This window comes from Pseudopodoces humilis, chromosome 7 (assembly GCF_049639895.1).
Source record: "Pseudopodoces humilis isolate 2021_Gansu_Grassland_sample_001 chromosome 7, ASM4963989v1, whole genome shotgun sequence".
NCBI lineage: Eukaryota > Metazoa > Chordata > Aves > Passeriformes > Paridae > Pseudopodoces > Pseudopodoces humilis.
The window spans coordinates 46,259,145-46,331,233 of record NC_142206.1 but is presented as its reverse complement, the minus strand read 5'-3'; the positions used below and the strand labels follow the sequence as shown (position 1 = coordinate 46,331,233).

Here is a 72,089-nt window from a genome sequence, read left to right as displayed (position 1 = left end):
AAAATATTCAGTTGAGCCACTTGAGATTGATGAGAATTTCGAGTCTTTTCAGGAAGAGATGTAGCTGCTATAATTGCAGAAACAGAAATTGCAGGGTCTTACTCTGATAAGCAAAGACAGTCCAGGCTGCTGGGGAGAAAAATAATTTCTGTAGCTCATTGGCTTCAATACAGCATTGAATTTTCCTTGTTTCATATTCAGAAAAAGTGGCCTGACAAGACCTAGGGATGTTAACCAGTCCCTGTCTTTGCCACAACAATTGCATTAGTACAATGATTAGCACAGAACCACTTGGCTGTTTTAAGTTCTGATCCTAGGCGACATGACCTTTAATGCCTTAAAATGTTTTTCTATTCTCTCTCCACAACTCTACACCTACAACCTTGCCTAGTATTACCACTCACAGATCATATTCAGTGTGTCTGCTAGAAGTGGAGTTTGATTTAATTTCCCTCAGATGGATCATTTTGTTGGACTGAATGATTCTCTATCAAATAGGACCACAGGTCAATCCAGAGAAACACCATTATGACGCAAATGCATGCATTACTGTCCATTGTTAAATTTGATTCTTCACTCCCTGAGAGGAGTGAGGTAAAGTGGTAAAGATCCAATATTGTCAGAATTCTGAGATTCATTCATCAAGATAACACCTAGTGGCAACAGAAGATAAATGTCTTTATTAAAAACACCAGAGAACCACCTGCACTGTGGTGCTTTTTAAAGCAGGTGCTAGTCTAAACACCCTTGCAAAAAGCAGAATAACTACAAATAACCTTTCAGCTTTGTGACATATTCTCAGAATATTAGAACTATTATAGATCAAAGCTATTTAAAAAAATGGGTAAAGTAGTGCTCTGTTAGGGATAATGGTGTACAAAAAGTGTCTGATTATACATTTAATGGCTAGATGTCATTCATTTAACATTATTTTGATATTGGAGACTTGGTCTTATATTTTTGCTGCAAGTGGAATTGCTCGACTTTGTTCTATATTGCTAGAGCAGGAGCAAAGTTAATTCTATTGTTCTAGCAAAAGGCAAATCCCAGATGACTGTGACATGCATGGTGACAAGCACAAAATGGGTGGACATGGATTTGTTAAAAAGCTTACAGGTAACTGACACTGTCATCACTTTTCCTACTACAGATACTTCTGTTTCTTCTACCTCAGGACTTGAAATTATAAAGTAATTTTTAGTACTTTTACCATCAAAGTTGTCTGCTACCAAATCATTAAGAGGTATAGAATTCCCAAAGCTGGGAAGAGAGATACATAGCAGCAAAATCAGTGGATGAGTGAAAAAAAAGATTATACAGAGTGAACATATTAAAATTTTTTTAGAGTGTATATAAAGTACACATATACATGCAAGATATAGAATCATGAAATTTTCAAATGTAGTTTAGTTGAATATGTCTCTGAGACATATCTCAACTATTCCTCTAGCACAGTCTGGTCCGTGAGCTTATACTGGAGATTTCAGTTCAGCCTCATTTCCTAGAATATGAGAAACCTTATGTTTAATCTATTTAGTATTATTCTCTTAAGATTTGGCTACCATCCCAGGAAAAGCACATAGATAAGGGAAACATTTGGAGGAGTTAATTCTAATGAACTAAACAGGACTATTTTCTGCAGGAATCTTAGAAAATCCAGTTGCATAAATTCAAGGAGCTTTAACATATAGAAATTGATTTTACTTTAGGTATGAAAACCACTTGCAAATAAATCCACTGGTAGTTGTTAATTACCTGTCTGGACAACAATAGCAATGAAAACACAACCCATAAACACATTATCAGATTGCCTGTACATAGAGCAATTTCATAGGCAGAATCCCCAGGCACTTTGTGTTTTGGTTCTTGGCTCACAATAAAACCAAATCTTTATTCTGGTCTTTTCCCTACTGCAGTCATTCCTGAACCTTCTTACCCACACATGCTCCAGATTGCCTCAGTGTTGTTCCTTTTATAGTTACTTTCTTCCAGAGGGCAAACAAAAAATATTCATATTTTTGAACAGTGTGCATATAGACTTGCAAAGATGTGCACTCCAAAATGGCATAGACATTAACTGGCAGCTCCAAAGAAGAGTGCTAAACTTTTGTCTAAGGCAAAAAAACTTGAGGAAAAATCCCATAACTCAAAATAACTTCTTCTTGTAGCTGTTCCCAGAGGAGACAGAATAAAGTATTCTCTATTTTCAGAAAATAAAGAATGGAAAGGAGAAACACGTTACCTTATTCTTTTTGAGGTCATTTGTCCCATCACAAATTCCATTTAAACAGGCTACAAGAACCCTAGTGTAATAATCAGGGAGAAATGGAACCTTCAATCATCTCCAATTCAATCAAACATTTTAATTCGGAAGCAGAAGACTGAAGTACAGGAATATATGGAAACTCATTCTGCTCCTGGATATTAGATAACTAATTCATAAGGGTGCCACATCTGCTATATGCAGGAGAAAAAGGGAGCATCATAAAGGCAGAGGAAACTGCTAATGTATCAACTAGCAAATTTCCATGAATGTCCTTAGATTTCTATCAATCTGCATATGTAGACTTCCTCTGAGCACAGCTTCTGATATTCAGATCAAAAATAATGGTCAGGAGAGATAAATGAGACTACTTGCATTTATTTTCATCAGCAGCAAGTGGTTTTAAATTATTGGTGTCACAGACATGCTATGAAAACCTCTGAGACAATCAGAAGTAACAGGAAGTAATCAGTAAATTGGGGGAGTCTAAAAAGTAAAAGAGGGGACAACTTTAGCAGGGAGTGTGTGAAAGCACAATTCTCCTCTCAGATGCTCTCAGTGTTGGTATAAAAAGTATCTTATCAAAAGTTAGTTTAATCTATCTGACTGCCCCTTGGAGTAGGAATAAGGCTTTCAAGCATGATTAGAGTAACCATACCAACTAGAAAACACATAAACTGAACAAAAAGCATCCAAAGTTTGCCTCACTACTTCATTAGGACTTTACTAATAAACACTAAGAGAAATCAGTCACCCAATAAATGTCAGAAGCAACACTTTGAACTGAAAAAAAATGGCAGAACTTTTGATTTTTGCAACTGAAGACTGAGATTCTTGGAACTCACAAACTGAAAAAAAAAACCCAGCAAAAAAAGTCGCTGACTAAAGGAATATAGGTTAGAATGCAAACAAATGAAGAGTACAAAATCCATAGCATAGCCTCTTTTATTCTCTTCCATTCTCATGGCAGTGCACTGGCCTTGTCTTTTGATCTAATTGCTTGGACAGGCTTTCAATTCTGATCCTTTAGTTGACTGGAATGGATGAAGACCCAGCATCTGGAAGGCTGGATACTAAACTTGACTTCTGAACATACCAAAAGTCAAAAGGTGGAGCATGAGTCTTCAAAACCTGTAGCTTCCCAGAAGCACTTCTAGTTTCCTTGGCACTGATATAAAGGAAGGGCAATATCAGGCAGCAACAAGCCAGTGTCCTGTACTCAAAGCTTTTAACATCAAACGAGCCTGATGCTCAGGGTAAAGTACAACACATTCCTAGCAGAGAACCTGGTGGTTGGTATTGATTGCACTGGAAATGAGGAATAGGGAGTAAAATGAAAATAACATTAAAGGTACTGATGTTCAGTGAGCCAAGAACAAGATTCATGCTGACATTTACATGTGTTTGTCCTGTAAATGGTAAGCTTGGTAAGCTTGGTAAGTACCTAACAGACCTGCTGTATTATCAGTCCATCATTCCACAGACAGTGTGCTATAGACAGGATTAAAATGGTGCTTTTTTTTTCACCTAACACAGAGTCCTTCACCACCCCAGCTATTTACTAAAATATATCACATAGAATTTCAGGCCCTAGAACAAACTCTCTTTTGGTTAAAAAAATCACCAAAAAGTACATGGAAGGATCCTTAACATCCTTAAACTCCCCATCAGTTTGCTTAATTTTCCATCCAAATAATGTTATTTTTTTTGCCACTTATTAATTGGAAAAATGTTCTATACTATAATTTTTGTAAGATATAACCTAATGAAAGCAGATCATGATCCTATGACTGAGACACTAACCGGGGTATAGTAGACTACTCTTTAGAAGAACAAAAACTAAGTCTGATCATTCATTTCCAACTGAAATTTCAATCTGAATACTTGTCTGTTTACACAAAGCCAATGCCAGAATTTTCCGGTAGGATTTATCTTATACTAAGCAAAGCAGGAGGAGAGTAAATCCAGTTACAAAGAATCTGTAAAACATAACCCCCAGGTTATGCTCCAAGCACAACATAATCATTTACTGCCCATGTGGAACACAAGTTCTCCCCTCATTCACCACTGATAGCATTTGTCAGGAGCACAAACTCAGACACAAGAATAGCTTTGGAATAAATAGAACTGGAGACATAAAAATAATCATAATTATAGTGACTGAGTTTCAGTGAACAGACGCATCTGCCTTTGGGCAGACAGCACACATGGAGCCTATGCGTGGGTGCTATGCCTCACATCAGAAGGGATGAGTGTCTCAATCAGCCATTTGCTGACACCATGGGAGGACTCAGACAAGCTCCTTACACACCCTAAAAAGGTGTTTGGAAGAAACCCCAATGCGTTTCCTAAAGTCTGCTGGATTGTAGTGTTGAGCAGGTGGTCATTTTGGTCAGTGTTACCTGAAAAAAGACAATCCACACACATGATAGCAACATTGCCTTTTATTGAATAGAAAACTATCAGTATCTTAATTTTTGAATAATTTACAAACCATCTCTGGGCAAGAAAATAAAGAGATTGCATGTTATTAATACTCTTATAGCTTCTCTGTTTATGGGAGACAAATTATGTAATGATACCGCTTTTATAGGGTCAGATTTTACGCTTATGGCTTTCAGTATGCTGCAGCAATCTTTCTAAAATCTGCCTGATAACTCAATATTTCTCAATGAGAAAATGTTATCAAAGGAATAGGTAATTCAAGAAATAGTGGAAAAATCACTTTGAAATATTTGAATGTCATAAAATGTGAGTTTTGAGTGATATGTTGTCATAGTTGTCTATCTTTGTGAAACATTAGCCTAATCTCTGATGCTGATACCAATTCCCAATCTCTGCATAAAACAAATATCCATTAAATCAGAGTAAGATGATGGAATACAAGATGTAAATTCAAACTAAAAGATTCATACAGCTACAAATATTAACCATATTGGTATTAATTTCCTCTTTTAAATGTAATTGTTCTTCTACATTGTTCTCCTACTACTATTCTAACTTCTGCAAGAATCAGAAATGTGGACACTCCAGAAAGCTTGTAGAGAGCAGGGCATTATTTTAATGGGAAAGGGCTGGCCTAATATTTAGGCCCTCCTAATGTGGCAAAGGCCAAATAATTCTTCAGTGTAAATCTGTAAATCTGCTAGTTTACCCACACCTCAGAAGTCTGTCTGCTTTACCCTTAAACAACTCACACCATTTAGCAAAGCTGGAAACAACCGTGGCAATTTGCATCTGATTGCAACAAACCTGTTGCTTTTCTAAGCATTCATCAGAAGAGTAGAAAGCTTTTAATTGTGTGATATGGTTGCAATATATAAACATATATTTTACTTTTTCAACAAATATTCTGTTATGGGATCTGTACTGCTTTTAGCACAGATATATTCCCAAAGTAAATTTACCTTGCTTGTGTATTTAACCTTGTGCACCTGGCTCTTTAGTAACATGGGAAAAGTATTTGGGATAACTGTAGAGGCTTTGGTTATGAATTCTTAATGTCAAGTGCTAAAGAGAAAACCTTCACATGCACTTTTTATTAAAAATTATGTATTGCAGGGAAGGGCAATTTTTTTTAACATTATCTGCCTGGAAGAGTGAAAGTCAGCAGCATTATTTTATTACTTATTACTTCTATGGACATTAATTTTAAAAGTTCTACTGCATTTTTACATGATTATTGTACTGCTCTAACTAAATGCAGTCTTAAAAGTGCATTTTTTCTTTTTATTTCCCTTTATTTGTTTTTTTAATTTATTTTTTACCCATTTCAATCCTTTTTAGCGTTTTCAGTGAAGATAAGTGTGTTTCAGGATTTATCTGTTCTGTTTCTTTCATTCTACACATGGTAATTTGGTCATTCTGCTGGACACCCTGACCCCTGAGTGAGACATGTGGACCTTACTTCTGTTGTACCAGCACAGGAGGGAATAGCTACCCCCCTGGCCACCCACTGGAGCTCATGCTGAAGGACTGGCTTTTCTCAGTCGTGCCCTCTGCCCCTTGCTTTTCCTCTTCTTTCCAGTCACAGTAAAAGCAAGACTCACACTTATTTTCCTGTTTCAGATCTGGAAATAGTCCTCACTTCTTATTTTCCCATGTACGTGCCTTGGAAGCATTTAAGCATCTCGAATTTGAATGGCTTTTCCTTGGACTTTATTATTTTTTTACCTTTGGAACCGACTTTTTTTACCTTTTAGAACCAAACTGCTACAATAACAACCAGGATGAGGACATATATTTGAGCTATATAGCATAATAACACATCTTTTTTATACAGTATAACTTGTTCTTTCTTTTTCAGCTGCCTTGCACCCTGTGCAGATGTCATCATTCAGCTGCTTTTGGAGATACAGGCCACAGCTTCTTTACTTGCCTCTATAAATATCATTCATCTCATGCAATTTAATGTTTTCCCTTTAAAACAGAATATACTCAAGTGGTTTGTGGTATTACATTCACTAATACTACTGTTTCTGCAGAGTCTCAATGTTTTCTCTTGTTCTAAGAATGTGAAATATTGTTCTTTGCTCAGGTTTTCTACTGACCCTGAAATATTCTGATAGTCTCTCTTGAAATACTCTGATTCTAATTAGCTTAAAAACTATTTGTCCTGGCAGCTGGACTGAGTCAATTAGATTCCTTTCCCTTCAGAATACCTATTTGAAGTATCAGAGGTATTGTGATACCACTGTAATCTCATGGTTACAATGTCCTGCTTAAAATTTTTGGTGGCCATGAGCTTGGAATGCAACTGTTTAGGGTCTTTGAGAGCATTTGAACCTCTTGGTTATTTCCAAACACATTAGATACAGGACTAGAAATCAGAAATATACTCAATTTCTACAAATTTTGTGAAGACAAGTGCCTAGATGAGAAGTGTGCCTGAGGAAAGGGCAGGACCAGCTGTCACCTGGCCTGTTAGCAGCCTGTCCAGCCACCACCAGCTGAGGGTGTTCTGGCCAGGGGGTAGAGGGCAATGCAGGAGTCAGGCATTGAAAATGGGGAAAACAGGATATCATAGCAGGTTTGCTATGCTACAGAAAAGCTAACTCTATCTGAATGTTGGATATTGGATATCCAGTCAGGTATTTGATTAGGCTGTCATTGTCAACAGGAGGAAAGGGGATGGAGAACCTGCCCCAGGAACATGCAGGAGTCTCAGCACCCAAATTGCTCGCAGGACAGTGAAATCTCTGTCAGACTGGGCAAATGGCCCAAGTCACAGCCTTTTCTGCTACCGTGGTGGGTGGCTGTGTGAGTACTTTGGGGTGTGGTGCCAGGGAAGCCCACAGGACAAGTGGCTATCTAGCTGAAAGCCTGCTCTTTGGGAAAGTCAGGTCTGGGTAACCATGAAAACAAGTTGCAAGAGTGGGGAAAACCCTTGCAACCCTCATGGATGGGCTGGGCATGCCTTGGAAGCCTCCAGATGTGAAAGGGCCCAAGCTCTCTGTCCAGAGAGGGGAGCATGTGGTGGCTGCATTCCTTTCGAAGGAGGCACTTGGGGTGGCTTGGGCACATTCCCACTTTCTGTGGAGCTGTGGTGTAAGGGGACTGATCAAAGTGGGCTGCTGTTGGAAACAAAGCTGCTGTTCTAAGGCGACCAATAGAACTTGGCTAAAAATACCTCCATTTTCAAGTTGAAGCACCTAAATTATCTAGATATTTTGGAAACTTTATTTGAGAGGAACCTAGTCTGTTTAAGACATTCAAGTCCTTTTCTTCCCTTCAAAAGAATACTCTGTTCCTGTAATAATAACTCAAACACTTTGATTATCATAGTCCTGCTGCAGTTTACCACGACAATAGGATTGTTAGCGTTCAGGAACACATAATCACAGAATGATTATATGAAGGTGCTTTATTAAAGAGCTCTGGGTGTCAGGGGTACACATACCCAAATCTGACCTGACTTGGTTTTGAGCTGAACATACTTTTATACTCTATCATTATATAACTTACATATTAATTATTAAACTTATATTTTTCTATTGTATACATTGATTCTATCCAAGCATGGATTTCTTGTGATCCCACCTCAAACCCCTAACATAGTTTCTCATGATTCTTTAAAAAATAATTATATCTAATCACACCTAACAATTATATAATTTATCATATACTGACTACGCAGGTGCAGTTTCACATGATCTTAGCAAGCACAAGGCCTAGCATTTCCCAGGGCCTACTTTTAATACTTTTCCCAGGGCTTGCCAAGCCTAACTTTCTTTCTAACTCTCCAAATTTTCTATGATTTTAAGATATTTTACTATCAAGATTACCATGCATTTACTTATGCATTTCTTAAAAAACAGGCCTAAAAATTCCCACTTTAGCATGCCATCAGAAAGGAGATCAGTGCTTGCCTTCTAAAAGTCCCAATGTGCATCCAGTCTTTGAGATCCAGTGTCACTTCCTAATGGTAGTAAGAAGATGAGGAGTATGTTTAGTCAAGTCTCATCACTTTCCTTTCTGTGATCCTGTTCTACATTGCCCCTGTGGTTATTATTATTATTAACCTATATTTGCCTCCAGAGGCCTCATTTAGCTCTGTGCTGGAAATTGCTTCCTGCAGTTATTGCTGTTGCCAAACTGTTGATACAACTCCTCTCATGAGCCCATTCAAAGTTTATAAAAATCAAGAGAGTGATGACTTTACTGTACTGACCTATTTCATACAAAGCTGATTTTTTATATTTAATATGTAGCTCTCCAGGGTTCAGAGATGGAACAGCATAACTTCCCTCCAGCATGCCTTAGTTCAGGCCAGCTTTCCTGCAAGAAGGATTTGCTTATGATGGGTACCTGATGGGAAAACAAAGTACATTTAACACCTTCTTTTTTCTGCCAGAAGAGCATTTGCTTGGACCATAAGCCAAGATGCCTTAAACTAATAGATAATGAACTCCCTCACATTGAACACATTCATTATTAATCCACAAGGTTTGTCTGTGGATTGAAGTAATGAAGTTTCCATCATCTGTTGGTCACATGGCTCTATTCCTGCTGTTCTTAAGGAGACCAGTGCTTGAAAAAAGATAATGAACATCCTCACATATCAAGGGAAGAATATTCTTGAAAAACCTTTTTGTCACGCACACAAAAATAGTTGTTTTGTGTTTCAGTATTTGTAGTCAGTAAGGTTAAGTATGTCTAGCATAATTCCACTTCAAATAGGATTTGATGTATAACGCTAAATGTTTGACTTTCTTTTTTTAATGGATTTTAATCAGTAGAATGGAAATACATGCAGTGTTTTACATGTGTTGGGATAGGATAGAATTTTTCCTTTTGTTTCTTTCTTTCCTGGAATTTTTTCCCATCTGCTGCTAAGAGACAATAACTACCAATATTTAAGAGAGCAAAAGATGTGGCTAGGAGGAAGAGCAGGGGGAAAGTGGAGATGGTTACTTTCTTACCTGGTGGGCTCTCTTTTAGGAAAGGCAAAGATACTGTGAGATTTTGGCTGGGTGGTGATGGGCTGAGCTCGGCTCCTTTCCCTCTCTCGCTTTCAGCATTGGAGGAGGCACAGACAGTCTGTGGTTGCTGTCCAGAGGATTCACTGCCATTGTGGAACATTTGTCATCTCATTGCTTCTCCTGCCATAGGTGAGCCTTTGTTCATTAGAGCAGCTGTTGAACTGGGACCTTACTAACACCCATTCTGACTGGAAGGGACCCTCACCATCCATTCAGGTACCTCAGGGGAAAAACGCAGGACCCCGACCCTCTCCCCCTTCCCAGAGAATGCATCTCCCTGGTTGCATGTGACAGCTGCTATGGAGGAGCCTGGCTGCCGCTGCCAAGCCCTGCTGCTTTCTGCTGTTGTCTTGGGCTTTTTCGCTGCACTCTAACACACACTCCCTGCCTGCCAGGACATTCTATGGCTCTGCCACAGCTGCAGAGTTTCTGATGCATTTCCTTTGTTACTCTGGGGTCTGCTCACCCCAGTCACCGCTCCGCAGTTCCTCCTGCAGCCCGTCTTGCCACCCACCCCGCCCGCCATGGCTGTGTGAGGGAGGCCGAGCATGCGCCACAGTGCCCCCTGCAGCCGCGGGGGAATCACCACACCCGCCCTGCCCAGCCCGGAGCCAGCAGCGCCCCTGCTGGCTGTGACCGGAACTGCACCCAAGGGGAAGCGCCTGCAGCCAAGAGGAGGCTGCGGTCTGGTTTTGGTTTGGTTTGCTGTTGCTACGGTTGTTGTTGATTGTTTGCCTTGTTATGTACGTGTACATACTGTGAAGAACTATTATTCCTTTCCCCATATCTTTGCCTGAGAGCTTCTTAATTTCAAAGTTATAATAATTCAGAGGGAAGAGGGCGATATTTTTCCATTTCAAGGGAATGATTCTTCAATCAGGCTTGAAAGGCTTCAAGATTCAAGGTTCCTGCCTTTCTTGGCAGACACCTGTCTTTTAAACCAAGACAATGTGTAAAAGTCAACCTAAGTCCTTCCATGTATTGCCAAAGTACTTTTGTATTTTTTAGATTATATTCTTCCAGGTGACCTTTCTATTAGTTTCATCTATTTCTGTAGCTCTAGGAACACAACCATTTTATAATATGCAACTGTAAAAGAACAGAGTGGAATTTTATGTTGGAGACTTGGCAAATCAAGATTTGCTTTTGTATAAATTTAAAATTTAACCATTTTCCATCAACTAATCCGTTGCAACTGATCAGTGTAAATTCCCTTGGGATCTGAAACCTAAATATTTTTTAGCTCATATCCAACAGCCTGGAATAAAAATATTGCAATTGCAGCTTACTTTCATTTCCACTTTATGAAACTGACACGAAATCAGTGTAAAATTGATTGGGAAACAGTGTTCAGACAGCAGTAGGTACAGACCAACAGTTTTGTTTCAAACAGGAAGAAAATATTGACTGGGTTTTGCAAAAACACTGGGTCAGTATTTTTATTACTAACTTGGATGATGGAATACGGGACACAGTTTTAGGTGTGAAGATGATTCCAGGCAGTCAGGGTGGCAAAGATGCTGAATGACTGGGATTCAAACCAATATGGATACAGGAAAGAGATCTGAAAAAAACCCAGAAACAATTCAATAACAATCCATGAAAGTTGGTACATCAGAATGATCACCTGCATAATTGGAGGCACTATAGTTTAGGTAACAGTTTGAAAAAAAAAAGCATTTGGCATTGATATCATGTGAAAAAACAAAGATGAATCAACAGTAATTTAAACTAGCAAGCACCAGTCCAGAAACAGGATAGGTATGTAAGATGAGGAAAATAATAGTGCTACTCCATGCTCTATTAACAATATATTTTCTCTGTCACTATATCTCATTTTGAGCACTGTACTTGAAAATAAAAGTGATCAAGCAATGAAGCACAATCTGGGGCATGGTAGAGCAATGGTAGAAGATGTCACATAAGGAAGGGGATATTTCTAGCCTGAGATAGCAAAGACAGAGATGAGATATTGTAAAAAATACCTTCCTTTCAAAAAGGAATATTCTGTTCTCCATATTCAGCAAGGCTCAAATGCAAACAAATGTGCCTCAGCTGTAGCAAGGGAGAGTTAAATTAAGCATCTGGGAAAATGTTTAAAATTAAGATGCTCTGCAATAGGTTTGCAATAGGTTGCCTGGGACAACTGTGAAATCTCTAACACTGGAAATTCATTAGAAGCATTACAAAATTCTCCATTTTCTTACCATTATGGGCTGTGGATTTGTGGATTCTAATTCTTGCTATTGCACAGACCTATTACACGGTGCAGAACAAGGACCAAATCTTCTGCAAATAGGGTGAAATATTTCTGTAGTTTTGGTTGTTCATGCACAGGGCCTTAAAGCCTTTGGCATCCAAAGAAGGTAAAAGAGCAAAAGGCAGGGATAGAACCATGAATAAAGAAGTTAAAATCCTGGTAGATTAAAGGGATCTTTTTTTTTAGAGATGCTAAAATATCACAACACTTGCTGTTTACACTTTGCATCTATGTTGCAATCTGAGGAGGTGTAAACTCAGTTTGACACCCTCTCAGCTGATGGGGCATTCAGAACTCTCTGTGCCTTGCTTGCTTTTCCTCCTGACTCGCTTTGTGTGGTATATATACCATGGTATATTTGGCCAACAGAAGAATTTCATGAACCAAGAAAAAAGATAAATAAGAGGGAGAAGGGTCCTGCAGGTGTGGACTGAGACCAGAAAGCTGAGGGAAAGAACAAGCTGACACAAGCAGTCAGCACAGAGCAAAATATCCTTGAAAAACTGCAGGAATTTTCATGGAGAATGTGTTATTTGTTAGAGCCTTTTTTTCAGCTGAGGAAATGAATGACTACCAAACAATTCTTAGAGATAATAATCTGGGTACTTTAAATTTTAAATTGGTCTTCTTTAGAAGTAGATTATTATTTTATAGGCTAAAAAATGATTCCTGGGCAATAACTTATTGCAGAACACAGCACTGCATGAATAGAATTAGCATTTGAACAGCTGGTGGTAAAAGCAAAGCAAAAGACTAGTCACATTTCTTTGGATTATATTGTAAAGTGAAATTAATTCTTGTGCAAAATGCCAGATAAAGAATCCAGAAGCAAAGTCTCCATTGATTTCAGTAGAGCAGACTCCATTCCTGAGTGAGAATGCAGCCAAATCCAATGTGTAGAGCCAAAGTGTCATGGGTTGCTTTCCAAAAGAGTAATACCCCTGCCTAGGAGGCTAGGACAGATAGACTGACCTTTTCAGTCTCTGCCATCTCAAATAAGCCTGCCAACAATAATGATACCTAGAGATCAAAATACCCATCTGCTATTTTTGAGGCTGAGAAAAGCAGCTGTCTGGATGCTATTTACAAAGAAACATGCTTAACTTAGAGCTAAGTGTGTGCCCAAATGCAAAGGTTCAGAGGAAGGCCTATCACTTTCTCTTGGTAGGGAGAACCAATAATGAAGTAATGTTCATTGCTTCATGCAAGAAGGGCCCTGTCAGTACACTGTGAACAGAGTGCTGAAGAAACATCACCCAGAACATTACAGATACACACACTAAGATGGGCAAGAACTAGTAGGCCTGCTTTAGAAAAGGGTGACAGGATGGCATCCAGAAGCATCTTCTGTAGTAAATTATTCTGTGCCTCTTTGAACTGATGGTTCTGGACAGCATTCCCTCTGTCTAGTTCTGGCTCTGGGCACAAAGTGCAGACCACAGGACACCCAGAGGTTAATGGCCAGTAATTGCTGGTACTGAAGTATTAAGGGCTTTTCTGGACACTACTCAGTGTCTCCCTGACCATTGCAGAGATGAGAACAATGGTGATTCTAGCCTTTTGAATGATAGCAAACTTGGAAAAGCAACTGCTCAATCACCTCATTGCCTCATTTGAACAGATGACCAAATACAACTCTAAAGTTCTTTAATTTGAGCTGTGACTACTCACTAATAAGATGAAAACTCCCTGGTGAGCTGCAAAAATTAGTCTGATGTAAACTTGAGTTAGAATAAAGAAGAGGATTTCTGCAGCTCCAAGCAGTACATGTAAAGGTTATGTGAGGTCATTTTCATTTTTCTTCATAAGCATCTTTTTTCTTCTAAAGATATCAAAAGGCAAGGGTAAGTTTTCTCAGATAAGACAAACAGAAAACACTGACAGTGTTCTATGGCTTTAAAAGGGGGAATAGCTTTGAAAAGGTATTTTGAAAGGTAACACTTATGAAAACTGATCCATCTTTCCCCTCTGGGAACTCCTACATGTACCTAATAGGAAATCCATTTGAGTCCAGAAATTGCACCCTTGCTTGGAAAAAGATGATTCTGCCTCTTATCAAACTTCCCCTTTATAGAAAGTTACACAGCCTGTGGAAAATAATATTTCACATAAAACATATTTCACTATTTTGCCTCTCAAAATCTTTGCAAATTTATGTTTATTCTATTATCACGAATATTTTCATATAATGAAAACTGAAGACACAAAGTGAAACTGTAGAAAAACAAAATATAACAGTGTATGTATTCCACAAGATTGTTCTTAGACTTATTTATGTTCTTAAAAGTCTGCAGTGATGTGATTTTTGTCTGGTTTGACATAAAACAGCTCTATAAACACAGTCTATATCAACACGCTTCTAACTACTTGGACATGAAGTGTCATTCTTTGTATTCACAGTTTCTCTTAAATCTAATAAAAAATAAGACAACGTTGGTCCACTTTGATGAGCAATGGTTTTAATTTTCCTAGTGAAATGTGGCCTTTTAAGCAATAAGCAGAGTATTGTGTAGATATTGTTGCCAGTGGATATTTGGAAATTAAGGAGTAGGGAAGGGATTGTATTCTTATTTCCTGGATTAAGCAAAAATCTACTCTGAACATTCTCAAACAGACACATTGTACTTGTGTATTTGGCAGTATTTTCTGCCCAAGGGAAAGAAAACACTTGGTGATTCTCCACAGTTCGTACATTAAATTAGATAAAATAACTTTTACTACTTCTTGAAGAATCTAAGAAAGCACTGTGTTAGCCCAGTGTTAGTAGCCTGAATTAAAACAACAGAAGATTCCAACTGTATTGCTTGGAACTGCTAACCCTTCTCTAATCTAAGGCTCACTGAGATTCTGTTCCCAGCGTGGGGACATCAAGGGGTCACAAAAAAGTTCCACTTCCACAGCTGTTGGAGAAGAGTCATCCAAACAACTTCATACCCTCCACCTCCAGAGAAACTGTAGTCAAATATAATGTTAATCAAGAGGCTCTTTTCCCAACCTGACCCCTTTCTCTTGAAAAATTCAGTCAGAGAAATGGAGCTGGTTTATTTTTTATGCCTAGCCCAACCTTCTCTTTGTTCTCCAATTTGTAAATCTGTCAAATATAATTAATAATGACAAAGGCCAAGATTAAATCAAACAAAATGTGAACACTCTTTGTGTTATTTGGTTGACGCAAAGCTCTCACCATAAAATGCTTTTAGATAAATTAATTCAGCTATTAGAGTGCTGCAGCACTGAAACTTTGCTCCAACTGTTTGAACTTTTCAGGGACACTGTCAGGTCATCTTAGATTCAAAACCTAATACATGGCTGGGGTCCTGAAATCGGCTAAGGGAATCAAGTACCTGACTTCTACTGAAAGTTGGTGTGTGGTGGAAAGTTAATTGACTTCCAGCAGGGATTAAATGCCTTTGCAGTGTCTATTCATGTCCTTGCAAAAAGAGGCCCATGTCCTTCATGGAGATAAATGAATGTAACTGCTTTCACACCCACCTACCAGCAAAGTGCCTGATTCACACATTTTACAAAACCTAAACTAGTAAGAAAACTCTAAGAGCTACCTCTACTTTTATTTGATTGTATTTTGGCTAGCACTAGATATTTCCTTTCAGTGTAAACTAATTATACGCAATATGTTATATTAAATAATGATATTATTAAGTTGCACAACTATGAGTTTAAATTTCAGCTGATTATTCCATTATGGACTTTCATTTTCAGCCTGGTAGGCTGCAACCTGCAGTTTAACCCACTGATTTCAGTGGTACTCCTGGCCCTTTAAAGTGCAGATTCAGAATCTCAATGCATCCATGGTTTTCCTCCAAATATTTTTGCCTTAAAAACCTCACCCCCATATCTCAATAGCCACCATGAAAGTTCATGGCCGGCAACAGAGAAACTCAGTACTTTTGAAAATATGTTTTTGTCTTGTTGATTGAGATTTTAGTGTTAAGCAATACAGCATTAAAATTTACACAGCTTTGAAAATAGATCCCTGGCTATCTCCTTAAATTCCTCATTACTGCTTTAAAAAGTAATGTGAGAAATATGATGTTATCTGTATTTTTAGTGTAATTTACTTTTCACACTGGATGGGCATTTGTCACTCCCATATTAAATTCTGCTCTTTTTTTGGTATGTGTACATTTGTATTTCCACTTGTTTTGTAAATTTAATATCTTGATACTACATTATGAACAGAACTTTTGGGGATTTCTCTCTTCAATGCTTTTAGAAAAACAACTGTAGTAGTACCATGGGACTGTATTCAGAAATTTCTCTCTCTGATCTTAAGTCTTATTTATCCACAGATATTCTCTAAGAATTCCACAGTCTCCTTGGCAAAATCATTCAATGTTGAGTGTGGCTGCTGTAAGGGGAACTCAGTGACAAAGTCAGAGGTCTCTTAGGGACAGAATGACATCATGGTACAAGATGGCAGAGGGACAGAATATACTGGTCCTTCATCCCTGTCAATTGACATCTGAATAGAGATGATTAGTGCAGTGATTCCCTCGTTATCTTCAGCGGACATAAAATCCAACCACAAAGCCAAGTGATCTTGCACCTGACACCAGGGTCATGAAGAAGGCAGTGCTTGAGTGAGCAGAAGGTCAGGGTTGATCAATGAAAACAGAGCTAGCGTACACCAAAGATCCCTCACAGCCTTGTCAAGTCTCTTTGATAAGGACTATTTATTAGTCCCTTGCTTTCATAACCATAGATGTTTTCAGACCTATTGAAAATAGCTGACAAAGATTCCTCTGTGGTGATGAGAAACCAAGGCTGGTTACCAGAAAGAATGGAACAGAACAACACAACCGTCTCATGTCTTGAAACCACCTGAAGACCCTCTTAGTGATTGCTAAAGCAATGGGTTAAGTCCTACACTATTTGTGATAGCTGGCAGAGGAATACATCGGTAACAATGAGATCCTAGGGTTACAGGCAATGAACAAAGATGTTTCTGAATGAATTTGGAAAGAAGGCTTCAGAGCAGTACTTCTCTGTTTTTATAGCCAAGTATTTTTATTCAGTAAGATTGAGACAAGGAAGGTCTTAGGATTAAAAAAAAAAAAAAGAAAAAAAAAAGTGCAACAGTGTAATGGATCTTGGTATTATAATTTAATCTGAAATAGTTCAGTGGCAATTTTTGCTAATACATAAGCCCCCCTCAAAAACAAATAAAACTGCTTTTCTCATAGAAGTTAGAGTTTGGAAGCTGATTCAGATTTTACATGGATGTAAATATGAAGGGATACTGCTAAGACTACTCCATTGCTTCACAGATGAGTTGACAAATTTCAGAATTTGGACTGATAACTTCAGCTTAAAGCTTTCCTTGTAACTAAGAATAGCAAGATTTGGCTTTAAATTGGGATTTTTACCCCTAATAATGTCAAAAGAGCTTGCAATTTTTTCACTAGTTAGGTACATTTGTTGAATATCTGGGGTTAGCTCATTATATGAAAGGATTCCAAGCTCTTGTTTTCAGATTCAAATATTGATAAAATGAGTATAAAAATGTTACTCTACAATATTAGAAATGTAAGTAAAAGAACTTTAGGCCAGAATGAAAGAAAAAGGCTATGATATGAATTCCTAATACTAATTAAACTGGAGAGGCTATCTGCATTGTTCTTTATGAGAGAACTATATAACGATGTTCTAAATTTCCTAATATTGAAGTATTCTGAAAAGCTTTCCACCTGTGAGAAAACATTTTGTCCTGATGCATACACTATTCTTTCCAGGGGATGGGATCCTTTGTGACCAATTCTACTTATTTACACTCTCATATATTGTTTAGCTTTAATGTGCTGCATGTTTAGAGGAGAATCAGGAATTCAGCCCAGTTGTCCTTAAATTTTTGCTAGATTTTATGTTAATTTAATCCCTTATTTCTCTAGCTAACTAATAAAAAGTATGATTTCACTGTCATTAAAAATCACTTCTTTTCCTGTTTTCATGATCTTCTTACTGTTATTATTCTTCTCATTGAAATTTCCTTTGTAGTCATAATGAACACTCAGAGCATTTCATTGAGAAAAACAAGGAGGTAAAACATTTTCTATTTCCCTAATCAAGACCCTGTCATTATTATCACTGAAAGCCAGAGAAACAGATGAAGAATGACAGAGTTACATGAAAGAGAAAAAGGACACTGCCAAAGTGATTCTGTGATCACAGTCATTTATAATAACACCCTGGATGCTGGCATGACAATCTAATTGCATACTAAAGCCTGTTGTGTAAACTTAAATTACTAGTTGCATTACACAATGCTGATTCTTCAGTCACAATTGAGGCAAATATGAACAAAAATTTGGAAAGTCTTTGATTGCTATTGTGGAATATTTTGTACCACTCATCAGTAAGTCAATTTTCAATTTAATTTGACATTTTTGAAACAGAAAGCCACAGTGATTCGATTCTAGAATAAAAACTATCCTTGGAAAAGAATCATATTTTGAAAATGAAGAAAAGGAAACAAAAGTAGGATAAATTTTTATTCTATCACTTTTGACAGTATCCTCTTATACGAAAGACTAAATAAATTCTAAAGGCAAAATTCTCTCCCCATTCACATTACAATAGCTCCAGAATATACCTACCAACTTGCATACTATTTTCCATTAAATTAGATCTGCAGTATCATAAAGACTGATTCATTTTTTGGTCTCAGATAAGTCACTTCCAAGAAACAGGAATGAGAGTAAGACAGAAAGCTCCAAACAATTTCTGAATTAAGAATGTGTTCAGCAGACACACTTGGTTTCTTCCCATCCCTCAGATTTCTTATCCTGAAATCTGTATGTCACATAATGGGGAAGAACAGGACATAGAAATTTTATCTGAAGGCTAAATTAAAATCCTCCTGCAGTAATCTGCTTGAGGAGCAGAATTATGGGAAAGAAGGAAGGCCAGGACTGGTACAATGCAAAAACATTAAGTGAAAGCCCCCCAAAAAGTCAAGAGGTCTTCCATCAGGAGGTATGCTCTTCACATCATCCCACCCTCTGGTGGTGCTCTCTCCCTAGCTATTTCACTTGATTCACCTTGTTTCAATACCTGTTGAAATGGTTCACACTGTTTCACTGCTATTACTGTTACTATTTTATCTATCCACACTTGTCTCTGCCAGTCTGTTATTCATAATTGCTAGGGCTCCCACTCCACCGGAGAATCCATTTTGCTTCGAATTAGAGCTCATTTGCCTTGGATACCCATTAGCAGTTTCTGACAGCTGTTTCTGCATGATGGCCAGTGAGACTTTATTGGAGGCCAGAAAGTCTTTCATGGAGATCATCTCTCCTGACAGACGACGTCCGTCTGTGTCACTCTCATTGACAGCATCAGTCTCAATGGAGATGTTTCTCCGGCTGCGCACATTTCCTGGCATTACCACATTCCTCCGTGAACGAAATAATCTTCTTTGGCATCTGTGGCAGCACTTGCAGGCCAACTTCTTTAATATCCAGTTTATGGACTGTTTGATGACAATAGAGATCACATTAAATAAGGAATAGATGCAGCACACCCCCATGAGTATGAAGACAAAGTTGCCAAAGCGGTAAAGGCCTTGGCTGTCATACCTGACGTTCTGGCTACTGACCAGATCACCAAAACCAATGGTGCTGAAGGCCACAAAGCAGAAGTAAAGTGAGTCAAAGTAACTCCACCCTTCAATCGGTGTGTACATTGCAGAGGCACAGCAGGAAATTATGAGGGATGCTACACATAAAATCAGCATAACATAGTACACAGAGGGCTTCCAGCCCACCAGGCTGTCCACCTCAGAGGTCCCCGAGTCCCGCCGGCTGTTGTGAGGGAGAACCCCTTTTCTCCTCAGCTGTCTTTCGTGGCAGGACTTCATGACGTAAGCTATGACAGTGATCAAGCGCTCCAGGAACAGGTTAAAGAACAAAATAGTCCCTGCACATCCTATAAGGCCGTAAAATATCAGAAAAATTTTGCCTCCAACGGTGGCTGGGGTGGTCATACCAAACCCTGGAAGACAAAAAAAGAACAGTTGATAAAAATAAACCTGTAGGTACCATGCTAGGACTTCTGTCACGTGCAAGGCCGATGAATGGATAGCAAATCCTTGCGCTACAGCTTAGCTTTGATAAAAAATACATTCTCCTCACATGTTACCCACTTGTGCTGGACTGTGTCTGAGCTGTAAGGGCAAGGAACCCATGCCAGCATTTCCTCCAGAATCAGAATGAAACAAAAAGCAGAACAAAACACTTGGACAGGAAAAGAGTTTAGAGGAGGTCTGAATTTTGGTCTGGTTGCTAGGTTCACTCTTTCTCTCTTTGTACTTTGGATTGCTTCCAGGCTTTGAGGTTTTCATAGCCACTTTCTTCTGTCTGATGCTTCTCTGGACCATAGCTCTGTCCCAGGGGTGGCTCTTGCCTTCCAGAGATCCATCTGCACCAAATCTTTGTAACACACGGTGAAATTTCTCTGAGGCTCACTTGGCTCCTGGTGTTAGTGTAGGTGGCACATCAGCACTCAGCACCCAGCACTCAGCACCCACTCTAGCCTGGTTGTGGAAGCCCAGGCTGAGAGCACACACCAGATGACATAGCCCCTGACAGGATCATCAGCCTCTCATGAGTGTCCCAGTAGGAGTTAAAGATGCCCTGCATCTGACTTGGCTGTCTGTCACTCATTATCAACCCCTTTTTAAATCACCATTGCTGAAGTTTTCTGTTTCTCTATGTCCCACTCCACAGCTCAAGTCTGAATGTGGATCTTATCAAATGTCTCCTCTGGTCTGATTCCCTGTCATGGGACTTCTCAGACAAGAGGTGCTTCAGTCTACTCTCAAATATTTCCCATCCTAAAGCCTGAAAATAGTAATTTTGTTTTGGTTAAAGCTGTTGATAAGACAATCTTGCTTTAATAAGATATAACTAAAGAATAAAAATATGTCCAGGACATCATTGATCAAATTGGAGTAATGTTCATGACAAATCTTTGCTGTGTTTCATTAGGATTATTAAAGGACTACATAACTGACCAACTGTTGACAGGACAGAAAAATCACTGGAGACAATGGATTTTTTTCTTTCTCTTTGTAACTGTGAGATGCCAATTATGAAATAAAGACATTAGGCTCTGAGAAAGAAAGGTAAACATAGTCAGTATGATACACTTGTATTTCAAAGACAAGAGCAATGTGAAAAGACCATGTTTACAAAATGTCAAACTGCACCCCTCTTCCCTTCAGTGCTTATCTGCTGCCAGCACAGATTCCTCTCTCACTCCTGTGCTCCTGCCTCACAGTGTGAAGTGTCAGCCCGCATCCTCCAGCTTGAACAGCCCCACTAAAAACAGCTCCAAGCATGGGCTCTCCAAGGTCACTGCACTTTCGCCTGCATACACAATCAAAGATCAAGTGGTCCTGCAGGAGGCTCCAGCCTCCTCATTAAATTTCTGTGTTAGAGAGAGCTGAACTGCAGCTCTGTGGTGTGGAAACAGCACCACACGTGACAAACCACAGACAGAATGTTCTTCACTACAAGAACTTGTTCCTGTGTTGTCTTTGGCACACAAATATTTCCTCTTGCTTTCCACTCTCCCTTTCTGTTCCATGATTTTATCCCTCTATAATTCCAGTTTTAATGCTTATTTTCGGTGCAGGCTGTCTTATATGCAAGTCATGACCTCCACCCTGTGGACAGACACCAAAAAAACAATGGAAAGAGGAACCTCTCAGCAGCTGGTGAGATCTGCCCAAAGAAGCTGGGGGGAGAGAAGTGAGGGGTTGCCATGTCCCTGTCTTGCCCTTCTCCTTGAAGAAGGGAAGCAGCTGTATGGCAGGCAGAGATGGAAAGGTGGGGAGCCCCTGGCACAGCGTGAACAGCATTTAGGGACTGGTAGGCATCTCCTACAGCATAAAACAAATACCCTGGAAGGAGAAATGCAGTTAAGGCTCACACTCCCAAGGCAGTTTTATGCCTTTGGGCTGTTTCCCACAAGTCTCTCTCAGGATCCTGCCACTGGCATTGTGGCCAGAGCCTGAACTCCTCAGGTTGCTTCCTTAGCTGACTGAATTTTGATGCTGGGTTTGTTCTGTCACCCACTAGCAAAGGTTTACAAAGGCACTCAATAGGCATTCCAGGGAATCATGGTCATCATGGTGTTACCCACCCACAGTGAACTGTGAATAAATGACTTGGTGAGAAATTAGAGCACCAATGTGACCCATATAGCACAACAGTGAAAGCAGCAAGAAGTTACATTGCAGACTGGGAAGCAAACACAGAATGAAATTATGAAATCATATAAAAGAAGAAATAAAAGCAGTGGCTGAGACTTGGAGACTATTTGAAAATACAAAATTGCTTCTTGTGATGAAGAAAAAAAGAAAAAGGACACAACTGCAGGAAAAAGCACCACTGATTTTTTGGTATGAGAAAATGAGACAATGCTGATTAAGTTAAGTGAATTTTATTTTACAAGTTGGGTGACATTTCTTGGAAGCACTGTTTCAAGTAGCAATTGAGATTATAGTTAATCAAGTGGAAATCAAATCATTCTGGATTGGGAAAATAGAATGTTTTTAAGGTACTAAAAAGTGTTTCAATGAATTTGCTAGACATGTCTGTAGATATGGCATTGGATTATCACCATTGATAGAAATGCATGACAAATCCTAAATTTATCAGCCCAGCAATGAAGGCAGCATGCTTATAGATTTCAGGATCCTATTTTGAAATCAGTATAATACTGATTTGCCTGTGTCCCATGATACATTGACTTTATAAATTAGTGTGATCTTTCTTAATATTCAGCTGAACTGAGCAAATACATTCCTTATACTTAAATTTTCCTCCAAATATTGTGTTGGTTTTTTTTTTCACCTATTGATTAAGCAAGAATTATGGGGTTTTTTTCTGAATATTCGTGTTAATTCTGAATTTCTCTGTAGCAGATCTATTTTTTTGGAAGTTGGAGGAAATTTAAATTCAAAGTAGAGTCAGCAAAACTTATCTAAACACTGCACACCCCCTATGGAAAACAAATCTATAGATTTTGTTTTGGCAGCAAAATTTTTATTATGAAGTCTGTACTGCAAAACACTCTCAAGTTCACCTTTGTGTTCAGGTTATATTGTGTAGATGTTCCAAAAGTATACACTTATATTAAAAAAAAAAACTAAAAAGGGAAATCACATAGCATAATATAATGATGCTTCATTACTTCTTGAAGTAAGTACTCGGTATAAATGGAGAAAAACGAGCAGCTGTAATTCTTACCAATAACCAGTTTGGTAAGAAGGATTGAGGTCCAACAGGAAGTTCTCCTAAAGCAGACTCCTCCGACAGCAAACAGTGAATAACATCAAGGAAATATTAATCTCAATCTAACAGTAAAAAGATTATATTGAAATCTAACCAGAGGAAACAGGCATCAACTGCTTATTCCAGGCTAGTATTGGTAATTTCATCTTTTCTGTTGCAAACTGCTCCAGTGCTACCAGCTGCTGTAAGCGTTTCTCGTGGGTCATTACCCACATTCATCTCCTCTGCCTGTCTGGTGACACATGGTTTGGCATTTTGTGTTTAGTTCTGGATGTCCTAACATTAAGATTACATTAATTAAAACTTCAGTTTTCATTATTGGTGCACCTGATGCCATGAAAAATATGAGAAATACTTCATCAGTCCTAATCCCTCACGAACGAAGCCTGGGGCGTCCCATTATAGCGTGTGTGTAGGGAGACTGTAACAGAGGTATAGATTTCACAGTTAATTTTAGATCATGCAGTTGGGTCGTTTTATCGTTCTGAAAACTATTTCTCTTTTCTGAGAAGCCTCATTTCCTTTCTGAATGTGTACAGTTTACTGTTCCCGCCCCTCCCACAAAGAGGAAGTAGATAGAAAGAGGAGGCAACACTATAGCAACAATGAGTCACTGTGATGTTAGAAATATAAATATCAACACAAAACAGCATTCCAGTTTAGCCTACAATGAGAGCTCTTTGTCATGTTGTGGCTGTATTCCTAATGTATTTTATATTTATTTCTTTTTCTCTGTCAGTTTGGTTTAGACACTCATTGGGGAAATGATGAATTTCCAGTGAAATAGACAATGGATAATAATTGAGGTTCATGATAGGTGTGAACCAAACGAAATAGGACAAAGACTTCCAATTGCAGTGAAAAAAAAAAAATCAAGAAAATAGTAATTAGTAAAGAGAAATACAGGAAGTCTTAGATACCTGCAAAGATGCCGACCCTCCCTTTTTCAGACACATTCTGTACTGAACTATCTACATAAGGATGTTTTGTACTTCTAGAAGAGACAGAAGAAACAACTCTTAACAGAAGCTGTACTTCAAAGACTTTGTTGAGAAAATGTCCTGTACTTCACACTGTTCCAACAGTGTGCAGGCTCCAATATTTTGGCAAAATTCACTTCTGCCATGATAACTCCTCTGGTGCTCTCTGAGTAGGATAAGCACTCCTAACAAAACTACTTCTGCTGGAGTAATTCTCACCTGTAGACACTCTTGTAGGAACAGCTAAAGACTCTCAAATCCTGTCACATTTCTGCCTTCATGACACTGCTATGTCAGCAAGCTTGTAAAAGAGTCCTGTTCCAGAAAGCAAGGAGGACATTAAGTCCTTCTTTCCAAAAAGAAAAGAAAAAGACTCATTTCTGTGAAGACTTCCACTGTATGAGAGGACATATTGCTGGATGGTGCTGTCACAACTACCTGACAGCAACAAACCTGCACTTAGGTCCAATTTCTGGTATGAAAAAATACCTTTAGTGTTGCTGATTTTGCTAAGTCTATGCACGAAAGTGCACACACACACCCACACACACCCACACACACACGCTTGCATGCATGCAGACATCTCTGATTTCCCATCAGTGGAAGATCAGTATCTGAACTGTGCGGCTGTCTGGTGAGATCTACATCCATGCATGTGGTCTTAAACTTCAATTTTAATATTTTGATCTTGTCTCTTATGAGGAAGAGAGAATGAGCTAGCCATGAAACTTTCCTTTAATGCAACAATTATTTGACAAAATAATATTTTACTGGGACAGTTGAGGGTGTGGTATCATTTATTTAAGTTCCTGTTAAAATGCTGTTTTCTTGTGGAGATGGCTAAGTGGTGGGGAAAGGCTCAGCCTGCCCAGGGAGGCAGGGATACATGGCTATAATAGCATTCCTTTGTGCTCTATGCTCTTCTGTTTCTGGATTTGTCTGCCCAAGCAACCTCTGCACCTCCTGCTCAGCATCTCCAGCATTCCAGAGCTGTAAAACCTGGAAATGTCTCCAGGGCTATTTGAGCTGAGTCATAAATGCACACTGCTAAGATGAGTGCTCAGCTGCTTGGTGACCTGGGACTTGCCCTGAGTGCTGCTGCTGCTGCTTCCATCTGTGCCAGTGTGTACCTGCTATGTCCTGCACAGGCAGGATGAGAGGGATGTAACCTTGTGCAGACCTCCTGGCAGAGTTCAGTCCATTCCAAAAGGATGAACACTGATGCTGGAACTAATGGGGTAGGATGTCTTGATGAAATAATACATATGAGATCTTTTTCCCTCTCTAACTTGTTTAGAGACTTGTCACACCTGACAGACAGCACTCTTGACACTGTTTCAAGGAGTCTGAAGGGCTGGTTGGAGATAATGATTTGAGAATGCATGGATGCCATGCTCAGTCTGTGCCATCACTGGGACAGAGGACTTGTGTAAGAGAGTGTGCATAACATTTCTTGCCCTATGAGAAAAGGCTTCTGTATACCCAACCCTGTGACACAGATGTAGGTTAGTGTCACACCAAGTGTGTAAATGGGACTTCAGGGTTAGAAACAGCAAAACCTTGGGCTTTCAATGATTTGTTCTGGAAGACATACGAAAAACCGGTTTTGTGTTAGTGTGTGAGGCAATGTCTCTACTTAACAAAGCAAAGTTGAGCTCACAGAGTCATTGTTAAACCCTGTCTGGAAAGCTGGATGCCTGTTACTGCCCTTCTCTCATTTCACATATGGAAACTGCATGTTCTGCCTTGAACAGAAACCTACCTTAATAAAACCATCCAATGTTAAGGAATCTAAAGGACGTAAGTAGAAGGAATGCTAAAGGGACAACATTAAATGAAAAATGTCATCAAAAAATCAGTTTTAATAGACATCTTGAGAGGTCTGTTGACACCTCTGTTATCATGTCTGTGTAGTCTTTAAAGAATACATGACTGTAATTTTCATTATTGCAAGATTTTCACATTTATGGAAACCTTGCCATTCTGTTTTATGTAATTAAGGTTATTTTTTTTTGAAGTTCACACCAGGTCTTCTATAAGAAATATACACAGCCTTATTAAAACTACTGTGTGATCATAAATTCCATGTATAAATGTTTTATGCCTACCTTCAGGTTTCTGCTTATAATTTTATAATATATATTATATATATTATTTATATTCTGTTTATAATTTTTATGTAGTGCTAGGTCTAGTGCCTTTCCATCACCTCTAGATAGATTTGTACCTCTGTACAGCTTTTGTGTTACTATAGGAACAGAACAAAGTTCATTTTTGAAATAACTTATTGCTATTTTCAAACTAAGTAACTTGTTGATCACTCAGTTAAAGGTTTTTATTCAGCCTTAAAACATATAAACATTTATCTGGTTAAATAATATACATTGAATATTAAGTATAGTTTTTGTATTTAATATTCAAACATATTTTCATTTTAGTATGTTATATGAAAAGGCACTTTTCATGTGCCTGGCTCCAAGACAACCTGAAATCCTGTGCTCAAATGTGCCTAACAGCTTCTGCCTTTATATGGGTACAGTAATACTGATGAGCAGTAGTTCTGTGGGCAAGATTCGTACACACACACACACACACACATATATATATATATGTAAAACTGAAAAATATACAAAATTGCATCTGAGTCACATACATATACTTATATAGAAATCTTCCTTTTTTAAAATATAAACATTTCTGTTGAATAGTCTACCTTACTAAAAAATAGCAGTAACTTCAAACCATAATTCATTTTGGCAGGATAATAGTTTATATGAATCATGTATCTAATTAACACTGTTTCAAGAGTTTATTTGCAGTCATTCAGTCTGTGTAAACATAATAACCCTATCATGGAATAGGAATGTAATATTGTATACTCATCAAGCTGTAAGTTCATCTACTCTAAAATTTTCCTTTTTAAATCATACAAAGCTGCAAATATTTCAAGAATTTTCAAAGCTTAGTTTAAAATTGCTTATTGTTACTTTATTGCTGGCATGCACAGCTTTTCTCTGGAATAATGCTTCAGCACATCCTCTCATTTAGGGATAAAACTATGGGAAATAAGGCAAGCTTTTTGCCCCCCTCAGGGGAAAAAAACAAGTGGTGCCTGCTTTAATCCTCTTGGTAATCTGAGTTTGGGGACATATTGTTGGGCACATCTCAGTGGAGGGGATTCGGTAAAATTAAAGTTCTTCTCTGGCTTTATACACCAACAATTTTAAGAAACAATGTCACTTGTGATTCAACTAAAGCAAAAATGCCTCAGCTGTGAGTATTAAGTTCAAAAAAGTAAAGTAAAGAAAAAAAAATCTGCTATATTACAGAATGTAAGTAAGCTGGACACAGATAAGAACTTATTTTTGGTAAGCTGAAGAAACAGTAAATGTTTGTTTGTGTGTGATTACATTTTTCCTAACCAATTTCAAGCCTTATCTGGATGTCAGAGAGGAAGTTTGGTAGCCATTGCTTTCAGAAACACCTTGTGCCAAGAGCTTCAGCATTGCTATGTCACAGGAAACAAAAACCTCACCCAGAAAATTAGGTTTGCCTGATACTTGGATACATCAAACTTAAGGACAGATAAAAAGACTATGTCATAAAATACAGTACAGATACCACTTTAGTTTCTCGGAGACTGACAGAAACTCACAAAAAAGCTAAGAATAAAGGGGGAAAAAAAATCACAGTACTCATGCAGGTGCCACTACAAATATGAAGCAAAGCCTGTGAAGTAAAACCATATAGAAAAGGCTGTTTGTATTGTGTGTCATAAGGATTTTGAACTATTCCATATATATTTCAAATAAAAGCAGAAGTTTTATATTAATATTGTAATTAAAATTTTAAAAAAACCTGGCAGATCATGACAAAAAATAGTATTAGAGATTACAGTGAATATTTATCACTGGACAACTGATAATGGAGAAATGACAAATCTGAGAGTGATTGTGATGAGCATATGATGATAAACTTAGGTTTTATTAACTTTGAATTTCTTATCTGTTAATCTGTGTCTCAAAAGTCAGGAGTTTGAAGGGGGAAAAGGCTATTTCTCATTTTTTTTACATTTTGAAAGCAAATATTCTGGGGTGGGGGGGCACTGATGGATGGACACTTAGTGAAAAAAATCTGAGATTGTCAAGCAATCATAGAATTCTCCAGGAGTCTGTGTTGGAAGGGGCCTTCTAAGATCATCTCATCAAACCCCCCTGTCGTGGGCAGGGACACTTTCTGCTAGAGCAGGTTGCTCAACCTGAATTATGCTGGGCTTCTCCAAAGACTATACTACCTACCAAAAAAACCAATTTTTGGCTCCAGGTGGAAAAATGAAACTTAAGATACAAAAACAAAGGAAAAAAAAAGTCAAAGAGATGTGACAACAGTAGAAAGCACAGTAAATTTTGGCTCAGTGAAACGAGTAAGTCATTGCTGGCTTCTATCCACACAACAGCAAGGTGTGTACCTTTGTTTTTGAAATGTCTGGCTTTTTCAAAATGTGAAAGGACTTGCTAAGCCCCTGGCTCATGGATGTCCTGAATCTACAGTGTATGTCCGTTCCTGTGAGACCAGAGATGTTCTTTTAGTGACAGCTCTAGTGGCAAATGTCTTTAAGACAAGCATAAATCCAGTGATCAAGTCTACTCACATGATTTTTACAGGTTCAAAGATTTATGTAAAACAGGACCCATTTGTAAAATATGACAGGGAGGTTCAACACTCTGCTACTCGAAATCCTCCACAATAAATTTGGCTTGCTGTCAAAGTGTTGTGCCATTGCAAATGTAAAAACACCCACAACACAATACCTATTTCAAGGGCTGAATCTCTTCTCACCTATCTGGGTGATGATCAGTCCTGCTCTCTGTGCATCAGGCATATTCAAAGTCTCAGCATTTGCCTTACCCACGCAGACAGTTAAACAAGGACAAGACAGGCCTGCAGAGGTGGGGAGAACTGAATGAGATTATAGCAAGATGTTAAGGAGTAGTTAAAAGCTACAGATCTAGGCATTTTCTGATATAACTGAACAAGGGATGCACTATGGGCATCCCAAAACCAGACAGTGGCTAAGGTTGGAAGGGACCTCTGGAGACTGGCCAGTCCAGCCCCCTTGCTCAGCAGGGCCTCCCTTGCATGATAGGTGCCCAGTTGGATGGGAATTCTTCTAGAGGATAACAGAGATCTCCAGCTTTCCAGTCAGATATTTATAGATTTGTGGAAATAAAAATCATACTTTAATGATGTCTGGAAACAGAAATGTTCATATATGAAAAGATAAAACTGCAGTGAATCCTTTCAAAGGTAAAATTTTGAAACTCTTTCTGAAACACTTTTGATTAAAGGTTAAATGGCCCATAACAGCTTTTGACATCATTATTTAAAGATCCTTATTTAAATTATTTATTTATTTCAATAAATCTTTCTTTACTCTCTCTCTAGTTTATGAGATTTTTCTCTGCAAGAGGGTTAACTGAATTAACAGCTTTTTTTTTTGTGAGCAATCGCTGCACTGCTGTTGGAAGTATGGCCCATTCTCGAGGATCTCTGCTATCTGCCCAGTGGTGCCTGCAGCTACTTTTTCCAACAAAATATTTAAGAGCCTCCAAAGAAAGTGAGCTCTTCTCTGATGACAATCCCTGAATGAAAATGATAAGGCTGAAAAATAAAAGAGTAAAAACTTTGTGAGTGAAATGCCTCGCTGAACTTTGAAGAGGTTACACGTACTCTACTGTTAATGCTGATTAGCTAAGTAACTAAATTTAATTAAAACTGTTTTTCACATACTGCTTGTGAAAATAGTGAAGCTGAGAAAGCTTTTACTAAATATGTTTATCCAAAAACATAGTAGTATCCCCTGTTTAATTCATTGAGTGTTCTTCCAGAGGAAGAAAGATGCACAATATACTCCAAATACAATCTACTTGTAAATTTTAAAACCCTTGAAAAAATGATGAAGTAAAGTCTTGGCTCTTTCTAGGAGTTTTGAAGAAGCTACGTGTACTAATAATAGGTTTAAAGGCTTCTAGCGTCATAGTTCAGAGTACTTATTCCCCAGCTGAATAGCACATTTTGCTTTGGAAAAGAAGTACATAATTAAATAATAGGATTTCTTAGGACTCTAAGTGTCCAGAGGCTAACTGTGTGAAAAGAAATCTGAAAGTTTTGAGGCCATTTATCAAATCCTTTCTGCACTAAAATGACTGTGTGCCATCCTTTGTCTCTCTATAATGGCTTTCTGGAAGGCAGGTCCAAAAAAGTTTGCCGTACATGAAAAGGCAATAGTGCTTTCATACAGCATATAATGTACATGCTGAAAAATAGGTACAAAACCCAGAGCCACAAAGGATTCTCTTCTAAAATAAAAAGCCTGTTAGTGAAGCACTTGAAGAGAGGGAGTCTATCAGACTTGTGAAAGAAAGGTTTTCAAGCTACACAGAAAAAAATCACCCAGCCAGGGGCTGAAGAAATTAATGCTTTCAACGTCACAGCAACTTTTCTAACAAGGAGAGAAATAAATCACATTCTCCAAAGGAGTTTTAAATGAAGAGGAAAAGATTATGCTTTTATGTGGAGTTTTCAAAAAACTCTCAACATGTATGATGAAGAATGATGTAGACAGAGAAAAATTAATCCTGTTTCAGCGGCATAGGCAGACCACAGCTTCCAAATTCCCACAAGTGCAAAATATAGAAAAAAACCCTAAAAACAAAACCATATCAGACTGTTGTCAGGAGTATAATATGACTTAAACACATATTAACATTAGAATGTTGAATGACCAAATTAGCTGGTCCAGTACAAAAGTATTTTGTGAAATAACAAAAGGACCAAAAAATTGCCTAGTAATTATTACAAAGTACTCGGGTTCATCAAGGCTATTAGAGCTCCTGGAGTGCTGATACTTTAATGAAAACTATGGCTGACCTGGTGATGCCATATTTTGCTGTGTGTTGTGTTACTGTCTTCCAGGATCTTTGGAAACACATGAAAACCTGTATCACACATACTCAGTTTGACAAAACCCACTATTGTTCTTTCCTTTCTTGCCTCCTAGAAAATGAAAATTGGCTAAAGTTCTTTTTGCTCAGTGTATTTATAAGTGTGTGTGTATATATATATATATAATATATATATTTAAAGATGTGATTTTAAAGTTTGACTTTGAATACAATTTTGCCTTTAAAGGCCCACAATGAACGCTTTCTATAAATGGTTAAAGAAAAACTAGCAAAAAAATAAAACCAGCCACCAGCTGTTTTGCAGTCCCAAGAGTGATGTTTTGCTTACAAACATGACAATAACACTTTTTTCCAGATGTATGTCTGGGCTTGCTAAAACATGTTTATATATAATCTTGACATGTTTATGGCTTTATGATTTATCTTTTTCAAAATGCATTGATAATTGTTCTAACAGAAGAACCAGAATGACAAGCTTTAGGTATTTCAAATGATCACTTGAAAGCTGGGTCTGTGCAAACTTCATGGAGTTCAACAAGGTCCAGTGCAAGGTCCTAAACACAGGTCAGGGGGATCCCAAGGACAAATATAGCCTGGGCAGAGAATGGATCAAGATTAACCCTGGGAAGAAAGACCTGGTGGTGTTTGTGGATGAAAAGCTCAACATGACCCGGTGATGTGTGCTTGCAGTCCAGAAAGGCAACCAGATCCTGGGTTGCATCAAAAAGTGCATAACCAGTAGGTTGAGGGAGGTGCTTCTGCCTCTCTGCTCTTGTGTGACCCCACCTGGAATGCTGTGTCCAGCTCTGTGGTCCCCACACAAGAAAGACATGGACTTGGTGGAATGAGCCCAGAGGAGAGCCATTAAGTTGACCACAGCACCTCTTCGTGAAGACAGGATGAGAGAGTTGGGGCGGTTCAGCCTGGAGAAGAGAAGGTTCTGGGGAGACCTTACAGCACTTCCCAGTACCTAAAGGGGGCTTACAGGAAAGCTGGAGAGGGACTTTTCAAAAGGGAATATAGGGATAGGACATGGAGGAAAGGCCTCAAACTGAAGGAGAGCAGGTTAATATTGGATATTAGGAGGAAATGCTTCACTATAAGGGTGGTGAGATCCTGGACAGGTTGCCCAGAGAAGTTGTGGACTCCCCATTCCTGGAAGCATTCAAGGCCAGGCTGGATGGTGGTTTGAGCAACTTGGTCTAGTGAAAGCTGTCCCTGCCCATGGCAGGGGGATTAGAATTAGGTGAGCTTTAAGATAATTTCCAACACAAACCATTCAGTGATTCTATGAAATGATAAATCCTTCTGGTTAAGAAATAAAGCATCCAATGCTATCCATGATTAAAAAGCATTTAAAGTATCTAGTGCAAAATCAAACATAAAATTCATCCTTGTTTGAACATTTAATGACTGGTAGAGCATGCAGGGAAAGAGGAATGCATCAGGGAAAGAGGAATGAAGATGCTTTGATGAGTGAATAGAAAATTAAACCCCATCCATCTCTGTGAATATGTACTGACAGATGAGGATATTAAGATGCCCTGCCACCCCAAAAAAATTTCTCTTGTGTAAGATCTCTTATTGCCCATATAACATCATTGATAATGTGTTACCAGACAGAAGATCTGAATATACTTGAGCAACATTTGGCTAGCTATGGCAGCTGTTTCATGTGCTTGTTATAGCAAATTCATGTTCTCTTCTTTCTATCCTCTAATCTGCAGTTTTCAGTATCAGGACTTTTTCAACATCCATTTACAAGACTCACAACTGACAACATAATGTTTAAAGCTGAAGATGTCTTAGCAGACCTTCTACTGGAGACATAACTCATAAAAACCCTGACACATGGATTCAAGAAGTACCTCAGAAACCAGTTCAGCTGCTTGACCATATATGAGTCATTACTCCACGCAGTACTTGGCAGTGCAGAAGGCCTAGCAAAACCTTTACCTCTTTCCTAAATCCTGGTATGGGTGCAGTCTGTAGCAGATTATCGTGTTTGGTTAGATCTTCACTGAGCAGGTGAGCTTACTGAAAGTCATATTAATTTTTTATTTCCACGTCTAATAAACTTGTCTTGAAAAAGACCTGCTGTTGGACAACGGGTCCACAAGCAGAGAAGATACCTTCTAACATCCACATCCATTGATTGTGGATGCTGAGGGTGTACAAGGAGAATGGACTGATGACTCTGATGAGTCTTGCATCCCCAAATGGCATCACCTCCTGCTGCTGTTGGAATGGCTAGGGGACTAAGGGGACCATTGATCTGGCTTTGCTGGGAATTTTTTTAGTTTCTTCAGGAACCCTGCTTCCCTGCTTGCTCTGTCAGGATTTGCATGTTATTCCAGTTCTGCTGTACATTCTGTCCTTCCTCCCTCACATCTTTTCCTTTCATTTTGGGTTAGATGTTAGATTTCTGTTGTGTTCCTTAGCAAAAAATTCAAGCTCAGAAAGTCTTTTTTACCTTGCTTCATTACTTAATAAAGCATGTATACTAGAAAATAGCTACTATGAAACTTCTTAGAGACATCTCATTATCAGCTTCCAGCATTTCATAGAGATTAAACATGACATACCTACTGACACAATAAATACCATAGACATGAGGGAGGTTGGGCTAACTGACATCATGAACATGATTGAATTTTGGGTACCTCCTCCCAAACAAATTTTGATGTGAGAACCAATCTGTTCTCATAAAATTATTAAGGGATATTAGCAAACCAGATCACTTTACTGCATGTCAATTTAAATTTGAGAATAAGATTTTTTGGCTAAAAATATATAGTTTCAATGGCAAATTACTGTAGTTTTATATTTTAATAATGCATTTACATTATTAGGGTACATATTTCTCTTCAACACAAAATAATCATGACTACATGTATTTCAGATTTTATTCACAACTCAATTATGAAAACACAGAGTGCTCTGTAGATTACCTCCTACATGTCTTGCCACAGCTGAGGCCTTGGAGCTTGTGGGGAAGAGGATGTGCAGTTCTTCCACTCTTGTCTTTCTACAAAACATTCACAATTTCAGTTTAAGACTTTGCCGTTTTTATCTTGAAACCATTGTGTCTGGTGATTCAGGCAAAGACACTATTTGCTTTGCAGCCCATTCAGCACATGGAATTATTTTTTTCGGGGATGTTGCTCACCTCAGATTTACTAAAAACATCAATGCTTATGGTATATTACTTTTGGTACGTAAGAAAATGCAACTTTAAGAGACCCCAAACTTCCACTTTTTATATAAAATATAAATATATATTTATTTTATACAAAGCACCCTTTTAAGGAGATTGTACAGTTATGCTTCTTTTAGTACAATTTAATTTTGTTTCATTTGTTCTACTCAGTAAATTCTGAGGTTTTATTATAATATCCTCCAATTAATTTTATTTTAAATAGGCTGAAGTGACTGTTTTTAAACTCAGCAGTGTGAAGGCAGATAATTCTGCATAGTCACAACTTTCTGATGTGAGCAGGTATGAGGAAATATTTATTCCATTGCTGTACGAGTAAGCACATGCCAACACAGTCTGCTCAAGGATCAGGTCTTCCTCAACACAATGATATCAACTGATAGAGTATAGATGTTTTCAAGAAAGAAACATGCTTTACTGCTTTGGCTTGTAAAATGCAAATACATAATTTTAAAACTTCTGCATTCCCCGTTTTACACAACCCTTTGCAGCAGAGCTCTCTTTGGAGTGAGCCAAAGCATATGGTGCTGCCTGTACTGATCCCCCGGCACTGGGTCAGGCACAGGAATAATTTGACAGGCTGAACAAATTTCAAACTTTAAACCATGGGTTCACGGATTTGAGTAGGAATGTACCTTTTGAATAAGCTTTTCTACCCACTGCACTGGCTAAGGAAAATCTAGGTTCCCATTACTGTTTCCATAAGCTTCTCTTCTAAGATTTACACACCTGGTGTGTATTTTCCAAGTCTCTCTAAAACCCATGCTCTACATGACCAATAGGAATTCACATTCAGCTTGAGAGGCTATAATATACTTCTATTTCACCATGTTTATTAGAGATCTGCCAAGCACACTTTTAATTTGTATTTGGTCATGAGAACAGCAATAGCTGCAAGAACAGTAATAATATAATTCCCATCTATTAGGATAAATTAAGAGTAATGCACACCAAATAAGAAAATGAAGGCATTATTACCTTTGATGGAGGGCAGGATCAGAGGCATTGCCACATTGAGCCTTGTTAATTGCTGTTGCAGTTCTGCTATTTGGTTAAATGGAATTTGTGTAATCTGATGGGCCAAAAGCTACAGATCTATGGTTTCACAAGAATGTGTTGGGGATGAAGGAAGAAAAGAAAGAGAATGCAGAAGGAACTTGGAGTGAGAATAAATGACTTGATGTAGAGTGCAGATCTGAGTCCAAACATCCCAACAGCAATGTTGAAAGAGACTGGGATTTGAATCTCCAGGAACAGACTTGAGAGATACTAGCTCTGTAACAGCATTGGGCACCTTACACCAAATCCTTTATACTTTCAGATGATGGCAAATTTGAGTACAGAAATCCAGTGGATCTCACTGTAAGTGGATCCCCCCTACCAAGTTCTGCTTGAGCCCTGTTGCTGCAGTTATGCCAGCATCACCACATATATGCAGAAGTTGCAAGGTACACAGGTAGAAAATCATAGCTTTCACAATTTACACTGAAATTTAATAAGAATTTTTCAGTGGCAATGGCAGCACAAGCAGCTCTTGCTGCTCTTGACCCTGGCACTGGCTTTCTTGTGCCAGTGCAGCTGTGGCCTCACATTGATCCAGAGGTTAAAAATCATAGAATGACTTGGGTTGGAAGGGACCTTAAAGACCACTCCATTCCAATCCCCCTGCCATGGCCAGGGACACCTTTCACTTGACTGGGTTACTCAGAGCCTCATCCAACCTGGCCATGAACACTTCCTGGGGTGGGCCATCCACAATCTCTGGGCAATATGTTCCAGTGCCTCACCACCCTTACAGTAACGAATTTCTTCCTAATACCTAATTTAAACCTACTCTCTTCCAGTTTAAAGATGAACCTTTTGTCAGAGTATTTTTAACCAGTTCAGTCTTGATCCAGCTAATTGCATAATCCCACAAGAAGCAGGCAGGTGTGAGAGAGACAGTTCTGGGAGTGGAAGTGTTTTGGACAATGGGGTGCAGCACTGACCCTGAAGAACATCAGGGACAGGGTGTTTCCACCAGACCAGTTCCTAGTAGGTAAGTGATTAACCAAATGCTTTTGGTGTTGGATATGCTGTCCTCTCATTCTTGGAAACTGTTATTTTTTGGAGGAATGTTTCCTTCAGTCCTGCTTACCAGGGGAGGCCCAGAGAGCTGAGCTCTGCCAGTGTTCCTGCTGGCTTTGTCAGAGCTTCTGTCCTCTCCTCCGGGGGAGATGACAGCACCGGGGCCTTTTCAAATGGGTGTTGCTACGGGCAACTGTGTATAGGAGAACGTAGGCAGAGGCTGAGAAACCCAGGGGGATGGAGCACAGTAGAAACAACAGCCCAGCAGGAACAGCTCTCAGAGCAGGCTGTAAATGCTGATAAAACATTATCTCCAGCAGTCTCCAGCAATTCCAAAAAACTACAGCCAATGTGCCAGCAGTCAAAAAGTTATTTTATTGCTCCTGGAAGTACATGTGAGTTTTCATCCTTCCTAAAATGATGGTGCTAAGGATGGGGAGCAGGCGGAGAGTTGCAGAGTCACAGCAAAACAGCCAGCTCCTCACCTTCCTCTGCTGCCTTCTCTCCTCTTGTGAAAGATATGGGGAAACTGAACTCTACAGATGTCAATTTACTGCCTTCCTCACATCTAGCAGGGCATTTTTCTTTTAATGTATTTTATTATTTTGTAACCATTAGGGAAATTCACATTTAGGTTCTTTTAGAGAAATTCAGTTTCTCTTGCAGATGGTGACAGGCATTTGTACAAGCCAGTTCAACCTAAACAGTTCAGCTGTCCAGGAAAAGAGCAGGTTCTGTGCAGCCCTCCATTGAAGGAAAATTTTCATTTCTTCCATTACCACAAAAAGTAGCAGAAACAGCATCTGAGTTTAAAAGCTGACTTTTTTCTCCAGTTCTTTTGCAACTGTATTAAGGAGTGTAAGATGGACAGGTCCATGCATGCCACGATGCCTCAGCTTTGTAACTTTTCCATGACTATAGCAGCGAGCCAGAAAGCTCTGTGAAAGCAAGGTAACTGGTATAAATGTCAATGCTACTGCTGGAAACCTGTGACTGTGTTTTTCCTCTGTGACCTCCAGTTCGCCTTTTCCTGCTGTCCTAGTCTCTCCTGTGGACACTGGTGCAGGGGAACCAGGAGTGCAATACTGCCACTTCCATCTCAAAGGCCACCTGGACAATCAGGTAATTGATTTTTCTTGTTTTAATACTCCATCCCATTCCTGTTTCATTTCTTTTCCCAGATCCAAGATAAAGCTTAGATTAACTTGCTTGCCTGTTCTATTTATCCTTAGGCACTTCACTGACAGAACTCCAGGCAATTCAGGAAGAGGGGGAGGAACTAGGACATTACACAAATAGTCTCCTTTGGGACACACTTGTTCAGATTAGACTCCATCCACCTCTGCTTTATATGATGGCAGTTCAGCTAAATCAACCTTTTTTTCACATACAGCAAATTACTCACTTTTTAACACAGAACCAAGACTAAAGTCTCCTGGGATCTCAGCCAAACCTTATTCATGTGCAGCTTTGAGTTTCATGCTTTATTAATTTATTTCTAAGACAAGAAATTGACTGCAAAGATTAACAAGAACTTATCCTGAAATTTGCAAGGACGTCTTCAATATAATATAATATAATAAATATAATATAATAAATATCATATAATAAATATCATATCATATCATATCATATCATATCATATCATACCATACCATACCATACCATACCATATCATATCATCTTTTATTCTTTTATTTCTCAGAGGATAGAACAGAGCTCTCTGAAGAAGTTATAGTTAAATAGTCATTGATAGTCTATATTTCATTGCCATTTTTTCAATAAAGGATGATTTTATCCAAGCCAAGCTTCAATAAATTGAACTAAATCATGTTAGGAACTGTCACATCATCAGGTCTCCAAACATTTCCCATCATCATTAAACAGACACAGTATAAGTCTGCTAGCAGCTCCTAGAAACCTGAGACAGCTTCTAAGTAGATATGGTTCTACCAGAAGACAACATTCAGCTCTCCTGCTCCTGTTTTTTCTCTTCTCACATATGATACAGGCATAATTTGCTAGAAATCAACAGTCTCATGTTCTTCACATTTTAAGATTTTCCTCCCTACTATTTATGTGCAGGTAAACTAACTGGAACATTGCGAGGGATAATTACAGCTTTGTACACAAAATACTGAAGAGAACAAGATTTCTGTTCAAAGCAGATGCAAAGCACATTCACATCCACAGATGAAGTGCTGTATTTAGCATACTGGATAAAATTCAATATTGACACCAATAATTAATAAATAATTGCTAACATTTCCCACTGTAGAACAAGTGAACAGTTCCATCAATGCAAGCTTGGTCTTGCCATTTTAAAGCAATAAGGTGCAGGAATTGCCACATTAACTCTTTTTCACACATTCTAAATTTTTCCTTTCTGCCAAAACTTTCTCGTGCCTTCCAGGATGAATCCCACTGAGTGACAACAAGCAATATTTTACTGATATGAAGAGATGCTTAGTTTTTCTTGACGGATAGAAATTAGAGACTTTCAATGGAATGTGCACAGATGGTGTGTGGCTTATGCCTTGAAAAAAGTGAAGACAGGAAACATGAACTTCAGCTCATTTAGAAAGAAAAGCAGTTGTTGATGGCGTGTGCAGATAAGAAGCGGGTGTGCAATGTGCGCAGTGAGGCTGAGTCTCAAAGACACAGACTTCCCCTTGAGCTTCTCACCAAAATGTGAATGACTGAAAATATTGCCACCTCTTTCAAAAACTTGCATATTTGCTTAGTTTATCCCATGGTGAGAAATTGCAGGCTTGAAGCCACGACAAATTGCAGTGCATGGGTCTTTGCTTTAAGAAATGAATCAACTGATGAATGGCCATTCAATCCCACTGATGATTCTTCACTGCACTTTCAAGTACAATGGATGGATCTGACATTTTCTTTCAGTGATACAGAAATCTGATCCTCTGTGCTCTTTATTTTTTTTAATGGTTTAAACCAATTCTGATAGTTATAACCGGTTCTTTCAGAGATAACTTTTTTCTCTAAAATACAAATCAAAACCAACTCAAGCATTTATTGTTCTTCTTCATTGTTAATTACACAGTCATAGACTACTGAAAGTGAGAAAAACAACAAGAAAGCATTTCAGTAATTGCCATCTGTGGCTCTTTGGAGGATTTTTTTGATTAGTTTGCAGTTAGTGAAAGCAAGTGAATTCTGCTTTTACATCTGGGCAGATTCCTGGGCATCAGTATACAATGCCATAATATTTTGGCTGCAAACACTACAAAAAAGTGATGATTTAAAAATATTTCCATTAAATGATCACCATGTCTGCTACAATAATGTGTTTATCAGCAGATGTAGTGGTAATTAAAGGCTAGAGTAAAACATTAGACTAACATTCTTTCTATTATTTAGACTTCTATTTTAGAAGCGATAGACAAATACCTGCACAGAGCATCTTCTCATGTAGTTTGATGCCTAGAATGCAGAGATATATGGGAGAAGTCACTTTTACCCCCTATGTATCACATGAAGTTCAGAAAACATAACAAATAAAAAAGTAAAAACTGTTCATGTCTGAAAGGAAACACATTATGTAAAATGGGAAATTATGTTTAAAGCAACAAAACTATTTAGATTAAGAAAAGTAATAGTAATTTCCTTGGAATTATATCAATGCTCTTGCTGTCAATACTTCTTGACATGGGAAAGTAATGAAATTTTCAGCAGGAAAAAGAACCCCCTTCTTCATAAATTCTAAATTAATGAATCTCTGTCAATGCTGATGGACAAATTATGCCATAAATCCAACAGCTGAAATGAAAGAAACACTGAAAGTCTAAGCTGGTCAAATGATGCAAACATAACTGCTAGACTAGCAGTATCTAAAATCACTTTTCTATTTCTCGTGCAGGCACAAAAGGATCACAGCTGCCTGCTTTTTCATGGGTTAGAATGACCTCTAGACTTTTCTTAGAAAACAAATCTCATGATACCCTATTATTTTCATGACCTCTTCCTAAAAGTTTTATCTTCTCTCTCTACTCTTTGTTTGTAGCTTGAAGCAAGAAAGACAAAGCATAAACTTGATCAAACAAGATAAACCTGGTCTCTCTAACATACTTCAGATGTCCTATTAAAGAAAAAAAAAAAAGACAAAGTGGAAAAAAACAAGCAATTAAACAGGATGTTAAAGACAGTGTGCCACAACAAATGTTTCAGTACCCCCACACTACTTACTCTCAAACTGCTGAGGCACAGAATTTCCAAAGTATTTCCTAATAATTTCTAACCTGTATAGGGTAACTTTAAAAACCCATTCCATTGAGTTAAGTGTACAAAACCCCCTGCATTTGGAGTAAAATCTTAGCTTGGCTGAAGTCAGTGACAAAGAAAACTGCAGAAGCTAATGAAATGATGATTCATAAAGCTTTCACACTGGTATTTGCTTGTACTTTTCATAATTCATAAACTCAAATATTATATTCCATTGAAATGGAAATAGAATGTATATTCCATTGTTATTAAACTGACTCTCACTTCAGTTGTATTAGATAATTGTTTGCCTAATTTGGCAGATGTTTAAAACTAAGACAGAGGGGAAGTGAAGTCTATCAGCTAGTAGCAAAACTTTGACTCTCTTTTCTTTTAACAACTTACAGCACTAATTCCTTGACTAAACAATATATCAGGAGTATAAAGCAAGTGCTTGTCAGGAAAGCACACTAAAGTAGTAAAAGCAACAAGAACACTGTAACACATAGCATCTAAATTGATCCCATTGGCATATGGCATCTGCATGGCTGACCTCTAATTGGCTTTCCATGGACGAGTTACTCTACATGTGACTGCGCGTACACTCCCATGGCTAAAGCTGCCCTACGCTGCTGCTCTGGGGGCAGAAAGGATGTACTGCACAAGGCCATGAACAGAAACAGCCTCACATCTTCCTGGTCTTTCCCACATTTCCAGCCTCCCTAACAAGGCAGCATGCTAGCCCTGCAGCCCAGTCCAGGTTTGTTGGCTGCTCTCAGCGGTTGCCCCACCCTTGTGTGGGTAACAAGGCTGTTCCCCGTGTTAGCACCACCCAAGTACTTCTGCACTTCTACAAGAGGCCCAGGCACTGACAGTCAGACACTCTGCCTGCTACACAGTCCAAGGCAATATGCTCAGCATGGGCCCCACGGCACCAGCTGGAAAAAATTGTAAATGGCATGAAATAAAGGCAAAAGCATGTTTTTAGATTTATGTTCACTTCATCACTCCAGTGTTACTGTTTGGTTTCCCACAGAATATAGATATGGTGTTATGGTGTTTGCATGACTAACATGGTGTTTCCCACCTCTGACAATAACCAGGTAACTAGTCTTTGTAAAGGGAAGGACTGTTGCTGATGCCTCTAAAGGGGGGAAATGATGCTTTAAGTTTTAGGTTTCCTATTTTTCATATTCTGTGCTTCCTTGATATGTAGTTTTGAGCTTCATATTAAGTGTTAGTGAGATCTCTTCACAGAATAGGTAGACAAAATAATTCCTTTTCTAGCTTGATACCAAGGACAATCATTACAAGTTTCAGGCCCAAAAGCACAAACAATGGTGGACTGAAGAGAGAAGACAAGAAGGCTGGGAATTCATAACCTGAAGCAGTGATTGGACAATTGCTCCTGATATGCAGATGGACCAAAACCTATAAAAATGTGAGACCTTGTGACCAGTCATCGATTTTGTGACCATTTTTAGGTTCATCTTGGGTGTAGCCTTGGCGAGGCTCTTGTATGATCCAAGGTGTATCCTTTAAGGCCTTTCAATAAATACCAACTTTATTCTTAACTCTGTCTAGCCTCTGTTCTAGGTCAGCCTTCTCAAGGCACCACTGACAGTTGCCTAAAAGACAATATGCCTACATTAATTAGAGAGCAGTTTAGTCCCCAAAGCATAGCTATTTACATAGCTTATAAAGTTATTAACTCTGTTTTTATATATTCTCATCAGCTGTGCAGAGATGTTCACAGAGGAAAATTTTACACTAGCCAAAGAGTTTGTCTATTCTATGTCATCTCTTTCTTATGCCTTTGTAACTCCATTACAAAAAATCTGTTTACACTGGGGAAACACAATGATGAGTCAGACACCAAGATAGAAATTTCAGTGACATATAAATGTGTTGTCAACAACAGATGTAAAACTTTGCACAAATGACTCAGTATCTAGAAAACAAAATAAATATTATCTCATAAGGTTGGCAAAAATTAGGGGAAAACACCAAAATCCCCAAATCATTTCAATAACCTAGTTGAGTAATAATCTACATAGTATTTCAGCTATGTTACTTTTATATTACTTACAAAAATATGGAAATATTTAATATTCTGAAAGCTACTTGTTGGACATAGCTTTTCTGTTAAAATAAAGTTATATGGTATTCCTGAGTTTAAAGTAGGATCCTTATTATATCAAGATTTCTAACTCACTGAAGTTATTAAATTGGCTAAAATGTAACATGCAATAGGATCTGCACAACATCTAACAAAATATCCCTCATTGACTCATAACATTATCAAAAATCTTTTTCCTGTGCATCTTACTAGAAGAGATGTTACATAGATGCCTCTTCTGCTTATGACTGAGCATGTCAGCTCTCTCAGCACCTGCAATTGTAGTCCACCCCACAGTCTACTTGGCACAATTAAATACTTGTAAGGAAATAATAGGAAAATATTCACAAAAATTTTAATTGACTTGCACAGAACCTAACAGACAATTCACGTAGCTGGGACACTTAACACTAAGCATCTTCTAGACCACTGCTGATTCAAAACAACAATCTATTATATAATGATTAATAAAATTTCCCATTTTTTCCCTGATATTTATCTTATACTTTTTCTTGCTTAATATTAGCCCATTACTAATCATCATACTTTTTTTATGTTAACCAAATCCACTCCTCCCATAAGATTATGTTTTCAAATACCTGTAGATTGTCGCAAGTTTATCTTGTACTATTAAATATTTACAGGCTGTTACATAACAGACTCTTACCATGCAATTATTATTTGCCTTTTTAAAATCCTGTCATCTATTCACACCTCGACCTGCTGGAAATCAGTGTAGCTCTCCCTTAAACTTTCTATATTTGGTAACAATTTTGTTTACAATAGGAAAAATAAATAGTCAAAAAGCTCTGTGTGCTTACCCAGATGAAGTCGTGAGAAAGCACCTCAGAGCCCCAAAAGTCTCCTCCACTTTGGCCAGGTGTGTGAGGAACTGGTTGGGGCTGGTTGAGGTGGGGAGCTGCCCAGGTCATTGCCCACCCTCTGGCGCTCTCTGCCTGGCTCTGGATAGGGATGGTGGCAGATGATCTGTTTGCTCCACTGTCAAACCCTGTGCAGCTTTCCAGTATCTGAACAAGCTTTTAGGAGGCTTCAAGAGGCATCAGCCTAAGGGTTTTCTAGAGAGGCTGTGTGCTAGAGAGGCAGCACAAGAGCTAGCACTACCCCGCTACCTAAATGAGGGAGGCAGAGCTACAGACATCTACAGAGCAAGGAGAATGGTATCTTTCCTCTACTTCCTTGTCACCTTCACAAAACTCAGAGAACTGACTAAGCAATAAATGAGTTTTCTGGTTTCTAGAAGTACAGTGGAAATACATGACTTGACTCGCAAAAAAACATTGTATTTTCCTTGCTACTAAAGCATTTATCATGAGGACATGCCATTAGTGCTTCTAGTGATTGTGACTCAGAGAGGGAAGAGAGCTGTTGGGCTCTATTTAAAAGAAAATACTTTCTTAGAAAAGTGTGGGCTTATTTTTAGAAGTCTGCAAAAGTCACTTTGACTCCTCAGAGTTATTTCAAAATTACGGGAATATGTGATACATTCGCACCTACAATAATTGCATGAAGATATTTGTTAGGAAACTCGAGCTTAATAAATAGTGTTATTTGCTCTAAAACTCAATTTCCATTAATGTTCATGTTCTGAACAAAGATCTATTAGAATTAAATCAGGGCACCTCTAATGAGCACTTAGGAGAAAAGTCTGTATGTAGGTCCCTGTTAAAGCTTGTGGTGACTCTCCAAAATCCAGAGTTTCAGTGGTAAACAGCTAGCAGTAAATGTATCCCTCCAAATAGCCTTTATTATAGATTAAATTGAATTTTTAAGGGTTTTTTTCTGATGAAGACAGACTAAATTAAAACTTTATTTCTAAGCATCTGTTTCAAATCACCGTTCTTATTTCACTGCGACAATGACTAACTAACAAGGGCTACTTAGACTGTAGCCTTTCTGATTTCATTATATATTCTGGCCATGGGTAAAATTAAAAGGCATACCAAGTGCTAAAATGGCAATAATACAAAGTATAGAGAGGCTGAGTTAATTTTATCACTAACAATTTTGCTGTTACTATGGCAAGTGTGAAATCATTCCCATTATTTAAGGCAGGACTCTGCAGTGCTACAAGTCCTCATCTTAGAGATACTTAAGTCCTTTTTTCATATATGAATTACTTCTACTATCCACATTTGACTTTTACCTTGTGGAAAAACAATGAGCCCATGGCCTCATTGGTTGTAAGTTTCAAGACAGTTTCAACACAGCATTTGGATCTGATTCTGTCTAAAGCTGCATACATGAACTGGCTCTGCTCCTGAATTTATCCTTGGCCAGGGAGACCACAACTGGATCTTGAATTTTGCCTAGACAGTAGCTGAGTAAACAGTCTCCCTGAAGAAAGAAAAATCATCAGACTGTGGGGAAAAAAAAGGAAAATATATATGGAAGAAGCAGCATAAACTATAATAAAAAAAACCCCTATTTTAATGCATCAGTGTACGTATGTCTCTTAACTAGCAAATGATCTCTTCAGCAAACTATACCCAGCCATTCCCTGAGAACTGAAGTCAAACTCCATGTTTTGTCTCCCAGAAGAACAATCATAAAATTGTTTCCTCCTAATTTTCTGGCACACTTGCTCATTTTCAGTGGACAACTTCACACTTCTGTCTTTCTGTTGTCTTTAGTTTCCAAGTGATTAAGTAGTTAATCCCTAAAAAGCAAGCAGAAAACCCATCACAGCAGGTAAGGAGCAAACCTCCTAATGCTCCAATTTGTCTTCTTACCTGTTGTTTAAGGATGTACAGTGAAAAAAAAGTTTCATCCTTGCATGGGAAGATGAGGGATGACAACTTCATGAGGGTGAGCACTTATCTTTTGATTTCTTTTTACCTTGGCTGGGTATCACAAATGATTTCTATTTGTTAGAGAGCTTCTCAGGAAAGCAGGGAAAAGTAACACCAGCAGACCATTAATCCTTCTGCAGTAAAGGCTGGAGGCTCAAATCAACAGCATTTATGCATGTTGCAAAACATGAACAAAGTGTGTATAATGTCTTGACCTCTCACAAATACATCATAAACACTATATACACATACATATGTATACTATCTTATATATCTCTTATCTATTATGCCTTAAAATCATACAAGCATTTTACTCCTACTACATTTCTGTAAGGCTAGAAAGAAATAAATGCTTCTCCTCATGCTGAGACTTTAAGCCAGTGTTTCTTTTATTCATGCATTGTTGCTGTGGAATTGGGATGTAAAGTTCCCACAGCATTTAAAAGGTGTGGGGAAGTCCTGCTGCCCTACCTATATCCCCACCTTCCTGTTTGCCAAGGCACTCATAGCTTTCATTCTGAGAAGGGTATGCCCCAAATATCACTGTGGTATGAGATCAAATTTGGAAATACAGGAAGACCTGCAAGAAAACATCACTTCAGACATAACTAAACATTGATTTTCTGTAGCAAATCATTCCTGACTTATATAAATTGGAACTCTAAGATGACTGAAACTGAGATTATAGCATAGTCCACTTTAATGCTCAAGACCATCTGTGACAAATGGACAGCAACATCCTGGCTACCACATCTGCTTAAGTGTGAGAATTAATTTCAGGGTCTAGTCTCTTGCACTGATATAATCAAGTCCATATAGTCCAAAAGGGAAATTTCATTCTAATTTTCTACTTAAAATACCTTGTTAAGCGAGGCATCTTTGCAAGATGACACTGTGTGCATTACTGTAAAGACCTTGATCAAGTCCCCCACTTTGAGCAATATTTGGCAAGTGTAGCTTGCTGATTTCTTGGCATGTTTCCCATTTCAAAGCACTGAGCCAATCTTAAAATATTTCAGGACTAAATACAAATTACCACAACTAACACAACTGGATGCATCAGCATGAAAATATTAAGTTACCGATTCCTGAATTTCATTTCTTTCCTTCCAGATACATGTTTATTTTGAAGAACAAAGCACCACTTCTCAAGGAATATATCCAGTAATGCAGAGTTTGGGATAAAGTAAAAATACATGATCCAAATTCATGTAGGCGAGAAACTGAGATATTTCCTTTTCTGCCTATTATAAACTAACTAGCAAGAAATAAAAGTGTTGCTGAGTTCTCAAATTCAGGACTTTCTAGGCATAGGTAATTACCATCAGGCTCTAATCTAAGAAAATAGACTTGTGACTCGAAACACACTTAGTTCCCAGCAACGATCAGTGGCACTGCCAATATAAGAGAAGAACTAAAATCATCATTAACAGCAAATTTCATATCCTAATGTGCTAAGCAAAAACATTATCATTGTAAAAGGTGCAATCACCATTTTTTCCCTAATGGCAGAGCAACTAATTTCATTGCAATTTGGCTCCTGAAGTGAAGACAGAAGCCTTAGGATAATTTGCATTTCAATATGGAAACAAGAACCCGAGAGCTGCAAACTCAGCTACATACACTCATATTATTAGCACTGCATTAGCAGTGATTTTTTCCTAGCAACTGACAAAATTACAAGGACAGCAGGCTTTCTTGCCTATGCCTGCAATACTGCTCTTTCTAGCTGGTATGTTATGTTGGTTCTAAACGGTGGTTCCATATTTTTAAAACTATAAATACTTGGGTGGATTGGTGTATTTTTCCAATTCTTTACATTTCAGGGTTTATTATTTGTCCTGGATTTTCCATACTGGGTACTGAAGGCTCTGATAACTTATGAGCCCAAGGTTTATACTGGGGGATGAAGAGTGAAAATCTCCCCCACAGAATTTCCCTGACTCAAAGGCTGCTTTCTCTGGTAACTCTTTTTTTACAACTGCTGAGGAAGATCCATCGTGCTCTTGATTTTCATTAAATGTGATCATGAGCAATGTGAAAGAGTGAAAGATGATTCACTGGATTTTATGGAGGAGAGAAACACAGCTGTTCCATTTTTACACATCAAGATTTTTCATAGTTCCATAACAATGAGGAGAAATGGAATATTTCAGCAGAAAAAACTACGAAGATGCCATATACTAATTTCTAAAAGTTAAAGTGAAGTTTCATCTCAGTCATTTTTATTAAAGATTTCAGTTAAGTCTTACCCATTTCCACTTCCAGGTCAGAAGTTACTCAAGTTTTAATCCAAGTATGTGTGAATATGCAGTCTGTATTCTTCCTTCTTATCCTTTATATTCTAGTGATCATTATTTACAAAGCAAAATCATTTTCAGACAAAGATCATGGTTTCCCTGCCTAATTCTGTCATGAGAAGCCTTCTGTAATTCTGTTGAACCTATGTGTGTACATTTATGTAGTACACTTGAATGCAAAACTCTTCTTTTCATGCTTAGCTTTGTATTAGAAAAAGTAATTACACCCACAAATATATTGTGAAGCTCAAAGCTTTCAGAAATCTAAAGAAAAACTTGGCATAGGAAAATCCAGTACTGATGGCATCTAAAAAAAAAAGGCATAGCTGTAGTATTACTTTGGCTTTGCAATAAAATGGAGCTTATGTGCCCACTTGCCCCCATCTCTCTGATTATCTGTCAGTCATACTCTGCTTCAGTCATTTTTGGAGTTGTTGATCAGTCTCTGTCAAATCTCCAAGATAATTATGATCCTACACATTTTCTGACAATATGAGTTTAGGTGACAGACAGAGATGCTAATTCATGTCCTTCTAAAACAAGAGCAGACTGATAAAACTTCTGTATATTATGTTTGTTAGAGATCAGCTTATTCACATTGCCTAGCTTTTAGCAACGTAACTTCATAAGACACAGCATGTGCTGACTTTCGTGAAATGAAGGGGATCAGAAGATACTTAACAGTTTCTGTAGAGTGGCTTGGCTGAAGGAATTAAAGGAATAAATCAAAGGAAATTCAGTTCAAGTTTCAAATTATATAAAAAAAGAAATCTGATAAAACTAATACAATCTTAATCAAGTTTCAGTAGATCCTCAAAACCACCAGGCCATTTGGGATGTTAATACATCCACAGCTCAGTTGAAATGTAAGTTACAACCCTGCTTTCTTTCCTGAGGTTATTACCGAATGTGTGAGCACATCAGGTACAGATAGAACTAAAATCACCCCGAAACTCAGCTCCTCTACATGGACTTGAGAGTCATCACTGATCTCTGTATGACTTTGATCAAGTACACACATTTTGATGTTCAATACAGGGTATTACTCCTGCATTTTGATTATTTAACAAACACAGAAGTCTGCTATATGATGTATATGGTATTTGTATAAACAACTAATCTGAAAACACGAAAAACTCATATCAAGTACTGATAAATTTGAGGAAAAATTTGCAGATTTGGTTCATTTTTATATATTATTTCACTTCTTTTGTGTAGGTGTGTAAATGAATGCAGGTCTTCTACAGCATGGCATGTGTCAAATACACATTCACACAGAGGTGTCACAACAGCCTGGGCAGCCCTTCTCTGTAACTTCAGCAAGGAAGCAATCTGTAAGATTAGAAATCTTAATTTCTAAGTGCTGATGAACTGAAAAAGTAGTTTCTGTCCAAGACTAAGCCAATCACAGCCCTGTACCTGCAGATCAACACAGTCTGCAGGCATGGTGGCCTTGGCACTTTGGCTCCTGGTGACAAGTTCAGGCACCCTTGGCACTGCATTGCCTTGTGACATAAGGGCAGAAAGGCTCCCAGTTTAGGCTTCACACCTCAGGCATAGACTTTGACTAGTGACCATGAAACTGTTACTGCCATGGTTCATTGTGTTATGTCAAAGCGGACAATGACAGTTTTTCCAATAAAATACTCTTAATTTAATGAAACTAAACTGGTATCAGTTGCAATCCAGAAAGGTTCAAGTGATAATAATCTCTCAAATGCTGCAGGATTGTTGTTTTAATTGCTAATTTGTGCATGTTTTGACTGTAATCACTGAACCCTGTGATGGTCCCAGAGGTTGCCATGGTGCTGCTATAAGCTTTGGCAGATTCTGTAGTCCTCAGATCAACACTAGGAGGATTTACTCAAAAGCATATACTGTGGTTTTTCCTTTGCTTCACACATCAGAACTTCAAGCCTATTTATTTTTGTCACAATACTTTGAAAATTTTAAACATAAAATTAAATGGACACTTAAGACTTGAAATCTAATAAATCTAAAAAATAGCTACTATTTCTCCTGAGATTGAGGTTTTACAGAACACTTCACTTCTTCTGTTTCACCTTGCTGTAAAAAAGGCCAGTATGAAGAAAGTGAGTGATACTTCATTGTCTTTGAATAAATTAATGGAGAAAAAAAGGCAAAAAAGAAATTTTATCTACATTTATGTTTTGTATGTAATTGCAGAAGGAAAAATTAAAACTTATTTCTGCAGAGACCTGTTTATATTTTTTAATTACTCGAAGTAAGAAAACAAGTAGTTCTGTTACTTCAGAGTCATTAGTAAGATTAAGTATAAGCATAAGGTTAAACATTTGCATAAATTTGGACTGTATTTCAGACTGTATTTCATTGTTCCTCCACAAAGTACCCATAGGTTCTAAATAGCAGTTGCTGTAATAAGCTACAGCAATCCAGCCAGACTATCCAAATCTTTCATGTTAGGAGTCGAGAGATGGCCAAATTCTTTGTATCCTTGACCTATATTTGTTGACTTTACTAGGCACTGGCAATTACAGATTCTGTTCAAAATCACTAGTGATGTTGCCTGATTTTATTGTATTGCAAGGACTGAAATAACCAAACACCTGGGAAGTCAGAAGCTTCAACTCTAAGTCCTGCTTGGCCACAGGGAGGCATCAGGCATTGCTTTCATTCCCCAGAGAAGTACCTAAACCAGCCAACTCAAACACAATGCTGGGACTGAGCCTTGTCTGTGTCTTCTTAGGGAACCTGTGCCATGGTGCCAACTTAACAGGAGGAGACACGGAGCATGGACACAGATCTGCCAGGGAATATAACGATTGTGTTGCCTCCTCTTTCATTTTACCAGTATAGTGAAGTTTTGCCACTGACTAACCACTAACAAATGCTGTTAAGGGGTCACCTTTCACCCCTGCCCTAGGAAAACTAGGTTCTTCACATGAATCTACTTCTGGAAAACCCATTCCTGTCAGCCCCCTAGCTTATTCCACAAGACAGCTGCCTCAGGTAAAAGCTTGAGGGAGCTTCTCCAGACCTCTGCCCTAGAAAAGCACTCTTCAGGGAAGCCAAGATCCAGTTCAACACAACCTCAAATCCTCAGTCATGCCTGTGTTGTCATCAGGAGCAAGGTAATGGTTAGGAAAAAATGGACAAGTAAACAAAGGTGGGGGAAGAAAAAAAGATTGAGTGCAAAGTCTGTGGTCATGGAAAGAAATTTCATATAAAGTGGAAAAAACCATTCATAGCAGCATCTGTTGAACTTCTGCTGACTTCAGACTCCACAGTTTTACTGAGTCCTGAAACAAAAAACAAGACCCAAGAAGGCTCTGAGAGTGATGTGTTTCTCCGAACAAACTAATGGCAAACACAACATTCTCCATTTTAGAAACAAATTTTGAAATAAAAAATCCTACTGCTGTTGCTGTTATTTGACACAAAACTGAATTTCATGATTATAGAAAACAAAACCTAACCAGCTCATGTTATTTCTGAGTCTAATCCAGTATTTAATTTTGCATCTACTCTGCTGAATATCTTTTTGTTCTACATTGCTTAGTTCTGTGGTGTCTTGCATAAATTTCCTTGTTTGGATTTCCTCTGAAAGGGCAAGTGCTGAAGACAGTACACAGCTATAAAATCAGTAGTCACATGCTTCAAAAGTATTTGTCATTCTTTTGATATGGCTGTTATTCCCATTACTTAAAAGATGTCTTTGATGTAATTGACGCTTTTACTCCTCTCTATCTATAGGACTTTTGATCACCTCTTAATTAATGAAGTAATGCCAACCAATTACATTTGCATCTAACACAAAGCATATTGTTAAAACTTTGTCATTACCGCTTTCTTTTCTTGCATGCTAACACAATGTTGTAACCTTAACATTTTCTGCCTCACTGCTGTGGGGAGCATTAATCAGTAAAGTTATTCATTCCATTTTAACATTTTTATTAACTGGCAATTATACATGAAGAGATGAAATGTCTGCATAACTCATGACTCTCACGATGCTTCTTTCAAGCCAAGTAAAGTTATTTCTTCCATTTTAACATTTTTATTAACTGACAATTATATATGAAGAGATTAAATGTCTGCATAGCTCATGACTCCCAGGATACTTCTCACAGCCAAGTTTACAAAATACTTAAAATGTATCAGGATCCTACTGTTTTGCTCTGGACAAAGTCTCATTAAAGCTATGGAAGGGAGCTACATACCCTGCAGGTCTACATTCACATTTTATCACTTGTTTGAATTATCTAGTCTGAGTTAGAGCTCTGCAAAAGCACAAGAAATGGTGGGGAAGGCTGACTTCACTTTCTTATATTTGTGTTAATCAGCACTGTTGGTTTTTTTGCAAAGGAGAATTTGAATTTGGTTCTGTATTTAAGGCAGAGTTTTCTGACATCCTCTGTGAAACAAAAAAGTATCTTTGCTTTCTTTGGATTTAAGTAGGATTCTGTTGGCCACCATAGATGTACTTCACCAGGCAGAATAAACTGACTTTTTACCAAGTCCCATAATAGTTACTTGATGTGAAGAAAAGCCCATGTTGCCAGAGGCTTGATTAATTTCTAATTTTAAAAATAGAGCATCTTTGAAAAATGAAAAACAATAAGGGAGCAAACAAAGTTACTTATACTAGAATTGTTTCTGTGTAGTAAAATAAACTAGGAATTTTCTAACAAAACATTTTTTCATGGGTTATAACAAAGCTTCAAACCCAAGCAATTCACAGAAACATTTTGGTTTTGACATATTTTTCCCAAAACAGAAACAGTTCTAACAATTGTCAGAAACATTCTGACAACTGAGCAGCCATCATCCTTAGCGGTCTGCTAAAGATCCCCGGTTTCCTTGTGTGTGGCTCAGGCACAGCCCCACTCTGGCTTGTCCAGTCACAAGTAACTCATAACCCCAACACAAGTTTGTCACAGAGCCAAAGGTTCAAGACAGCCCAGCTGTGCTGACAGCCTCAGACACACAGCACCTCTCAGGCTCCCTTTGACATGGGGAGAAACTATCCTTATTCCAGGAAAAGGTCCCAAACTACCACAATACCAGAAAGGTTCCAGAAACTACTCTTTTTTAGATTCAGCAAATGAAGTCCTTGGAGCACTCGGCAGTGTGCAGAATCCCTGGCATTACATATTTCTCTGCTCCATGCTGCTTTGAAAAACGAGAAAATAAATATATATTCCTGCAGATAACTTTTTGTGTATCATCTGTAGAAACTTTTGGATTCTCTGTGTGAATGGTATATTGAGCCTGAACTATACCCATGAGGTCACCTTCTTCCTGTGACTCCTTTGAAGACAGCACTATTGCAAACTGTCCTGTGACACTCTGAGCACCAGCACTGTGCCCTGGAGCAGTTGCAGAGTTGAGGACTTTACTGGGCCAGTTACAAATTACCAGCCAGTTCCTTCCTCAGTACCTTGATTGTCTGCTTTGGAAACAATTCTCTAAAGAAACACTTCCATTTGATACCTTGTATTATATGGTAGCACTTCAGAAATGAAGGCACAAGTATTTTGCAGCCTAATTTACCATTGAAGGGTAGACAAAATGATGACAAATTTTTTGGGTTTATAAGAGATAAAAAGTAATACTCTTTATTCCAGGTCAGAAGATTAAGGTCAGCTGGTGTCAGGAGGAGATTACCCCATAACACCCACCTCTTTGTAGCTGGTTACCTGCATCCATGATTTTGGCATTATAGTGGAACAAAGGGCCAGGGCCCACTAGGCATTACATGGAAAATAAGACTTGCAGAACAGAACTGAAGAATAAGGAAGAAAATATTTTTGCTAAAAACAAGTCCTTCTTCAGCTACAAGAGGTACAAACCTGAAGTAGTGGGGGAATAGTGGGCTGGATACTGTGAGCTAGTAAGAAAGGTCCCATATCCCTGATTACAGAAGACTTACAGTATTAGACAAATGCTTCTATACACTGTTTTGCTCACAGCAGCTTCCATCTCACAAATCCCAGGCATCAATCAAGGCACAAGGGTTCAGTTTTTCCAGTTATACAGTTTGTATACCAGCTAGTAGATAGGACAAAACAGCAGAGGGTGGGGAGAGAGAAAAGCAACTGCATTTCCAATCAAGATGCTATTTAACATGAAAGGTAAATAAATTATGTGATTTTAATGCTTCACCCCAATCAGAGAAGTCTCCCCTGCTGTGGACACTCATTGTTTTCCTGAAAATTTATAGCCCTTTACATTTATTCCTTTCTTCCACAGCTATTTTACCTTACAGCTTAGTCACTCAACCTTTCTAATATCATAGCAAGGCAAAATCTGGCTTCTGACCCTCAGATCCACCTCACTGCAGAGAGCTGTAGGTCAGACCACTGGCCTGCACTTGGAGCATGTCCTGAGAAGTGCTTATGGAAGTCAGAGCAACACTTCTACTCACCCATATTTCTTGTTTTCTTTTCTCTTTATGCTGATAAGGTGCTAATTATCTGTTAACTCAAAAATATCTCAAACTAATACTTAAAGGTAGTTCACACTTTTCTGTTTAATTACTCGTTATGTCAGGAGTTGATATGATTTTGTCAGGATTGCAAACAGTTGTCAGTGCTCCCCTGTTAATCTGCTGAGGAGGTAATTCTAGGTATGAGACTGTTGTAACTCACAGCTCCAGCAGCAAATAAACACAAAATAATGAGCTGGTATTTTTGTGTATTTTTGAGATGCTAGATTTGGACTACTCCCTATTACTTTGTTCTTGTGAAACATATTCTGTAATGGAAAAAAATTATCTGTTTGCAATTAAAGTGCTGCTGATATTGCCCAGGAAAAGAAAAAAAAATATGAAGAAGCACTACTTTAAGTAATTGATTCTAACCAGCACTTGACTTACCCTAGTATGGACAGTTACACCCTAGATGGTCAGAGAGATTGCTCAACTGCAAGGGAAATTTCTTCTGAACAGCTGAGTGGGGTGTGGGCATGAGTGTGTACAGTGTGTGTGAATGACAGCAGGATCACCCCAGGGACCCCACTGAATCAGAGCAGTTTTGAATTCCAGCTAGGATTTCACAGGAGACTGATAAAGGATGCTCCAAAAGTATGCAGAATCAGTGACAGTTAACACACTTGTGCCCTGTCTTCATCAGCTTTTTGACTGCTTAAATATCAATCTAGCTGTCTCAGAGTAAAGTGACTCCTTAGCCTAGAGGAGAATTTTCCGGGGTGGATATTGTGTCAAGATAGATCCTACCAGTGGCACTCATGGTGTAGCTGTAGCAATGTGAGCTGTTTTTCTGCAACAAGGATTGTGCAGAAATCTGCATTATTTTGTACATCCTTAGGAAGGTTCCCAGCATGTTTGGGACAGCACAGGAGAAGATCCTGAGCAGGAATAACAAGCTGAAGTTGAGACAAGAGGGAAATTATATATATAGAGTGAGCATTTTCCTCCTAAATATATGTTACTGGATCACATTAGTTCCTTGTTCAAGAAATTCTTACAGTGGCCGTAGGATGGGTCTCTCCCCTATCCATACATGTAGATGAAGTTTTAAGTTCAGAGCTCTTGTTTACAATGAGATTATGCCGATTTTAAGCCTTTGCCACAGTCAAAGAAAACGAGCTGCATCTACTCCAAGTGATATTTTCTGCAAATGCTCTAAGGAATTAAAATGATTCCCACTGAAATGGTGAGAAGAAAAACAGGCATTTCCTGTGTGAAATAAATGGACAGACATCATCAATGAATGGATCCTTTCATTATGTTAAAGGTCTTTTCCTCTTTAGGAAGTTAGCAACAAAGCCTCAAGCTCAAGGTCATTAGTAAAGAAATTAAATGTTGTAGGAGCAAGCATCTGTGCAATGCCCTATTGTCATGTATAAGGGACAAAATCTATCTTAGGACGGATTATAGAATCACAGAATAATTTTGGTTGGAAAAGACCTTCAAGATCATTGAGTCTAACTGTTAACCAAACATTGCCAAGGGCACCACTAAACCATTAAAGCAAATAGTCCAGGAATACACAAGGCAGAAGGTTTCGAAGCATAGCTTCATTATTGAAAGGCAAGTGTCCACATTGAACATGCTCTTTATCCAGGCCTATGCCTTCAAAATATCTGAAGCACCTGTGAATAAGGGACAGACATTTAACCTGGATAATATTCAGTGGCACTAAAAGACAGCTAGATCACTTCAGTTTGAGCAAGGTGTAGTGAGTACCTGTGCTGCTGCTGTAGTTCAGCAGGTGACTCTAAGCTTGTGATCCTCATCCTTAACACCTGCCTGCCTACTGGCCCCATTACAGAGAGGTCCTTTCTGTCTGCAGTTGCCTTGATCGCCTCTACTGGTCCTTCCCTCCTAATTTCTGCCAGTTTGCTGCCCAGGCATCTGCTTTAAAAAGTGATGATATCCAGCTTACTGCAGTTCTGCCTTTAACGTGGATAGAAGATTGAAAGTAGGATTAACATATTATTTTATGATGGGATATTTAGGTTGATGAGCCTCAGTGATAATGGGAAAGAATTTTAGGAAAAGCAAGTACATGAACTGGTATTGTTGAATGACATTGGATGTTTTTCATTTAATGGGAACTAAATTAAAAGTATAAGTTTGTTATAAAACACAATTGTAAAATCACCTAGTAAACAAAGCAGATCTGTATGTATTTTGAGCTATATTAATATTTTCTTCAGGATGAGAAGGCTCTTGAGCCAGATTGTATGAAACAGTATCTATCCCTTTGAATGCTGGTAAGATTAAAAAAATCTTAAAATTATATGCAACAACCTCAGTGCAACAGTGTTCCAAGATAAGACTTAGACTTGAAGACAAAATAAAATCTTACTTCCAAATTCAGTATTTTGTCCTTGATTTGAGTAGTAAAATGCTTTACAATCCACATAGAAGTACGGTGCAATAGATGGCTTTTATGTGATTGAAAGTGATTGAAAGCTCACCCACTTTGTTATTTATAAGCTCAGTTTTAAACACATCAAGAAAATGGTTCAAAAGTTTCTACAATAGGACCTCATCCAGTTAATTTATTTTTCCAGTACTCTCCTGAATCAGTTCTTGAGGCAGGAGATAACTCATTCTAGGAGAGCAAGAGAAAAACCATCTTTAGTAGGAACCTTTCTCCTTATAAAAGGACAATTTGAAAAGCTTTTTAAAATGCAGCTTCAGCTGCAAAAAATTACAAAATATTTAGTACTTTGTTAGGACAAGCCTATTACCTGTTACCTTCTATTGTTCTGCTCTTTCAGATTCCAGACAAAGAAATTGGAAGGAACAAATTGATAGGAACATTGAAACCATCACTAATGGCCTTCAAGAGTAGCTAAGGACACCCATGAGTAAATATTTTATTTATTTTTGCAATACTTTAATACTATAACTTCTGAAAGTGTCAGAGAACAGCCAGAATACAGCATCCAGCAAAAACATGGTGAAAATTCCTTTAATGTACCTTTACCTGGAGGATCAAAATTAAACTATGGGCAAGGCTGAAGTTTTACAGGGGGTGCCAGGACTCTTCTAATGTTGCAGGGTTGTGGTTTTAAGCTTTTCTGAAAGGCAGCATCTCCTTCAGCACAAGGATGTTTAAATTTGTGGTGAAAGAGGAAGGAATGGCCAGTACTGCTCCTTGGAGCATGTGGACAGTCTTAAGAACCTTCTCATTGAGCCACAATCCAAACTTGGACCTGCTGAATTGATAAACTAGGAATATTGCAGCCTCAGAGGGATGAGGCAGACTCTAGCTCTTTGAGCAGATGAGAATTTCTATTTAAAGCATTATACATGAAAAATGAAAGGAAGAAAAGCAGCCTGTATAACAAAATTAACTCCTACTTAGAAAAATAAGAGAAACTGGCCATTACAAAATATTTTTCTTAGAACAAACAGCAAAACAGTGCCAGTGTACAGCATAGACCGAATGGAAAAAAGATGTGATGTAGGAAGGCAACAAAAGGAAGATATATTATAAAAAGCAATTATTCTGCAACATGCAAGAGAAGTTGCATATATGGAGAAGATTTTACCCTAGCAGCACTATCCTATTTATATCTTTATGGAAATAATTTCAGAAAAAAATATTTCTGCCTCTAATTGGAGTATAATATTTATCTATTTTCCATGCTATTAATGGAACATGCTTGTTTTGCTCTAACTAAGTTGTTTAAAAATTTTGAGCTTGACTATATTAATAACTTTTAAATATATGTATAATTCAGTATTGTACCTGTTTGGTAGGCATTATCCTCTACCAGAGAGAATCAACAAAGCTCAGCTGCCCTTACAGGCAGGTATGAAAGAATCACTAGCACAGATGTGCATGAGGAACAGTCTATTTTAGCAAGAAGGCTGGACAGCTGTTGCTGTGAAATTTTGACCAATTACCACAAAGAGCCTTGCGGAAAAGTACAAAATGGATGCAAATACACGCTTAAAATAGGAAACTGGGGTTTCTTAAGTCTGCACCTGCCTTTACTACTTTTAATTCAATGTTTTGCTACTCACTTTGGAGTTTTTTTACTGTGTTACATTTTCACACTAAGGAATGTATACTTTCCAGTTCTTTAGTTTTCTAATAACTGGTAACTATCATTTTCAGCAGAACTACTTTCTATTAAAACAGTCATGCTTAAAATAGGCATATCAGTTCTGTGTGAATAAAATCACATTTAGGGTCTTATTCTCACAGTGAGAACAAAACCACCTCAAACTCAAAACCGGTTTGAGGTTGCAAAAAGCCTGAGCTATATTTGCAATCAACAGCACCTACTGTTATATTGAATTTTCACTTGTCAAGAAGTCTGAAACACTTCCATGAGCCATATTCTGCCTTCAGGGATAGCAGTGTGAAATCAATGGAATACTGAAGTCTCACAAATGCTATAAAAATCTTCATGTTAAAATAATAAATATTTTTCCAGGCAATTTAAATTATAGAATAATATTTCATTATTTAGCTACATAACTTCTTATTTTTTTTTCATTTTTAATATTGAAACAATTCTGGTTTTAAGTATTCTTAATGTGCTGAAAATGCTTTAATATATGAACTGCTGGTATACCACTCACCTGAACTTTTAACAGTGGAAATAATTCCACTGGACAAAAGTACTATCCATGAGTAAACATAAATAGCAACACAGTCTTTATCTTCAGTATTTTATATCCTGACCAAATTATTCTAAAACTCAGTTAAGACAGTCAGCTAATACTGGGATTTAAGTTTACAAGGCTTCCCCCAACATTTATGATATAATTTAGAACAAATTTCTCCCTCTTTGTAAATGTGGGTTAATCCAAGTCAAAATAATTATTTTACATTAATTACTATAATATATATCATTACATGAACTGCCTAATTTGTTTAAGTGTTTTTCTTTTCTCCATCAAACTTATCCCACTTCATGGCATGTCAAATCTTCTCAGCCCTGATTAGGCTCCTGCTTTCAACTAAAAAAGCAAGTTTTCCTCCAGGAAATAGGCAAAAAAATAGGAAAAAACTCATATGCTGAGTGATACAGTCCATAGAACTCATCTCCAGCTCAGCCTGCAGCAAGCTCCTCAGGAAACTTCTGGCTTGGAAAATTAGAGATAGCTTAGAAGTAAGTATTAGGTAAAAGTAGTAGGGTAATAGCAGGGCTATCAGTTCATGAGGTGAGTAGGCTGGAGAGTGGCCTGGCTGGGGAATGGATGCATTCTCCAGTTGACCCATCTGGAGGAAGGCAACACCTCCTGGAGCTTTCCTTGGCTTGATGTTTGTATGCCAGGGGGCTGCAAAGGCTCTGATCTCCTCCCCTTTCTGTCTAGGGCTGCAGTGCAGCAGCGTGGGGATGGAGGCTCCTTCTCATGCTCACCCAGAGGACTGGCAACACTGAGTTCATATACACAGGATTCCTATGTGGTCCCTGCTGCATGTCACCTGAAGGACTACATTCAATTTACATCAGTGTTTTGTGCAAAAAATGGACAATAACAGTGCTTTCCTCGTGCTCTTTGTCTCCAAGTCATAACAGTATATTAAACACAAGCAGAAGGAGGTATAGCTGCCAGAACAAAGACTTGAGCAAAGTACTTGACTCCTTGCATGACCAAGTTCTTCAAAGTAATGTTCTGTTTATTTTTAGCTGGTTTTCTTCATGATTATTTTCTCATCTAGGTTTGGGGTTTTTTTGGGTTTTTTTTTTTCATCCCAGCAGCAGTAAACATATTGTTATATCTAATTTCACTGCTTTAATTAAGTAAGTACTTCTCAGTCCATGATCAGTTCTATTTTGGGCTTGTTTAAAGTTTATTTAATTTGAGACGTATACCAAGCAGGGCAGCATAATTGCACATCTCAAGGCCTGCTTGATCCTAATATTAAAAAGTTCTTTTATTTCCTGAAGGTTTAAAAAAAATCTAAGAAGTTCAATGTAAATTCTTTTTATCTGCAATCTAAAAGTACAAGTAAAAATGGCAACAGAACAAGACTCTATATGCAGTGTGATTAACACCTTGCTTTTTTTTTTTTTATTGAGGATAACAGGAATAATGAACACAAACTATCACAGAATCTGGGGGAAAAAGCCCTGGCAGAGGCAGAAAAAGGTCATCTCATCCATCATCCATTCACTGCACAATGATGGAATTAAGGATTCTGCATTACTCTCGTGGGGTGACTGGTTAACCTGACTGTAGAGGAGTCTGGTGATGAAGTCTCCATGTCATTCCTAGGCAGACTGCAGACTTGCTTCACTTCATTTAGAAAACTTTTTCTCATATACAATCTGAATCTTTGTTGCAATTTAAGTCCATTCTTTTTTATTTCTTCCTGCCATCATTCCTTTTTAAAGACTGGCAAAATATTTTTAATTTTAAGTTGCCTGGAATTTCAAATTTTTCTATGAGTTGCCAAAGTGCTCATTATTGCTTTAGTAATTTCTCTGAACATTCTAGAATGCAGTTATCTTAAAAGATACTTAAAAAGATACTTAAAAGATCTGACAGATTTAGGGATTCTAACCTGTTATTTTACTTTCCCTTTCTTACAAGTGTTAATTGTACCACACACCAGTTCAGAGTTGACCTTTTCAGAAGACTGATACAGAAAAAGCCATTACACATTTCAGCCTTCTTGGAATCATTTGTTGAGAGCTCTTTCTCTTTTCTATACAGCAGACCAATGTTTTTCTTAGTCTTTCTCATCACTATTGTTCTGATGAATCAGTTTACATCACCCTTGACACCCCTTGCTAATAGCATAATTTTGTATCTGTTCCTGTGCTTCCATTTTATTCCTTTTATTTATCTTCACTGAACTAATTTTCTATCCATTTTCTGTATGCTTCCGTCATATGACAGAAATTAACTTAAAATTTTTATGTTTGTCTTTTACTATACTTCCTGTCCTCCTATATTTCACATTTGGATCCCTTGAGCCAGCATCATTCATATCTTTTGTCCAGAAAACTGATAGTCCCCTTAAATAATTTTTCTTTAGTTTTGATTTCTCTTAGATTCCAAACTGCGGATCTGTATTTAAAGTTTTGCTCTCAAAATCCCCTGGTTTTCTGTACTGCTTCCTTTCCCTCTAAAGAATAATGAACTCTGCCACTCCATGGTCACAGAAGTTGACTTCTACACTTACTAGGTTAAAGTCAAATCCAGAAAGGTTTTCTTTTAAGTTGCTTATATGTTTCAAAAACTTACTAGGGAATTTGTGCTCAGCTCCCAGCATATTCACCTGGAAACAGGTAAATCCCCATATTATTATAAAGTCATGCCTTGGAAAATGCCAACTCCTCACACAAAACCTAATCCAAATCTTTATAATAGAGTGTAACTGATAATGTGATTTCCTTTACAGAGTTTGACTGCTTTTAACTACTTACTGATCTCATTTAAATGAGAAAGAGAGGGACCCTGTGGCAGAGAAGTTACAGTCAGTATTGCCAACAGTGGCAGGTTGATCTGGTTCTGCTGCTGCCTGGGTCTCCATCCGTAGATTGATAGAGTGAGATTTATTTCACCAAAATTTCAACACTAATAGAAGAAGTATGAACCTTTGCACTTGACACACCAGTTATTTTATTCTAGTCAGGGAACAGGCACATTAGGACATATAAATTCATGTGATTTATTTTAGATATCTTCTGTAAAACTGGATAACTGGTATTAACAGAAGTAAGAAAATTTACATGTGAGACAGGACCCGGCTTTCCCCTAACCTTGTGGATTACAATCACATGGCTTAACTTTTATTTTAACCAGTGTCCAAGAGAAAACGTTATAGGCTATGACACGTGTACCTTTTTTAGATCTTGCTTATAAACTCAAGATTCCAGGTTGCTTTAATTTTATACTTTCTTTCTACTACATGATTTGTTTTAAGTTTTTTACATTTTTCTGCATATAGCAGAGACTGGTGACAATCCCATCATTATAACCAATGTTCTCCTTTGCACATTTTCTCTATATCTGTTTTATACAGATCTATCATATATCATAGAAAGTTTTTGGTAAAGTTAGAGCAAACCATCCACTTGAGCATGTCTTTCAAACGTGGGCAATGTTCTAGTATATTAACAGATGCAATCCAAGGCTGGTGGCAATTACAACTTCAGTGAGTTGACAACTACATGGTATTCTCTGTAAGGCAAGAAAATGGCCTCAGTTTATCTGCAGTTTCTCTAAAAAGCCTTTTGTTCTAAAGATGCCTTTCTTGCTCTGCTTATGGCTCAATGACTAAAGCAGGCCATTTTGAATTATTAGAGCTGTTTGCAGCTTGTGTGCAGTTTTGGGCACCACAATACGTGCAGTGTCAGGAATTGGACACGATGATCCTTGTGGATCCTTTTCAACACAGGACATTCTACAATTTTATGATTCTAAATAATTCAGGCATGATACTGTTAGGTAAGGGCAGATTGTTTGGTCTCTGTGACACCAGGAGCAAGCTTGGCCATGGCCACAGGTGGAGCATTTAGTGGGGCTGCCACTCTGCTCAGTCTATACACAGGAAAGACAGGGTGATCTCAAGGCTACAAGCAGTAGTCCAGCTCTCTGAGCTTAATGACCTTGGTGGTCTGCTGGGTATTATCACACACACTTTTCTTTCGCACAGCTGTGACTCCACTTAGCAGGAACTGCACTGACAGTGAAAATGAGGAAACAGATTCTTTCTAGCACTTTTCAGAACTCTTTCCTTCACTCCAAGACATGGCTGTAACATGGACAGAGGTTGTTTCACCCTATACAGACTTTCCCATTAGCAAACAACACTTCCATGAGCAACCCTTTCTGAGAGGCTGCTTAAAGAAGATGCTATGACTCCTTCTATCCCTTCTGTACAATACACCATGTGGATGTTCATTGCTGCCTATGGTAAAAATCCCAGCCTTCACTCCAAGCAATTTTACCTTTTGGTCCTCAGGTAATGTATCAGTTGACAAATTTATTTTCTCACCTTGTTCCAAAACTTTACACCTTCAGCCCAATTTGCTGCAACATTTTCCAGAGAGTTGCAAATTTCGATAATTTATCCAGAAAATATATCTCATTTTGCGAAGATGATATAATTTCCTCCTTTGCCTCACTGCCCACACATTTCACACAGAGAAGACAGGTACAAATTGAAATACAGAAAATTCCATTTGAATAGGAGAAAAAGACCCTCTTTTAATGTGAGGTTGGTCAAACACTGGCACAAGTTGTCCTGAGAGATTGGAGTCTCCACCAAGAGAGATACCCAAACTCCAACAAGGATGCAGCCCTGAGCTGCTGGCTGTCACTGACCCTGCTTGGAGTGTGGGGATTGGACCAGACAACCTCCAGAGATCCCCTCCAACTTCCAGAGGCCTGTGAAAAGGGCAGGAATATCATAAGTCAGTTTGAGAAGTTGCTTCATGCTATGTGTTTTTAAGAAGATACATTTTATTCCAGCTCCCTACTTCTTGGAGGCACTACTGTGCCAAGGTACCACAGAAGTCCTTGGACATCAGAGCACCCGATGATGATTGTGACTCTACAGTCTAATGCTGCTCAACACCCAGAGCCTACCTAATGCTACATGTCTCTGTATAAAACACATAAACATTCATTGAAGTGTTAATTGGGACTTACATCTTGTTTTACTTTCTGGCCTGCAGATATTTTATTAATCTATGCAAAGTGGAATAGTTTCAACAGAGAACATTAAGAATTCCACCTTAAAATTAATACCCAGACTGGTGGGCAGGGCACTTGGATGACACACAGGAATTACATTAAGTCCTGACTGAGAAAGAGGTTGCTTTGATCTCTCACATCCTGAGATATTACTACTACCACTTGATTTCTAGGCAAAAGGGACACTACCATTATGTGACAAAGGGTTGATTGAAAGCAAAGTGAGCTTTTGGAAGAGCCCACTGGACATGTGTGGATTAGCTGGAAACCTGTCTTAATGGGATTGAGAGGCCTTGACACCATCTAATTCCTTGGGATCACTTCCTGGACAGTCTAGGTTGTCTCCTAGTTGGGCAGGTATTTGTGGTTATGTTCTTTCATTCCTAAAGTTTCCACTTAGTGCAAAGGAGACCATAGTACTAGGTCACACTGGATGTCACTGCGCAAAAAGATGCTTCCAGATTAGGGGTTACAGGCTGAGGACTGATAGGAATAAACACTTTTATAGAGCAAATCCTTAAATTACTAACCTGAGAAATTAATTGTTTTTCACTATTCAGCTGTTTAGCTTTGTATTTTCCTGACAAATGCAAATAGGCTGGTTATATTTAATTTTGACCTCTTGACTTGATGCACTGATACCATGTTCCAAAATTCATATGACAAACATTTTAGGCAAATCTTAATTAAAAAGACAAGATTATTCCCTTAGTTACTGCAAAACTCTCTACTTTCCTCTGAAATACGTGATGGAACTTCTTTCTAGCTAAATTACAGGATGCAGTTGAAACTACAAGTAATGTGTGAGTGACATTTTAGCAGTAAATCAAAATGGCTAGGTCCACCTTATTTACTGTGGAAGAAATAAATTTATTCTGGCCGAGTAGCAAAATAATTCCTATTATGCAAAAGATTTTTTAAAAAATTACAAAGTTTACAAAACAAATAAAACTATTGTTTTTCCAGCAACTTACCTCCTAAATATAAAGCTTCTATACCAGAACATAGTACTGAGTGTAGAAGGTGAACTTCTACATATTAAGAATATGTCATAAGCACCTACTCCTAAAAAACTGGTGAAGAGACCAAATTTTGTTTAGCTGTAGGAATGTACACAGCCACCAGAAGTATAAACTGAAAAACACATGGAATAAACCTTCCTACTTTCCTCAGAACTAGCAAGGCTGCAGCTAGAGTAACAATTAATATTGGGGCACTGCACTAGGACATGAAAGAAGTTATAGACCATTTGGAAAGGGCTGAGAAGAGAGACAAAATATTGATTTTAGAGGTGTAAAACAAAATCTATTGTTAGCATGCCAATATAGTTGATACAAATGTGCATGTGGCTGCACGAGAACACTCATGAGCAGCACATCTGAGGAGACCTGGTCTAAGCACAATCCTGAGAATGCCTGGAGAACCCAGCCTGCAGCACAAGCTGAGTTAAAGGATTTAAATGCACAACAAGTCCCACAAAGCAGAAGTGCTACTGAGAAGATTAAAAAAGAGACATGCCATCAATATGATGAAAGAGTGCAATGCCGCTGACTAGATTAAGTAAGAATGACACAATTCATAAAACACGCTGAGAAAGTGCCCTCACTGATAAGACTGAAAAAAGCAATGCCAGGTCAAATGAAGGGACAGGATGTAAATTGCCAAAGTCTACAGACCATACACAGTCTGAAAGAAAACGGAATCTTGAGGACATTTCTGCAGAAATATTAAGGGAACTTGAAAACGTGGGCAACAGAAATCAGCAAGTCATAGAACTTGCCAAAAAGTGTGAGTGGGTAAGTGGATACTTGTGTTTGTGATCATCCGTAGTTAACAGGATCACAGATACACTTCTCTCCTTAACAGTCTTATTTATATAAGACGTACATTATTCTAGAAACACTGGCATCAGTTAACACCTGTGAGAAGTAACTGTATCACTGCAGAAGGGGTTACAACACAGTGTTTTTTTGAGTTGAGAGAAGGCTGAAGGGACACATTGACAATGGTCTTTGAGTACCTAAGAGGCCATTCTTTTTGAGTACAAAGGATGGCAAGACAAAAAAAATGTAAGTCACTGAACTGCTGACATCAGGAAAAACTAAGGGTAATAATGCACAAGGCTGGATTCCTTGTTAAAGCTGTGGAATCTCCAACAGTGCAGGTTTGAAATGGCATCTTGGAAAAACATAACGAAAAAAAAAGTCCCATATAACTGACCCCCTCTAGGAATTGAAGCAAAGAAGGTGAACTTGAGATCTGGTCCAATCTGATCTGATCTTTTTACTACAATTTTATGGCTGTAGCAAATGTTAGCATAAACTCTGCTTATTTATTTTGATTGTACAAGAAGCACACTTCAAGGGAGATGTTATAATGGCAAAGAATCTACAGCAATCCTCAAAAACGGGCTTAACAATGTTATAAATTACTTTAAATTACCAGTTCAGCAGAACACTGAAGCACAGTTCTTGGGTCTTAAAGACTTTAGAAACCACTCAAATCAGGGCTTGAAGCTGTGAGGAAATACAAAACCAGCCCAATGACACCTTTAACAGTAGAATAACCCCAGACTTAACAAAACTCAAGAGAGGGGTGTGCTGCAGGACAGGGCAAACTCTTATACATCCTACATAAAGCAAGGCATCGCTAATCTCTTCTTCAGAAAAAAAAAAACTGAATTAAATAGCCATACCTCAATGTACATTTCATTCGTGGAGAGAGACTGATGTGAATTTGCTATACCATTACTAAGATTTAGTGATCCCATTTGTCACAGTGATAACTGCATACAGATTGCCTGCCTTTAACTAAAGAAAGCTCCCTTCCTCCAAGGCTTATAGCTGCCTGCAGATGCCTAAATGAAGCCTTTCTGTTGACATCCATGGGCTCCCTGGGGTGCTTATGTCAGTTCCTGGTGCTATCCCTTTTCATCTTAATGCACACCTGTCAGCCTGCTTGGAATTTCTATTCAGTATCACCTTCCCCTGAAGGCTCCTTCAGCCTGAATAAACTTGGGTTTATTCACAAGTGAAATAAACTGTGCCCACCGACTTGATGGTTCTGCCTTGAAAAGCCTGAAGGAACAAAACGCCGAGTGGTTTGAAACCCAATCTTTTCCAAGTTGTACACTTTGCAGCTGGACAACACAAAATCTATTTAATTGTTCTTGCTAAGACCAGACGATCCTCAGAAAGGGCCCTTCTGAGCGTACAGCCTATGAAACCTCCAGATCGAAGATCTTCTACAACATTTCCCATAATTTAAAGACATACGGGATCGTTTAAAGCTTTTGGCTTTGGATGCGATTGATCTCTCACAAAGTCTACCACCGTATCCCGAGGACAAGTTGATCCGCGCGGGCAAATGACCCCCGCGAAGAGCATCCTTGTGTGCACTGCCCTGCCTGCCCGGAGCTCGGCCCCTAGCGCCGTCGGGCTGCCGGGTGCTTCTGGGGCGCTCCCTGAACTGAGCGCTTCCCGCGAGAGGCGCGCCCGCGGCAGCGGCTCTTTGACACGGAGAAGGCAAAAAAAGCAGCAGCGAAGAGACAGGACCATGCCCGGGCACCGACACGAGCCCGCTGTGAGCCCGTGAAGAGGAGAGGAACGACCCATACCCAGGCCCCTAGCCCGGGCCCCGCCGCCGCCCCTGTGCCCGCCGTCCCGCCGCTCACCGATAGTAGAAACTACTGTGCCCACGAAGTAGAAAGCGCCGGTGAAATCCCATCGGGGTCGGATGTCATCGACACGGATGCCGGCCACGCTCGCCTCCTCGTATTCCCGGAGGAAGTGCCGGAGCTCGGCACGGCTGAGGTTGTGGCGCCGGGTGAAGTTCTCCAGGCGTTCCTCCCAGCGCTCCTTAGCCTCCCGCTCCGTGGGCAGCTCGATGGCCGAGAAGACGGCGGCGCCGCACAGCATGTACAGCACGATCAGCACCGCCAGCAGGAGAAACCGCGCGTTGTCCGCGTTGAGGCGACCCGCGCTGGAGCAGCAGCAGGCGCCGCGACACGCCCTCCTCCGCCCGCGGGACCGGGCTGCCGCGCCGCCACGCCACGCCGGGGCCCCGCTCCCGCCGCCGGGCATCACGGCGCCGCCCGCCAGCCGTACGCGGGGCCGCTGGGCTCAGGGCGCCGCGGAGCCCGGCGGCGGCGGGCGGCGCTCCCGGGGGCCGGCCGGCACCTGCCCGGGGGCCGGGCGCGGCCCCCGCCCGGCCCCGCGGCGGACGCGCTTCGGGCTGCCGAGCATCCTGTGGGCGAGGGAACCCGCTCGGCCCGTCCCGTCTCGCAGAGCCCCTCAGCCCCAGCGCCCGCCGCGCGGGGCTCCCGTCCTCCCCAGTTTCATATCCCCTTCCTGCCCCCGCCCCGAGCACGTCGGAGCGGGGCGCGGGGACAGGCACCGCCAGGCGCCTCCTGCCTGCCGGGGGGGGCGAGGCGGGACCCGGCGGGCGCTCGCCCCCGCCCTCCCCCTTTGCCGCGGGGCTCCGCCGCCCGGTCCGCCGGGCTGCCCGCACCATGGCCTCGGGGGAGCCGCGGGCCGGGCCGGGCAGGCCGCGCCCCCGGGGGCAGCTCCCCTCAGCAGAGGCGCGGCGGCCGCCCCCGAAGCGCGGCGCCGGCAGCGGGCACGGCGGGCTGGCGGGGGGCGGCTGCCCCGCGGCCTCCAGCCCTCAGAGGGGCAGGAGCCGCCCCCCTTCCCGCCCTCAGGTACCCGGCCCGGGCTGTGGGGCCGAGGAGCACCCGAGGCAACGGGGCCTCTTAGAGAGATCGGGCATGAAAACCGTCAGTCGATGATATGCCTCCCCATCAAAGCCATAAAAATTAGCGCCCTTTGCCAAAAGAGGGCACCTCCTTCTCCACAGGTCTGGTTACCCACCGCCTTCCCGACAAGATGTTACATCTCTTTCCTCAAACGCATGGTAGTAGAAGGGAAATTGTGTAGGGGAGACAGAAGGAGCCGCTTCAGCTGCAATGTGGTTTTCAAATGCATTATTTGCAGGATCAAAGAGCAGAGCTCTTGATCCAAATCTTCTGGAAATATCAGTCTCACTATAAGAAGGAAAAGCTAAACTCAGCAACATCTGGTAGCTGCTACGGTGCTGAATTCTATGGAATTCAATTATGAAATAATTGGGGGCTGGAATTCAGGCGCGCTAAACATAATAGTATACAAGCACATTCTTTCCAGGGAAGGACAACCTACATACATATTTTTTTAGAAAGCAAGTTAACGAACTATAACATCCACTTCCCCTCCCCCCCCCCCCCCCGCCCCACCAAAATTTTCTAGTACTTGTGTTGCAGTCAAAATGCAATGGGAATGAACACTAAGATCTTAGAAGTCTCCCTTAATGGCACATAACTGTACACTCCGTGTAAGAGCCATTGATTGTCTCAGTCTGAGGTCTGAGCACCAAGGGTGCACTATGGCAGTTCCAATGCCAGTGTCTCATAAAGGATCACCACCTGTGTGGCAACAACTGCTAGGACAGTAGGCACAGGGAAAAATAAGTCCTTTTCTTATGTTGCACAGTAAACCAGCGATGAATGGAAGTCATGTTTAATCTTTTCCTATTTGTTGTTATTCATAGGTGATACATCATGCAGGTTTTTATTCCCTCTTAATTAGTCTTTAGCATAGACTTTAGCATGGAATTAAAATTAGCAGCAATACTGGAAGACATTAAATAGCCAAAAATAGAAAGATGAGATGCCAGACAAACTAACCAGACTGTGCCAAGTGCTAAAGGTAACCACATGCTTCCATAAAAAAATGCTGGTGTATCTTTAAAATTATTGGCAGTTCCTATTAGAGGGAAAAAAAAAAAACCCAAACCCAACCTATACTTCCCTGCTTTGTCAGTCCTCGCCAGTCAGAAGGAAGACAGAACTCAGTCAGTGCACTCTCAACCAGCAAAGGCAGCAGAACTGAGTGAGCATCCTCTGTACACACCAGTGGCTCCATCCATCAAACCTGTTCAAGGGTGGCTTGGATTAGCACAGTGGGAAAAAGAGCCCTTAGCTGCTTGCAACCATGACATCAATGTGATTGCCCAAAGAAATATGAACAACAATAAAAATATTCAAAGGAATATCCAAGGCAAATTATTCAAGGTTATTGAGTTCCTCCTTATTTTCATATGATTTTGTTAGCATGGAATAGTCATTTTTGTGTTTGTCTTGGGCATAGAGGTAGCTATTATTAATTAATAATCAATATTAATTAAAATTAATACCTGCATTGATGCAGGTAAGATCGTCTGGCACAGTTTTGAAAGACATGTACTACTGTCATCGATCATCAAAAATTGCAAATTCCCTTAATTTTGATCTTGGCCAGGGATTTAATAATCTCTTCCGAAAGTGGCTTTTTAGGGATGTGGTCCCTGTTAAAGGATAGAACAAGAGCAACTTGATATTGACTGGAATATTGAAAAAGAAAATGAAAATATGGCTTATTCTAAAGAATACTTTCTTGTAAAACAGGTCACCGTTCCCATTGCTCTTGGGTAAATAGCTGGAAAAACTGGAGATTATGGAGAGCAAAAACAGTAATCAGAGTCAGCCATCCATAACATTTAAGCATTAAGGTGGAATAAAGAAATGCAGGTTCACTGGCATAAGAAAAATTAAAAAAAATAGAAAAGTGATGTTTAGTTTCAGGTTAAAAAAAAGTGGTTAAACATGTTGCTGACATTTAAATTAACCCCAAATCAAAGTGAACATCTTGTGAGCCTGAGCTCTGAGCACAATGCCATTACCCTCAGTACAGTCACTTGTTCCTCACTATCAGAAAACATGCTGTTTTCCCTGCCTCTCAGCACACAGCTCCCTAGTGTCTGTGTGTGCAGGCATTTAGTGACAACAGATTGGTGGCAGTGAGGTTTAGCACAATTGTAAAATAATAGGAAAGAAAAATCAATACATTTACCATTTCTGTTGATAATATTGACTAACAACCCTGTAATTAAGAAAGCTAACACTACTATCACTGAGTACCCCAATAATGATTACTAGTAAGTGTCTGGTCAGAGTAGAATTATTATTAATGCACCATCAAATTACTTGGAAGACTCATGCAGAGGTTTAGTTACTCTCATTGACAGTGTCAGTACTTTTTAATTAAAGGTCTCCTTTGGAAGTGATGAGCTGGTACACTTAACCAAAACTCACTGCTTTCTTTTGGTGAAGCTATGGAATGGCAGCAATGTACTCCTGAGCCAATTTTATGCATAATGAAATATTCTGACAGAGAACCAAATAAACCAGTCCTCCATTACCTTTGATACTGAACAAAAATTCTTCAGAAACTTAATTGAGGAACATAATTGCCCTGACACTAACAAACTAATTTGAAAAAAAAAGATACAAAACTTCATGAACATTTGAAACTGGGCATCTAGAGTAGGCTAAACTTTTCAACATCCCTATTGCTTTGCTAGGAGTTTCAAAGAGATTGCATCTCTGAAAGAATCCTTCTGAATGTGAAGTAGGGAATCATAGAAGTATTTACTGTCTCCAGTTCTGGGCCCCTCAGTTTAGGAAGGATGTTGAGACACTTGAGTGCACCCACAGGGCAACAAGGCTGGTGAGGGGCTTGGCACGCAAGCCCTGTGAGGAACAGCTGAGGGAGCTGGGGTTGTTTAGCCTGGAGAAAAGGAGACTCAGAGGTGATCTTATCACTCTCTACAACTTCCTGAAAAGTGGTTGTAGTCAGGTGGGGGTTGGTCTCTTTCTCCAGTCAGCAACTGACAGAATGAGAGGACACAAGCTTAATGAGTCTTAAGCTGTGCCAAGAGAAATATAGGTTGGATGTTAGGAGAAAGTTTTTTACAGAAAGTGATAAAGTACTGGAATGGTCTGCCTGGAGAGATGCTGCAGTCACCATCCCTGGATCGTTTAAAAAAAGACTGGATGTGGCACTCGGTGCCACAGTTCAGTTGAGGTGCTAGGGTATGGGTTGG

At 39.0% G+C, this 72,089-nt stretch overlaps 1 protein-coding gene across 1 annotated transcript; it reads right to left on the bottom strand.

Annotated features, from left to right (window-relative positions):
• Positions 1-18,496: 18,496 nt before the first annotated feature.
• On the bottom strand, positions 18,497-68,215 carry KCNK13 (potassium two pore domain channel subfamily K member 13). The gene is made up of 2 exons (XM_005520197.3): positions 67,807-68,215; positions 18,497-20,014 (listed from the first exon to the last, which is right to left on the bottom strand). Exons 1-2 carry the CDS (start codon positions 68,213-68,215, stop codon positions 19,122-19,124), a joined length of 1,302 nt encoding a protein of 433 aa, XP_005520254.2. The 3' UTR covers positions 18,497-19,121.
• Between the last annotated feature and the right edge of the window lie 3,874 nt (positions 68,216-72,089).

Bases quoted from the DNA above. Each gene is read 5' to 3' on its own strand.
- KCNK13 (XM_005520197.3), bottom strand. From the start codon at position 68,215: ATGCCCGGCGGCGGGAGCGGGGCCCCGGCGTGGCGTGGCGGCGCGGCA. The intron at 20,015-67,806 runs GTGAGCGGCGGG...TTTGTCTTCCAG, and splicing joins CACAGTAGTTTCTACTATCG to GGTTTGGTATGACCACCCCA.